This window comes from Oncorhynchus kisutch, linkage group LG11 (assembly GCF_002021735.2).
Source record: "Oncorhynchus kisutch isolate 150728-3 linkage group LG11, Okis_V2, whole genome shotgun sequence".
Taxonomy (NCBI): Eukaryota; Metazoa; Chordata; class Actinopteri; order Salmoniformes; family Salmonidae; genus Oncorhynchus; species Oncorhynchus kisutch.
The window spans coordinates 82,903,582-82,975,670 of NC_034184.2; the positions used below are offsets into that span (position 1 = coordinate 82,903,582).

General features: G+C 44.0%; 1 protein-coding gene across 1 annotated transcript; it reads left to right on the top strand.

Annotated features, from left to right (window-relative positions):
- Positions 1–3,931: 3,931 nt before the first annotated feature.
- LOC109875790 (noelin-3-like) lies at positions 3,932–54,208 on the top strand. The gene is made up of 6 exons (XM_020468196.2): positions 3,932–4,352; positions 40,713–40,856; positions 43,056–43,211; positions 47,424–47,643; positions 48,421–48,527; positions 52,640–54,208. The coding sequence occupies exons 1-6, from the start codon at positions 4,284–4,286 to the stop codon at positions 53,315–53,317; spliced, it is 1,374 nt and encodes a 457-aa protein (XP_020323785.2). The 5' UTR covers positions 3,932–4,283; the 3' UTR covers positions 53,318–54,208.
- The last annotated feature ends 17,881 nt before the right edge of the window (positions 54,209–72,089 follow it).

A 72,089-nucleotide genomic window follows, 5' to 3' on the forward strand; every position in this document is an offset into this window, starting at 1 on the left:
ACTCAGTCTGGTGACCCTATACAACACTCAGTCTGGTAACCCTATACAACACTCAGTCTGGTGACCCTATACAACACTCAGTCTGGTAACCCTATACAACACTCAGTCTGGTAACCCTATACAACACTCAGTCTGGTAACCCTATACAACACTCAGTCTGGTAACCCTATACAACACTCAGTCTGGTAACCCTATACAACACTCAGTCTGGTAACCCTATACAACACTCAGTCTGGTAACCCTATACAACACTCAGTCTGGTAACCCTATACAACACTCAGTCTGGTAACCCTATACAACACTCAGTCTGGTAACCCTATACAACACTCAGTCTGGTAACCCTATACAACACTCAGTCTGGTAACCCTATACAACACTCAGTCTGGTAACCCTATACAACACTCAGTCTGGTAACCCTATACAACACTCAGTCTGGTAACCCTATACAACACTCAGTCTGGTGACCCTATACAACACTCAGTCTGGTAACCCTATACAACACTCAGTCTGGTAACCCTATACAACACTCAGTCTGGTGACCCTATACAACACTCAGTCTGGTGACCCTATACAACACTCAGTCTGGTGACCCTATACACACTCAGTCTGGTAACCCTATACAACACTCAGTCTGGTAACCCTATACAACACTCAGTCTGGTAACCCTATACAACACTCAGTCTGGTGACCCTATAACAACACTCAGTCTGGTAACCCTATACAACACTCAGTCTGGTGACCCTATACAACACTCAGTCTGGTAACCCTATACAACACTCAGTCTGGTAACCCTATACAACACTCAGTCTGGTAACCCTATACAACACTCAGTCTGGTAACCCTATACAACACTCAGTCTGGTAACCCTATACAACACTCAGTCTGGTAACCCTATACAACACTCAGTCTGGTAACCCTATACAACACTCAGTCTGGTAACCCTATACAACACTCAGTCTGGTAACCCTATACAACACTCAGTCTGGTAACCCTATACAACACTCAGTCTGGTAACCCTATACAACACTCAGTCTGGTGACCCTATACAACACTCAGTCTGGTAACCCTATACAACACTCAGTCTGGTAACCCTATACAACACTCAGTCTGGTAACCCTATACAACACTCAGTCTGGTAACCCTATACAACACTCAGTCTGGTGACCCTATACAACACTCAGTCTGGTAACCCTATACAACACTCAGTCTGGTAACCCTATACAACACTCAGTCTGGTAACCCTATACAACACTCAGTCTGGTAACCCTATACAACACTCAGTCTGGTGACCCTATACAACACTCAGTCTGGTAACCCTATACAACACTCATCTGGTGACCCTATACAACACTCAGTCTGGTGACCCTATACAACACTCAGTCTGGTAACCCTATACAACACTCAGTCTGGTAACCCTATACAACACTCAGTCTGGTAACCCTATACAACACTCAGTCTGGTACCCTATACAACACTCAGTCTGTACCTAACACTCAGTCTGGTAACCCTATACAACACTCAGTCTGGTAACCCTATACAACACTCAGTCTGGTAACCCTATACAACACTCAGTCTGGTAACCCTATACAACACTCAGTCTGGTAACCCTATACAACACTCAGTCTGGTAACCCTATACAACACTCAGTCTGGTGACCCTATACAACACTCAGTCTGGTGACCCTATACAACACTCAGTCTGGTGACCCTATACAACACTCAGTCTGGTAAACCCTATACAACACTCAGTCTGGTAACCCTATACAACACTCAGTCTGGTAACCCTATACAACACTCAGTCTGGTAACCCTTATACAACACTCAGTCTGGTACCCTATACAAACACTCAGTCTGGTAACCCTATACAACACTCAGTCTGGTGACCCTATACAACACTCAGTCTGGTAACCCTATACAACACTCAGTCTGGTAACCCTATACAACACTCAGTCTGGTAACCCTATACAACACTCAGTCTGGTAACCCTATACAACATCAGTCTGGTAACCCTATACAACACTCAGTCTGGTGACCCTATACAACACTCAGTCTGGTACCCTATACAACACTCAGTCTGGTAACCCTATACAACACTCAGTCTGGTAACCCTATACAACACTCAGTCTGGTAACCCTATACAACACTCAGTCTGGTAACCCTATACAACACTCAGTCTGGTAACCCTATACAAACACTCAGTCTGGTGACCCCTATACAACACTCAGTCTGGTAACCCTATACAACACTCAGTCTGGTAACCCTATACAACACTCAGTCTGGTAACCCTATACAACACTCAGTCTGGTAACCCTATACAACACTCAGTCTGGTAACCCTATACAACACTCAGTCTGGTAACCCTATACAACACTCAGTCTGGTAACCCTATACAACACTCAGTCTGGTAACCCTATACAACACTCAGTCTGGTAACCCTATACAACACTCAGTCTGGTAACCCTATACAACACTCAGTCTGGTAACCCTATACAACACTCAGTCTGGTAACCCTATACAACACTCAGTCTGGTAACCCTATACAACACTCAGTCTGGTAACCCTATACAACACTCAGTCTGGTAACCCTATACAACACTCAGTCTGGTAACCCTATACAACACTCAGTCTGGTAACCCTATACAACACTCAGTCTGGTAACCCTATACAACACTCAGTCTGGTAACCCTATACAACACTCAGTCTGGTAACCCTATACAACACTCAGTCTGGTAACCCTATACAAACACTCATCTGGTAACCCTATACAACACTCAGTCTGGTAACCCTATACAACACTCAGTCTGGTAACCTATACAACACTCAGTCTGGTAACCCTATACAACACTCAGTCTGGTAACCCTATACAACACTCAGTCTGGTGACCTATACAACACTCAGTCTGGTGACCCTATACAACACTCAGTCTGGTAACCCTATACAACACTCAGTCTGGTAACCCTATACAACACTCAGTCTGGTGACCCTATACAACACTCAGTCTGGTAACCCTATACAACACTCAGTCTGGTGACCCTATACAACACTCAGTCTGGTAACCCTATACAACACTCAGTCTGGTAACCCTATACAACACTCAGTCTGGGTCTGGTAACCCTATACAACACTCAGTCTGGTGACCCTATACAACACTCAGTCTGGTAACCCTATACAACACTCAGTCTGGTAACCCTATACAACACTCAGTCTGGTAACCCTATACAACACTCAGTCTGGTAACCCTAACCCTATACAACACTCAGTCTGGTAACCCTAAACTGTGAGATGAGGTCTAATCCTGTTATTGTAGATGAGGTCTAAGTCTATGGTACTGTAGATGAGGTGTATGGTACTGTAGATGAGGTCTATGGTACTGAAGATGAGGTCTATGGTACTGTAGATGAGGTCTAAGTCTATGGTACTGTAGATGAGGTGTATGGTACTGTAGATGAGGTCTATGGTACTGAAGATGAGGTCTATGGTACTGAAGATGAGGTCTATGGTACTGAAGATGAGGTCTATGGTACTGTAGATGAGGTCTATGGTACTGAAAATGGGGTTTATGGTACTGTAGATGAGGTTTAACGCTGGTACCGGTAGGCACCAAGAAGTCATCACACTCTCAATCCCACTTCTGGCAGCAATGCAGCAAATTTCACATTGTAAAAATTGTAATGCTAAGAAATGAGTATTTACCACTTCATATTTCATAGGTTTCATGCATTTCAATATGGTGTATTACTGTACATCCAGTACAGTTTGTCATGCACCTTTATTCGTTAACAATTAAAGTGCATTTTATGTATAAATGTAAATGTGTACACGTGGTGTCTTGATCAGGTCATTAAAGCTCTAAGTCCTGTCCTTTCACAGTGGGAGGTGTGTGTTTGTAACTGTTGTCTGTTCTGTTGCCTTTTCTCTCGGCACTGCGTGAGGAGTGGCAGGTCTTGGAACTGATCGACATCAACAAACATTTCTCCCCAACACCCAGGACACACAACACATGATGCCACATCTGTTGTGTGACTCCCATGCAGTCTCGTAGGTCTGTCTCGTCCCCTGGCAGAAACTTTTATCTATGGTGTCAGTTTTAATGAGACCGAGCATCACTTTCTGTATTGGCTTCACGCCAGATACCACGGAGCTGTGGGTGGGAATGATCGTGGATCTATCCGTTTTCTTCTGTTGGAGCGCTCGGAACAGTGGCGGGCACAGCCTACACCGGTAGCGACGCTGACGCAGTCCCGCAATAAGCGAGAAAAGTGTAACTGCCTCAAGACAGACAGAATGCGTTTTCTGTTGAGTGTCCTGTACCCGGTGCTTTCAATCACGGTCTTCGGATTATATCCGTCAATGGTGAGTTTCCCCTCCTAATTTCTTACAATTCAACGCGAGATCTCTGCATGTTTCCGTGTCTTTGCTTCAGGATCTGCGATGTTGTGCCTAAATTCACCTTTATTCACATAGCCTCAAATGGAATGGGTCTCCTCAATTAGCCTACACACATTGCATGTTCTGATATTCGTTTTCGTTTGGCGTTGCCTGCAATAACTGTGTCTGAAAATATTCAAAATAATATGAACAATTCACAATATCAGTGAGGCAAGAAAATGATTGTTTTTAGAGTGACTGAGTATATTGTAATAACTCGCATTTGATTCTCCTGAATATTCGGAGAGAACAGTAGACTCAGCAGCAGAATCAAGCAGTGGATCCCGTTCGGATGTTAAGCACTGGAGACCGGAAACTTTAAAGTGATGAAAATGCTTATTGCAGGATCCCACATAAATCTCACGAATTGATAGATATTTTCATTATGTAGGCTACATCTTTAACGTAGTCAAAGACCACAACTTCTGTTTTTAGCTTTTCTTAAATTCCTCAACCGGCTCTCCTAGTGTATCATCCCGTTCCCAGAGGATGTTGTCAGTGAACGAATACTGGCACTGACAAGTGGAGTCTATGGAAGCTGTGTTCATATTTTCTGTCGCATATAAACCTCTTCGAGGAAGTATTCAAGACTTGGAATTTAGGTGAACTAGTGACAGTTGGTTTTATCCCCTTCACGGATCGTCTCTGTTGAAACTATGAGCGAATAAGAAACTCAACTTGGTGCTGTCTGATTGAGGACGACTGGGCGGAGTGGTGAGGAACGCTGTCGAGCTTGTTCAAAACTCAGTGGTGCTGAAACCATTCAATCAACGACAAGGGGCGCAGGCGGCGTGCCGTCTCCTTCTTCTTGAGTTCGATTTCATGTCGATTCCCGATCTCAGCCAATTGCTATTCTGATATCAATATGTTCTAGAGGGCCAATTTCATTTTACCCTGAGACACATCTATGTATTACTCCAAATATATATGTATGTATTGATAACCTTATACAAGTTAACTTTTTTATTGGTTAATTAGGCTACTGTGTAAGTTTTACTCAATCAAACCTTTATCGGAAATATACGACCAGATATGGGCCTAGATATTCATTTTAAAAACTGTCACAATTTACAGTAATTTGGTCAATTTACAGTACTTTGGTCAATTTACAGTACCTTGAACAATTTTCAGTACTTTGGTCAATTTACAGTACCTTGATCAATTTACAGTACTTTGGTCAATTTACAGTACCTTGGTCAATTTACAGTACCTTGATCAATTTACAGTACTTTGGTCAATTTACAGTACCTTGATCAATTTACAGTACTTTGGTCAATTTACAGTACCTTGGTCAATTTACAGTACTTTGGTCAATTTACAGTACTTTGGTCAATTTACAGTACCTTGATCAATTTACAGTACCTTGGTCAAATTACAGTACTTTGGTAATTTGATCACCACATTGTGACAGTCAGACCATTGTCAATCAAACCTTGAGCATCTTTAAACAACCCAGTGTAATTTGATGATCGCCACAGTGAGCTCCTAAAGTATTGGGACAGTGACAAGTGTTGTTGTTGTTTTGGGCTCTGTACTCCAGAACTTTGGATTTGAAATGATACAATGACTATGAGGTTAAAGTGCAGACTGTCAGCTTTAATTTGAGGGTATTTTCATCCATAGAGTGAAACTTTTAGAAATTACAGCACGTTTTGTACATAGACTCCCCATGTTAGGGGACCAAAAGTTGGAATGAATTCACTTATGTGTATTAGAGTAGTCAAAAGCGTAGTATTTGATCCCATAGTCCTAGTACACAATGATTACATCAAGCTTGCAACTCTACACACTTGTTGGATGCATTTGCTGTTTGTTTTGGTTGTGTTTCAGATTATTGTGTGACCAATAGAAATGAATGGTAAATCAGGTATTGTGTCATTTTAGAGTCACTTTTATTGTAAATCACAATAGAATATGTTTCTAAACATGTTTAGATGAATGTGGACGCTACCATGATTACGGATAGTCCTGAATGAATCGAGAACAATGATGAGTGAGAAAGTTAGACGCACAAAAAATATATATTGAGGAGATGATATTCGTGCATCTGTAACTTTCTCACTCATCATTGTTCTCCATTCATTCAGGACTATCCGTAAACATGGTAGCATTCACATGAATGTAAAAGTGTTTAGAAACATAATATATTCTTATTTACAATAAAAGTGACACAATACATTATTTACCATTAATTTCTATTGGGCACAAAATTATTTGAAACATCACTAAAAACAAACAGCAAATGCTTACAATAACTCTGTAGAGTCAAAAGCTTGATGTAATTGTTGTGTTTTTAGGAATATGGGACCAGATACTAAACTAAACTTGTGACTATTTTCATCTCTAAAAGTCTGTGGGGGGGAGGGGGGCTAACATATGGAGTTGTTTAAAGATGGTCATACCGTGGATCATTTGATTTAGAATTTTACATTTGATTTGATTCTTGTATTTGATAAAATATTGAATTTGGCCTTTACTACTATAGCCTACTTAGCTAACGTATGGATGGTCATACCATGGATCATTTAGCTATTTGATTTAGAATTTTTGGACCTCTTTAGGTATGCATTTTATTATTTGAAAAAATATTGAACTTGGCCTTCACTACGATAGCTCATAGAAACACATTGAATAACACGGTCATAAATTGTAAGGGTTGCGGAACAGGTGGCAGTGAAGCGAGATGCAGGAGAGCAGAGATAGGTAATAGCCAGAGCAGTTTAATTACAGAACCCACGGCAATACAAAAATAACCTACATGGGTACATAGCGTACAAGCACTTACAAACAAACAATTCCACACAAGGACATGGGGGAAACAGAGGGTTAAATACACAACAATTAATGATGGAAATGGAAACCAGGTGTAAGAAAACAAGACAAAACAAATGGAAAGGGAAAAGTGGATCGAAGATGGCTAGAAGACCTGTGACGCCAACCGCCGAACACCGCCCGAACAAGGAGAGGAAACGACTTCGGTGCTACCCCTCCAGCAGCACGCCGACACCGGCCTCGGGGACGACCTGGAGGGCGAGGTGCAGGGCGATCCGGACGGAGACGGTGGAACTCCCGCAGCATTGAAGGGTCCAACACGTCCTCCACCAGATCCCAGCATCTCTCCTCTGGACCATACCCCTCCCAGTCCACGAGTTACTGAAGGCCAGACGTCTTGAATCCAGTATGGATCGAACGGAGTACGCCGGGTCCCCCTCGATGTCCAGAGGGGGAGGAGGAACCTCCCGCACCTCAGACTCCTGGAGCGGGCCAGCCACCACCAACCTGAGGAGAGACACATGGAACGAGGGGTTAATACGGTAATCTGGGGGAAGTTGTAATCTGTAACTCACCTCGTTCTGTCTCCTCAGGACTTTAAATCGTCCCACAAACCGTAGACCCAGCTTCCGGCAGGGCAGGTGGAGGGGCAGGTTTCGGGTCGAGAGCCAGACCCGGTCCCCCGGTACGAACACCGGAGCCAAACTGCGGTGACAGTCTGCGCCGGCTTTCTGGCGCAGCATGGCACGCAGAAGGTGAACATGGACGGCGTCCCATGTTTCCTCTGTGCGCCGGAACGAGTCGTCCACCACAGGAGCCTCGGTCTGAGCCAGAACCGGCTGATACCCCAGTTCGCACTGGAAGTGGGAGAGATTAGTGGAGGAGTGGCGGAGCGAGTTCTGGGCCATCTCTGCCCAGGGCACGAACGCCGCCCACTCCCCCGGCCGGTCCTGGCTATAAGACCTCAGAAACCTACCCACATCCTGTGCGCTCCTCGTCCCCTGCCGCAGGTGGAAAAGACGTTCACCCACCGCTCTACCCTCAGGCGGGTGGTTGACGACTGCCCGGAAATGACAGATGAACTCCTCAAAGTGGTCCAGCACCGCATCTCCTTCCACCCACATGGCGCTGGCCCACTCCAGGGCTTTCCCTGAGACGAGGGTGGACACCCTCTCACGGCCCGAAGGAGCCGGGTGGACGGTCGCCAGGTATAAATCCAACTGCAGCAGGAAACCCTGGCAGCGGGCAGCCGTCCCATCATCCCCGGGGAGTTTGAGACGAATCCCACTGGAACCGGGTGCAGGGGCAGTGAGTAGTGGAGGCCCCTGTTGTGCTGGGGGAGGCGCTGGAGAAACTCCCAGTGGTCCATGATTTGGACAAAGAGGGTCCATGGCTGCGCCGAGATGGTAGATCATCGCCTCTTGCTCCAGGACGCGCTCCTCGACCCCTATACCAGGTTCACCTTCTCCTGCTGACTCCATATGGGTGGTGTGGAATTCTGTAAGGGTTGCGGAACTGGTGCCAGTGAAGTCAGACGCAGGAGACCAGAGAAAGGTAATAGCCGGAGCAGTTTAATTACAAAACCCACGGCAATATAAAAATAACCAACATGGGTACAAAACCTGACGCGCACCAGTAACATAACATACAAGCACTTACAAACAAACAATTCAGCACAAGGACATGGGGGGAACAGAGGGTTAACCTCTCTAGGGTAGGAGAGACGCTCACGTCCCACCAGGCCAACATCCGGTGAAACTGCAGAGAGCTAACATTTTAAATACACCATTTGTTATAGTAAACAAAAAATACACCTTTGTTGTATTAAACATTCTTGTAAATACATGCATTTTACATCATTTAAAAGATGAACGTCTTATTCATTCTGCCACTGTGTCAGATTTCAAAAAGCCCTTACTGCGAAAGCAAACATGCAATTTACTGTGGATAGCGCCACACACACACACACACACACACACACACACACACACAAGTATTACTAGCATTTTCCAACCAAGCATTAGCGTCAAGAAAGTCAGAAATAACAATAAAATAAATCGCTTACCATTGAAGATCTTCCTCTGGTGGCAATGCCAAGTGAACAGTGAATGTTCGTTTTGTTTGATAAAATACATTTTTATAGCCTAACACAAAACATTTGTAAACCGGTTGCGTCGTGATTTCCGTCTCATTCAACTTTGGACAAAGCGTTCGTGGTAATTACACACACTAAACAAACGTTTATCCAGTCATGGTTGGTTTCATTGCAATCCTCTGGTTGTTACTAACACAACCATACATGATGGTTCTTTTCCCGGGACGTATTGACCGAAACAAACTGATTTGAAGACACCAATCAATGACCTCATTGCGCACCAATGGTAGGACCGGTCTATTGTTGATAGACTGTATTTTGGCCCAATGACCACTGATCATCTTGAAATCTAGCTTGCAGGATAGCCAATGACAGGAAGTAAAACGACAATATGTAATGGTTATACGTTCGAAGACCAGCCGTTGTCGTAAACTCTGGTAAGTTCTAATGCTAACGTCATTGTTTGAAATTAATATGAAATATTATTCATTTGAGATTTTTTTATTTTATTTGCATTAAATAAAAATATCAACTGTAATGAAATGTGTTAAGTACACATTGGCAATACTGTGTGTGTGATATATATTTAAAATTCCTTATACATAAACTTGGAATTGATCAGCACTTCACCATAGTGATTATGTTCCCTGTACTCTATATATATCTGTTTATATTACGTGTTGATACAGGGCTCATATGTGAAAGTATTGTTACTGATTTTTAAAATCTTTCACAGTGGCAGTGATTCTGAATTTGAGCCACCAATGTCTAGGTGTCCATCTCCCTCTGAAGCTGGTTCATCCAGCCGGACCCACGCTGTCTCCGGCTCCACACCTACCTGACCATCTAGAGATGTGAAGTCAGTGACAAAGAAGAGGAGGTGGGGAAGAGAGGAGACAGAGGGCCAGAGGGTCGTTGGCACTCTGTGTTAGAAGATGATGTGGAACCAAATCCACCAGTTTTTAGACCCAAAAGGCAGCCAGGACCTCAACTAGACATGACTGCAAAGTACAGCCCCCTTCATCTTTTTCAACTGTTTTTCACCTCGTCAGTTGTTGATTCCCTGGTGCCGAACACCGATAAGTACGGGGCTAAGAAGCAGGCAGGAAAGAAAGAGGCATGGAAGACCATTTCCATGTCAGACCTTTTCTGCTACTTTTCAATGGTCATTTACATGGGGCTGGTGAAGTTGAAAACTCTAAGGGACTACTGGAAAATGTCAGCTCTCAATCAACTGCCTTTCCCCATGACTGTCATGTCTTGTAAAAGGTTTCTGACTATCTCACGGGCACTTCACATCAGTGACCCAGAAGTTGATGGGGAGAATGACAAGACGAGAGGCACACCAAGGTTTGATAGGCTCTGTAAAATAAAACCTCTCTACCCCAGCATCGTTGATGCCTGCAAGACTTATTTTCAGCCCGCCCAGAACCTGTCCATCGATGAGAGGATGGTAGCTTCAAAGGCCAGAATCAGCAAACAATACATGCGTAACAAACCAACCAAATGGGGTTAAAAGCTGTTTGTTTTGGCTGATTCTGTATGTGCCTACACTTGCAATTTTTTTGTTTATGAGGGGAAAAACAGTTTTGCTACCAGTAATGGACTGAGTTATGATTCCGTTTTGGAGTTATTGGATTTTCAACTGCTGGGGAAGGGCTACAAACTGCTTGTGGACAACTCTACACAAGCCCTAACCTGTTTACAGAGCTGAGGAAGCGGGAGGTGTCGGCTTGTGGCACCATTCGTACCAACAGGGTGGGATTTCCAAAGATCAAGGTGAACGACATGCCTAAGCGGGCTGAGCGAGATACCATGCGATGGATCCATGAAGATGGCCTGCTCTTTGTGAAGTGGATGGACACCAGAGAGGTGGTCATGTGCTCCAGTCTCCACACGTCATTCAGTGGAGATCACGTCGTCAGGCGTGTGAAGATGGTGCCGGGGCATGGACCACAAAAATGGCCCCATTCCAGCTGCTGTGAAGGACTACAACAAGAGCATGGGAGGTGTGGATCTGTCAGATGCGCTGATAAGATACTACAATGTTCTTCACAAGACCATGAAATGGTACAAAACATTTTTCTATAATTTCATTGACATTGCTGTGGTGAATTCCTTCATCCTCCAGAAGAAAATGGCCAAGAGCTGTGGACAGCCCCCCATCTCACAGCTAGCCTTCAGGGAGCTGCTCATCCAGGAGCCTGCTAGCTAGAGCAAGTCCACTGCAGCACCTTCTGTCCCCTCTACCTCTGTCCCTTCTGCTCCAACCAGTGGTGTTCACCTGCCCAGATTAATCTCTGCAGGCATGAATGTGCCTCAGGGCAAAAAGGGCACAGTAGGGAGACGTCGTTATGCCCTTTGTCACAGGAAATGCCCCACACCTGCACCACCTGTTCAGTAAGCCTCTGCTTTACAGCAGAAAGAGACTGCTATGGGCCATGGCACCAGCAGCACAATATTGTGTAGAGGACTGAGGGTCTTCACAATATTGTAAATAGAAAATGTGTAAATATTTACCCTTGTTTGTTTGTTTATTATTATTATTTAATTAAATTATTTTCTTCATATATATATATATATATATTTATTTTTTGGGGTATTTTAGAATAGCATTTATGTAGTTTGTATATAGTTATTTCCTTCAAAATGTATCACTGTACCAATTCGGCCACTTCGGTACATTTGGGTACATTTGTGTGGGACACCTGGGTGACTTTATGCTCAATGTCATGAAGCTCGCTCATTTTGGAAGTTATCTGTCTAATCCTTTGCACAGCTATTGTTGCCATCCTATGTTCTTCATTCAAACCATCCCCAGCATCCTCTCTGTATGTTTGGCTGTTCTTGTTCATTTGAAAGATGATGCAGGAACAATAAAAAACAGAAAACGTATGTTTATTTCCTTGTATTTTCTTCTACCAGATCTATGGTGTTATATTCTCCTACAATTCAATTCACATTTCCACAAAATTCAGAGTGTTTCCTTTCAAATGATATCAAGAATATGCATACCCTTGCCTCTGGGCCTGAGCTACAGGCAGTTAGATTAGGGTATGTCTTCAGGCGGAAATTGAGAAGAAGGGGGGGACCCCAAAGAGGTTAAATACACAACAATTAATGATGGAAATGAAAAACAGGTGTGTAAGAAAACAAGACAAAATGGCTAGAAGACCAGTGACGTCGACCTCCGAACACCGACCCGAACACCGACCCGAACACCGCCCCGAACACCACCCCAAACACCGCCCCGAACACCGCCCCGAACACCGCCCCGAACAAGGAGAGGAACGACTTCGGTGGAAGTCGTAACATAAATGGCAAAAAAAAAGGAATAAGGTTTTGAATTGTCTCCCCTACATCTAGGAGGTATAATAAAGCTCAGAAAATAGATAGTTTTATGGACACATATTTAACCCCTTATTTTTTGTTGTTCCATTCATTTGTATGGGTTACCTTCAGATGAGCAAAAGGGAGAACATCGTTGTGTGTGTGTGAGAGTCTCCTCTTTGACCAGAGTGATCATATTAGTTTTACAGGCCAAAATCGTTCAGAGGATATAGATGTTTTTGTGAGAAGACCGGGATGTCTCATGTTCTGACTAACACCATTGTAGCTTTGCCACCTTCCACCACAGAAGCGAAATGCTGACAAAGGAGGATGAGGTGTTTGAGACTCATGGAGTAAAACCAGCTGGCGGATTTTCATGGGGATTTTTTAATTAAATTGATGCACGGGAATAACGGTTGATAACTCTTAGGATTTAATACACAACGTGAATTTGTCCCGATACTTTAGGTCCCCTAAAATGGAGGGACTATGTACAAAAATCGCTGAAATTTCTAAACGGTTCACCCGATATGGATGAAAATCCCCTCAAATGAAAGCTGACAGTCTGCTCTTTCACCTCACAGTTGTATCATTTCAAATCCAAAGTTCTGGAGTACAGAGTCAAAACAACAACACATGTGGCACTGTCCCAATACTTTTGGAGATCACTGAACATAGAAAACATTAAGGACACCTGCTCTCTCTCCATGACAGACTGACCAGGTGAATCCAGGTGAAATGTATTATCCTTCATTGATGTCACTTGTTAAATCTATTTCAATCAGTGTAGATGAAGGGGAGGAGACAGGTTAAAGAAGGATTTTTAAGCCTTGAGACAATTGAGACATAGATTTTGTATGCGTGCCAATCAGAGGGTAAAGACAAAATATGCTTTTGAATGGGGTATGGTAGTTGGTGCAAGGTGTGCCGGTTTGTGTCAAGAACTGCAACACTGCTGGGTTTTTCACACTCAACAGTTTCCTGTGTGTATCAATAATGGTCCACCACCCAAAGGACATGCAACCAACCTGTCAAAACTGTGGGGAGCATTGGGTTCAACATGACCCAGCATCCCTGTGGAACGCTTTTGGCACCTTGCAGAGTCCATGCCCTCGCCGAATAGAGGCTGTTCTGAGGGAAAAAAGGGGTGCAACTCAATATAGTCACACACACACGCACGCACGCACGCACGTGCACACACGCACGTACACACACACACACACACACACACACACACACACACACGCACGCACACACGCACGTACACACACACGCATGTACACACACACACGCACGTACACGCACGCACGCACGTACACACACGCACACACGCACACGCACTCACACACGCACGCGCACGCACATGCACACACGCACGTACACACACACACGCACACGCACGCACACACACGCACGCACATGCACACACGCACACACACACACACACGCACACACGCACGCACACACACGCACGCACATGCACACACACACGCACGCACGCACACACACACACAGCGGTCAGTGTTAATTGATCTGTAAAATGTGAGAGAATACAGCTTACCCTAGTATGTAGGGTTAAGGCTCAATGAGATGAAAATGGTACATTAGAGCCCTAGATAAGATCAAACCATTGTAATTTGTCCCGTGAATGTATCTCTTGGTTTCGTCTATTATACCACATTGTGAGAAAAAAAACATTATTTGATGTTGAATATGAATGTGAAACTCAAGGGACAGAGGGACAGAGACAATTGCCAACAGCTGGTGATATTTTCCACTATAAATTGATTCTCTTCAAATCCCTCGCAGCTATTTTCGCTAATATGAAATATTAATCATTCAGTTCAGGAGATTTGGCTTGGCAAATACTTTCGTTCAAGCTAAATATGAGATGAGGAGACTGTCGAACAGAGGTCAGGACGTGAGAGACAAAAGTCCTTGACATGCAGATCCCTTTCTCTCTCTCTCTTTCTCTCTCTCTCTCTCTCATGTATCTCTCTCTCTCTCTCGTTCTGTCTGTCTCTCTCTCGCTCTCTCTCTCTCGCTCTCTCGCTCTCTCTCTCGCTCTCTCTCTCTCTCTCTCTCTCTCTCTCTCTCTCTCTCTCTCTCTCCCACCCCTATCTCTCTGTGAGTCAGCATGACTGCTTTACAATTCCTTGTGAATAAAAAAAATCACAAGCCTAATGATGTGACAACAACACTGACGTCAAAACAATTTGTTATAATACATGTTGGTTTTCACTGGGTCCTTGTCTTCAAAGCTCCGGGTATTGGATCGGAAATAAACAAAACAGTGCATTATTTTGTTACAGTGGGCCCAGCAAACCAAAATTGGTTTTGTAAACGTTCTCAGAACATTCGTTAGGTCGCAGCAAATGTTCTCATAACACAAAGCCATGCTGATGATTATAGAATGTTTGCATAAAACATTCCAAGAAAACATTTAATCTTTAAAGGTTCCCAGAATGTTTCATTAGGTTGTGGGAACAGTCTGGTGAGAACATTATCAAATCAAATCAAATCAAATGTATTTATATAGCCCTTCGTACATCAGCTGATATCTCAAAGTGCTGTACAGAAACCCAGCCTAAAACCCCAAACAGCAAGCAATGCAGGTGTAGAAGCACGGTGGCTAGGAAAAACTCCCTAGAAAGGCCAATACCTAGGAAGAAACCTAGAGAGGAACCAGGCTATGTGGGGTGGCCAGTCCTCTTCTGGCTGTGCCAGGTGGAGATTATAACAGAACATGGCCAAGATGTTCAAATGTTCATAAATGACCAGCATGGTCGAATAATAATAAGGCAGAACAGTTGAAACTGGAGCAGCAGCACGGTCAGGTGGAAGTTGAAACTGGAGCAGCAGCATGGCCAGGTGGACTGGGGACAGCAAGGAGTCATCATGTCAGGTAGTCCTGGGGCATGGTCCTAGGGCTCAGGTCAGTTGAAACTGGAACAGCAGCATGGCCAGGTGGACTGGGGACAGCAAGGAGTCATCATGTCAGGTAGTCCTGGGGCATGGTCCTAGGGCTCAGGTCCTCCGAGAGAGAGAAAGAAAGAGAGAAGGAGAGAATTAGAGAACGCACACTTAGATTCACACAGGACACCGAATAGGACAGGAGAAGTACTCCAGATATAACAAACTGACCCCAGCCCCCCGACACAAACTACTGCAGCATAAATACTGGAGGCTGAGACAGGAGGGGTCAGGAGACACTGTGGCCCCATCCGAGGACACCCCCGGACAGGGCCAAACAGGAAGGATATAACCCCACCCACTTTGCCAAAGTACAGCCCCTACACCACTAGAGGGATATCTTCAACCACCAACTTACCATCCTGAGACAAGGCTGAGTATAGCCCACAAAGATCTCCGCCACGGCACAACCCAAGGGGGGGGGGGGCGCCAACCCAGACAGGATGACCACAACAGTGAATCAACCCACTCAGGTAACGCACCCCCTCCAGGGACGGCATGAGAGAGCCCCAGCAAGCCAGTGACTCAGCCCCTGTAATAGGGTTAGAGGCAGAGAATCCCAGTGGAAAGAGGGGAACCGGCCAGGCAGAGACAGCAAGGGCGGTTCGTTGCTCCAGAGCCTTTCCGTTCACCTTCCCACTCCTGGGCCAGACTACACTCAATCATATGACCCACTGAAGAGATAAGTTCCATAAAAATGGAGCTCTATAGGAGAAAGCCCTGCCTCCAGCTGTTTGCTTAGAAATTCTAGGGACAATTAGGAGGCCTGCGTCTTGTGACCGTAGCGTACGTGTAGGTATGTACGACAGGACCAAATCAGAGAGATAGGTAGGAGCAAGCCCATGTAATGCTTTGTAGGTTAGCAGTAAAACCTTGAAATCAGCCCTTGCTTTGACAGGAAGCCAGTGTAGAGAGGCTAGCACTGGAGTAATATGATCAAATTTTTTGGTTCTAGTCAGGATTCTAGCAGCCGTATTTAGCACTAACTGAAGTTTATTTAGTGCTTTATCCGGGTAGCCGGAAAATAGAGCATTGCAGTAGTCTAACCTAGAAGTGACAAAAGCATGGATTAATTTTTCTGCATCATTTTTGGACAGAAAGTTTCAGATTTTTGCAATGTTACGTAGATGGAAAAAAGCTGTCCTCGAAATGGTCTTGATATGTTCTTCAAAAGAGAGATCAGGGTCCAGAGTAACGCCGAGGTCCTTCACAGTTTTATTTGAGACAACTGTACAACCATTAAGATTAATTGTCAGATTCAACAGAAGATCTCTTTGTTTCTTGGGACCTAGAACAAGCATCTCTGTTTTGTCCGAGTTTAATAGTAGAAAGTTTGCAGCCATCCACTTCCTTATGTCTGAAACACATGCTTCTAGCGAGGGCAATTTTGGGGCTTCACCATGTTTCATTGAAATGTACAGCTGTGTGTCATCCGCATAGCAGTGAAAGTTTACATTATGTTTTCGAATAACATCCCCAAGAGGTAAAATATATAGACATGTGTAAAATATATAGTGAAAACAATAGTGGTCCTAAAACGGAACCTTGAGGAACACCGAAATTTACAGTTGATTTGTCAGAGGACAAACCATTCACAGAGACAAACTGATATCTTTCCGACAGATAAGATCTAAACCAGGCCAGAACATGTCCGTGTAGACCAATTTGGGTTTCCAATCTCTCCAAAAGAATGTGGTGATCGATGGTATCAAAAGCAGCACTAAGGTCTAGGAGCACGAGGACAGATGCAGAGCCTCGGTCCGATGCTTTTAAAATGTCATTTACCACCTTCACAAGTGCCGTCTCAGTGCTATGATGGGGTCTAAAACCAGACTGAAGCATTTCGTATACATTGTTTGTCTTCAGGAAGGCAGTGAGTTGCTGCGCAACAGCCTTCTCTAAAATTTTTGAGAGGAATGGAAGATTCGATATAGGCCGATAGTTTTTTATATTTTCTGGGTCAAGGTTTGGCTTTTTCAAGAGAGGCTTTATTACTGCCACTTTTAGTGAGTTTGGTACACATCCAGTGGATAGAGAGCCGTTTATTATGTTCAACATAGGAGGGCCAAGCACAGGAAGCAGCTCTTTCAGTAGTTTAGTTGGAATAGGGTCCAGTATGCAGCTTGAAGGTTTAGAGGCCATGATTATTTTCATCATTGTGTCAAGAGATATAGTACTAAAACACTTGAGCGTCTCTCTTGATCCTAGGTCCTGGCAGAGTTGTGCAGACTCAGGACAACTGAGGTTTGGAGGAATACGCAGGTTTAAAGAGGAGTCCGTAATTTGCTTTCTAATAATCATAATCTTTTCCTCAAAGAAGTTCATGAATTTATCACTGCTAAAGTGAAAGTCATCCTCTCTTGGGGAATGCTGCTTTTTAGTTAGCTTTGCGACAGTTTTAAAAAGGAATTTCGGATTGTTCTTATTTTCCTCAATTAAGTTAGAAAAATAGGATGATCGAGCAGCAGTAAGGGCTCTACGGTACTGCACGGTACTGTCCTTCCAAGCTAGTCGGAAGACTTCCAGTTTGGTGTGGCGCCATTTCCGTTCCAATTTTCTGGAAGCTTGCTTCAGAGCTCGGGTATTTTCTGTGTACCAGGGAGCTAGTTTCTTATGAGACATTTTTTTTGTTTTTAGGGGTGCAACTGCATCTAGGGTATTGCGCAAGGTTAGATTGAGATCCTCAGTTAGGTGGTTAACTGATTTTTGTCATCTGGCGTCCTTGGGTAGGCAGAGGGAGTCTGGAAGGGCATCAAGGAATCTTTGTGTTGTCTGTGAATTTATAGCACGACTTATGGTGACATCACAAAAGATATGTTACCAAAACACTGTAGCTCTAAATCTCGGACGATACGAAAGAGAGGTTGAACAGGCTGGTAATAGGGGTTGCAACAATGGCGGCGGATAGTTTTAGAGAGAGAGGGTCCAGATTGTCTAGCCCAGCTGATTTGTATGAGTCCAGTTTTTGCAGCTCTTTCAGAACATCAGCTGTCTGGATTTGGGTGAAGGAGAAGCTGGAGAGGCTTGGGCGAGTAGCTGCGCGGGGGGGGGGGGGGGGATGTTGGCTGGGGTTGGAGTAGCCAGGAGGAAGGCATGGCCAGCCGTTGAGAAATGCTTATTGAAATGTTTAGATTATCATAGATTTATCAGTGGTGACCGTGTTACCTAGCCTCAGTGCAATGGGCAGCTGGGAAGAGGTGCTCTTGTTCTCCATGGACTTTGCAGTGTCCCAAAACTTTTTGGAGTTAGAGCTACTGGATGCAAATTTCTGCTTCAAAAAGCTCATCTTTGCTTTCCTGACTGACTGCGTGTATTGGTTCCTGACTTCCCTGAACAGTTGCATATCGTGGGGACTATTCAATGCTATTGCAGTCCGCCACAGGATTTTTTTGTGCTGGTCAAGGGCAGTCAGGTCTGGAGTGGACCAAGGGCTGACGGGATGAGGTCAATATCCTTCCAGGATACCCGGGCCAGGTCGATTAGAAAGGCCTGCTCGGAGAAGTGTTTTAGGGATCGTTTGACAGTGATGAGGGGTGGTCGTTTGACCGCGGATCCATAGCGGATACAGGCAATGAGGCAGTGATCGCTGAGATCCTGATTGAAAACAGCAGAGATGTATTTGGAGGGCAAGTTGGTCAGGACAATGTCTATGAGGGTGCCTATGTTAACGGATATGGGGTTGTACCTGGTGGGTTCCTTGATGATTTGTGTGAGATTGAGGGCATCTAGCTCAGATTGTAGGACTGCCGGGGTGATAAGCATATCCCAGTTTAGGTCACCTAACAGAATGAACTCTGAAGCTAGATGGGGGGCGATCAATTCACAAATGGTGTCCAGGGCACAGCTTGGAGTGGAGGGGGGTCGATAGCAGGCGGCAACAGTGAGAGACTTATTTCTGGAGAGGTTCATTTTTAAAATTAGAAGTTCAAACTGTTTGGGTATAGACCTGGAAAGTATGACAGAACTTTGCAGGCTCTCTCTGCAGTAGATTGCAACTCCTCCCCCTTTGGCAGTTCTATCTTGACGGAAAATGTTGTTGCTGGGTATGGAAATCTCAGAATTGTTGGTGGCCTTCCTAAGCCAGGATTCAGACACGGCAAGGACATCAGGGTTAGCAGAGTGTGCTAAAGCAGTGAGTAAAACAAACTTACGGAGGAGGCTTCAGATGTTGACATGCATGAAACCAAGGTTTTTTCGATCACAGAAGTCAACAAATGAGGGTGCCTGGGGACACGCGGGGCCTGGGTTTACCTCCACATCACCCGAGGAACAGAGGAGGATTAGGATGAGGGTACGGCTAAAGGTTATCAAAACTGGTCGCCTAGAGCATTGGGGACAAAAAATAAGAGGAGCAGATTTTTGGGCGTGGTAGAATAGATCCAGGGCATAATATGCAGACAGGGGTATGGTGAGGTGTGGGTACAGTGGAGGTACGCCCAGACACTGAGTGATGATAAGAGAGGTTGTATCTCTGGATAAGCTGGTTATAATGGGTGAGGTCACCGCATGTGTGGGAGGTGGGACAAAGGAGGTATCTGAGGTATAATGAGTGGAACTAGGGGCTCTGCAGTAAACTAAAACAATGATAACTAACCTAAACAACAGTATAAAAGGCATATTGACATATGAGAGAGACATACAGCGAGGCATAAATTAATCACAAGTGTTGATTTGGAGAGCTAGCTAAGACAACAACAACAGCTAATCGGCTAAAAAAACAACAGGTAAAATGGCGAAGATTGGGCAGAGGGTCGGTTAACTACACACAGAGCCTGAGTTCGCGCCTGGGGCCGGCAGATAAACAAACAAAAAATAAATAATAAATAAATAAAAACAAAATAAATATATAAACAGAATTGAGTACCGTGATTAATGGACAGTCCAGCGGGCATCAGCTATGTAGCCAAGTGATCATAGGGTCCAGGGAGCAGCAATAGATGGAACATGGAGGCCGCGGAGTAGTCGTTACTACGCTAGCACGTGGCGTTTAAAGTTAGTAACCCAGCAGGGGTTATCAGCAACCATCACTCCTGTGTTCCAATAGCACGTTATGTTAGCTAAATCAAGTTTATCATTTTAAATGTCTAATTGATCATTAGAAAACCCTTTTGCAGTTATGTTAGCACAGCTAAAAACTGTTGTCCTGATTAAAGAAGCAATAAAACAGTCCTTCTTTAGACTAATTGAGTATCTGGAGCATCTGCATTTGTTTGTTCGATTATAGGCTCAAAATGGCCCGAAACAAGGACCTTTTTTCTGAAACTCATCAGTCTATTTATGTTCTGAGAAATGAAGGCTATTCCTTGCGAGAAATTGCCAAGAAACTGAAGGTCTCGTACAATGCTGTGTACTACTCCCTTCACAGAAAAGCGCAAACTGTCTCTAACCAGAATAGAAAGAGGAGTGGGAGGCCCCGGAGCACAACTGAGCAAGAGGACAAGTATATTAGAGTGTCTAGTTTGAGAAAAAGATGCCTCACAAGTCCTCAACTGGCAGCTTCATTAAATAGTACCCGCAAAACACCAGTCTCAACGTCAACAGTGAAGAGGCAACTCCGAGATGCTGGCCTTCTAGGCAGAGTTGGAAAGAAAAAGCCATATCTCAGACTGGCCAATAAAAATGTAAAATTAAAATGGACAAAAGAACAGACACTGGACAGAGGAACTCTGCCTAGAAAGCCAGCATAACAGAGTCGCCTCTTCACTGTTGACGTTGAGACTATTTAATGAAGCTGCCAGACATGTGAGGCTGGGTGGCAGGTAAACACTAGGCTACCTGCCACCCCAATTATATTGAGCCATTATTTCAAGGAACTCCCTTCCTTCTCATATTGCTCAAAAACAGATGAAGCAACACCTTATGGCACAACGCCTCTCCTCTATTTGACTTAGGATATTCTGTGTGTATGTATTGATTTAAGTAGGCTGTGTGTGATGTTTTTAAATGTTTGAACTTCTCTCATTGAGCGTTTCTTGTCTATTGATGTTCTGTATTATGTGATGTTTCATGTTCTGTGTGGACAACAGGAAAAGTATCTGCAGCTGTTGCAACAGCTAATGGGGATCCTTATGAAATACCCGAACATAATAATAATCTGGATGGATGGATGGATAGATCTGGTCTGAACATACTGTCTATGGTAGTATGATTTACTGTGTCTGGAATTATTAGCTAACATCGCTTACATCGCCCATAGGGAGGTACAGCTGATTATTCTTAGAGCTTACATCGCCCATAGGGAGGTACAGCTGATTATTCTTAGAGCTAACATCACCCATAGGGAGGTACAGCTGATTATTCTTAGAGCTAACATCACCCATAGGGAGATAAAGCTGATTATTCTTAGAGCTAACATCACCCATAGGGAGGACCAGCTGATTATTCTTAGAGCTAACATCGCCCATAGGGAGGTACAGCTGATTATTCTTAGAGCTAACATCACCCATAGGGAGGTACAGCTGATTATTCTTAGAGCTAACATCACCCATAGGGAGGTACAGCTGATTATTCTTAGAGCTAACATCGCCCATAGGGAGGTACAGCTGATTATTCTTAGAGCTAACATCACCCATAGGGAGGTACAGCTGATTATTCTTAGAGCTAACATCACCCATAGGGAGATAAAGCTGATTATTCTTAGAGCTAACATCGCCCATAGGGAGGTACAGCTGATTATTCTTAGAGCTAACATCGCCCATAGGGAGATAAAGCTGATTATTCTTAGAGCTAACATCACCCATAGGGAGGTACAGCTGATTATTCTTAGAGCTAACATCACCCATAGGGAGATAAAGCTGATTATTCTTAGAGCTAACATCGCCCATAGGGAGATAAAGCTGATTATTCTTAGAGCTAACATCGCCCATAGGGAGATAAAGCTGATTATTCTTAGAGCTAACGTCGCCCATAGGGAGATAAAGCTGATTATTCTTAGAGCTAACACCGCCCATAGGGAGATAAAGCTGATTATTCTTAGAGCTAACATCACCCACAGGGAGATAAAGCTGATTATTCTTAGAGCTAACATCGCCCATAGGGAGATAAAGCTGATTATTCTTAGAGCTAACATCATCCATAGGGAGATAAAGCTGATTATTCTTAGAGCTAACATCACCCATATGGAGATAAAGCTGATTATTTTTCAAGCTAACATCACCCATAGGGAGATAATGCTGATTATTCTTAGAGCTAACATCACCCATATGGAGATAATGCTGATTATTCTTAGAGCTAACATCACCCATAGGGAGATAAAGCTGATTATTCTTAGAGCTAACATCACCCACAGGGAGATAAAGCTGATTATTCTTAGAGCTAACATCACCCATAGGGAGATAATGCTGATTATTCTTAGAGCTAACATCACCCATAGGGAGATAAAGCTGATTATTCTTAGAGCTAACGTCGCCCATAGGGAGATAAAGCTGATAATATCTAAAGAAAGTTTAATGTCAATAGTAATACATCATTGGACTGGTGTCTTTATCGAGTTATTTGCCCATAGGGAGATAAAGCTGATTATTCTTAGAGCTAACATCACCCATAGGGAGATAAAGCTGATTATTCTTAGAGCTAACATCACCCATAGGGAGATAAAGCTGATTATTCTTAGAGCTAACATCACCCATAGGGAGATAAAGCTGATTATTCTTAGAGCTAACATCACCCATAGGGAGATAAAGCTGATTATTCTTAGAGCTAACATCACCCATAGGGAGATAAAGCTGATTATTCTTAGAGCTAACATCACCCATAGGGAGATAATGCTGATTATTCTTAGAGCTAACATCGCCCATAGGGAGATAAAGCTGATTATTCTTAGAGCTAACATCACCCATAGGGAGGTACAGCTGATTATTCTTAGAGCTAACATCACCCATAGGGAGATAAAGCTGATTATTCTTAGAGCTAACATCACCCATAGGGAGGACCAGCTGATTATTCTTAGAGCTAACATCGCCCATAGGGAGGTACAGCTGATTATTCTTAGAGCTAACATCACCCATAGGGAGGTACAGCTGATTATTCTTAGAGCTAACATCACCCATAGGGAGGTACAGCTGATTATTCTTAGAGCTAACATCGCCCATAGGGAGGTACAGCTGATTATTCTTAGAGCTAACATCACCCATAGGGAGGTACAGCTGATTATTCTTAGAGCTAACATCACCCATAGGGAGATAAAGCTGATTATTCTTAGAGCTAACATCGCCCATAGGGAGGTACAGCTGATTATTCTTAGAGCTAACATCGCCCATAGGGAGATAAAGCTGATTATTCTTAGAGCTAACATCACCCATAGGGAGGTACAGCTGATTATTCTTAGAGCTAACATCACCCATAGGGAGATAAAGCTGATTATTCTTAGAGCTAACATCGCCCATAGGGAGATAAAGCTGATTATTCTTAGAGCTAACATCGCCCATAGGGAGATAAAGCTGATTATTCTTAGAGCTAACGTCGCCCATAGGGAGATAAAGCTGATTATTCTTAGAGCTAACACCGCCCATAGGGAGATAAAGCTGATTATTCTTAGAGCTAACATCACCCACAGGGAGATAAAGCTGATTATTCTTAGAGCTAACATCGCCCATAGGGAGATAAAGCTGATTATTCTTAGAGCTAACATCATCCATAGGGAGATAAAGCTGATTATTCTTAGAGCTAACATCACCCATATGGAGATAAAGCTGATTATTTTTCAAGCTAACATCACCCATAGGGAGATAAAGCTGATTATTCTTAGAGCTAACATCACCCACAGGGAGATAAAGCTGATTATTCTTAGAGCTAACATCACCCATAGGGAGGTACAGCTGATTATTCTTAGAGCTAACATCACCCATAGGGAGATAAAGCTGATTATTCTTAGAGCTAACATCGCCCATAGGGAGATAAAGCTGATTATTCTTAGAGCTAACATCGCCCATAGGGAGATAAAGCTGATTATTCTTAGAGCTAACGTCGCCCATAGGGAGATAAAGCTGATTATTCTTAGAGCTAACACCGCCCATAGGGAGATAAAGCTGATTATTCTTAGAGCTAACATCACCCACAGGGAGATAAAGCTGATTATTCTTAGAGCTAACATCGCCCATAGGGAGATAAAGCTGATTATTCTTAGAGCTAACATCATCCATAGGGAGATAAAGCTGATTATTCTTAGAGCTAACATCACCCATATGGAGATAAAGCTGATTATTTTTCAAGCTAACATCACCCATAGGGAGATAATGCTGATTATTCTTAGAGCTAACATCACCCATATGGAGATAATGCTGATTATTCTTAGAGCTAACATCACCCATAGGGAGATAAAGCTGATTATTCTTAGAGCTAACATCACCCACAGGGAGATAAAGCTGATTATTCTTAGAGCTAACATCACCCATAGGGAGATAATGCTGATTATTCTTAGAGCTAACATCACCCATAGGGAGATAAAGCTGATTATTCTTAGAGCTAACGTCGCCCATAGGGAGATAAAGCTGATAATATCTAAAGAAAGTTTAATGTCAATAGTAATACATCATTGGACTGGTGTCTTTATCGAGTTATTTGCCCATAGGGAGATAAAGCTGATTATTCTTAGAGCTAACATCACCCATAGGGAGATAAAGCTGATTATTCTTAGAGCTAACATCACCCATAGGGAGATAAAGCTGATTATTCTTAGAGCTAACATCACCCATAGGGAGATAAAGCTGATTATTCTTAGAGCTAACATCACCCATAGGGAGATAAAGCTGATTATTCTTAGAGCTAACATCACCCATAGGGAGATAAAGCTGATTATTCTTAGAGCTAACATCACCCATAGGGAGATAATGCTGATTATTCTTAGAGCTAACATCGCCCATAGGGAGGTACAGCTGATTATTCTTAGAGCTAACATCGCCCATAGGGAGATAAAGCTGATTATTCTTAGAGCTAACATCACCCATAGGGAGGTACAGCTGATTATTCTTAGAGCTAACATCACCCATAGGGAGATAAAGCTGATTATTCTTAGAGCTAACATCGCCCATAGGGAGATAAAGCTGATTATTCTTAGAGCTAACATCGCCCATAGGGAGATAAAGCTGATTATTCTTAGAGCTAACGTCGCCCATAGGGAGATAAAGCTGATTATTCTTAGAGCTAACACCGCCCATAGGGAGATAAAGCTGATTATTCTTAGAGCTAACATCACCCACAGGGAGATAAAGCTGATTATTCTTAGAGCTAACATCGCCCATAGGGAGATAAAGCTGATTATTCTTAGAGCTAACATCATCCATAGGGAGATAAAGCTGATTATTCTTAGAGCTAACATCACCCATATGGAGATAAAGCTGATTATTCTTCAAGCTAACATCACCCATAGGGAGATAATGCTGATTATTCTTAGAGCTAACATCACCCATATGGAGATAATGCTGATTATTCTTAGAGCTAACATCACCCATAGGGAGATAAAGCTGATTATTCTTAGAGCTAACATCACCCACAGGGAGATAAAGCTGATTATTCTTAGAGCTAACATCACCCATAGGGAGATAATGCTGATTATTCTTAGAGCTAACATCACCCATAGGGAGATAAAGCTGATTATTCTTAGAGCTAACGTCGCCCATAGGGAGATAAAGCTGATAATATCTAAAGAAAGTTTAATGTCAATAGTAATACATCATTGGACTGGTGTCTTTATCGAGTTATTTGCCCATAGGGAGATAAAGCTGATTATTCTTAGAGCTAACATCACCCATAGGGAGATAAAGCTGATTATTCTTAGAGCTAACATCACCCATAGGGAGATAAAGCTGATTATTCTTAGAGCTAACATCACCCATAGGGAGATAAAGCTGATTATTCTTAGAGCTAACATCACCCATAGGGAGATAAAGCTGATTATTCTTAGAGCTAACATCACCCATAGGGAGATAAAGCTGATTATTCTTAGAGCTAACATCACCCATAGGGAGATAATGCTGATTATTCTTAGAGCTAACATCACCCATAGGGAGATAAAGCTGATTATTCTTAGAGCTAACGTCGCCCATAGGGAGATAACGCTGAATATTCTTAGAGCTAACATCACCCATAGGGAGATAATGCTGATTATTCTTAGAGCTAACATCACCCATAGGGAGATAAAGCTGATTATTCTTAGAGCTAACATCGCCCATAGGGAGATAAAGCTGATAATATCTAAAGAAAGTTTAATGTCAATAATAATACATCATTGGACTGGTGTCTTTATCGAGTTATTTGCATGACCAATATGGATAGCTGTAGTGGGAGACACTGAGAGAAAACTGCATTTCTTTGATCACCTGCATTGCTTAATGTTAGCCTGTAGCTTAGTGGTTAGAGAGTTGGGGCCAGTAACTGAAAGGTTGCAGGATTGAATCCCCGAGCTGACAACGTAAAAATCTGTCGTTCTGCCCTTTAATAAGGCAGTGAACCAATTGTTTCCCGGTAGGCCGTCATTGTAAGTAAGAATTTGTTCTTAACTGACTTGCCTAGTTAAATAAAGGTTCAATTTTAAAACATTTTTAGTGTATGCTTTCTTGGATTTGGGGACTATTTTATTTATTTTATTTATTTTACCTTTATTTAACCAGGTAGGCAAGTTGAGAACAAGTTCTCATTTACAATTGCGACCTGGCCAAGATAAAGCAAAGCAGTTCGACAGATAAAACGACACAGAGTTACACATGGAGTAAAAACAAACATACAGTCAATAATGCAGTATAAACAAGTCTATATACAATGTGAGGTGAGAAGGGAGGTAAAGGCAAAAAAGGCCATGATGGCAAAGTAAATACAATATAGCAAGTAAAATACTGGAATGGTAGTTTTGCAATGGAAGAATGTGCAAAGTAGAAATAAAAAAATAATGGGGTGCAAAGGAGCAAAATAAATAAATAAATTAAAATTAAATACAGTTGGGAAAGAGGTAGTTGTTTGGGCTAAATTATAGGTGGGCTATGTACAGGTGCAGTAATCTGTGAGCTGCTCTGACAGTTGGTGCTTAAAGCTAGTGAGGGAGATAAGTGTTTCCAGTTTCAGAGATTTTTGTAGTTCGTTCCAGTCATTGGCAACTATGAAAAGACCCCTGGTGGCATGTCTGGTGGGATAAGTTTGTGTGTGTCAGAGCTGTGCGTAAATTGACTATGGAAACAATGTGGAATTTTTAGCACATTAATGTTTCTTATTAAAAGAAGATGTGATCTAGTCAGTCTCTCCTCAACTCTTCGCCAAAGAGACTGGCATGCATAGTATTTATATTAGCCCTCTGACTACAATGAAGAGCAAGATATGCCACTCTGTTCTGGTCCAGCTGCAGCTTAACTAGGTCTTTCTTTGCAGCACTTGACCACATGGCTGGACATTAATCAAGATAAGGCCAAACTAGATCCTGCAGGACTTGCTTTGTGGAGTGTGGTGTAAAAAAAGCAGAGCATCCCTTTATTACGGACCTTTCCCCATCTTTACAACCATTGAATCTATATGTTTAGACCATGACAGTTTACAATCTAAGGTAACACCTAGTAATTTAGTCTCCTCAACTTGTTCAACAGTCGCACCATTCATTACCAGATTCAGCTGAGGTCTAGAGCTTATTGAATCATTTGTACCAAATATAATGTTCTTAGTTTTAGAGATGTTCAGGAGATCTATATATCTATCCCTTTCTCCTCTCATCCATCCCTCCTTCCTCTTCTTAGTTACAGTAATTGTGGCCCTGAGCGGTGTTGCAGACAGCCCCATAACAGACAAATATCATTCCACAGCACCCAGGGAAATGTGTTTGTGAGTGTGTGTTGCAGACAGTCCCCATATTAGACAGATATCATTCCACAGCACCCAGGGAAATGTGTTTGTGAGTGTGTGATGCAGACAGTCCCCATATTAGACGCACTTTACTGCACAGCATGCAGGGCCCATAATAACAGAGGAGAATGGTTTAGAAGTTTGGTTTAACTAGACTTCCCCTGTGCAGTTCCAACAAGCAAACTCGTTATGCGCCTATGTAACATAGACGTAGGGAGTCAGGAAGCAGGTGCAGTTAGTGAGTTTAATAATAACAAAACATAGAACGATAACAAAATGGGAGAAGCATCTGACATGGTGTCATGACTCTCCTGTGAGGATCCAAAGATCAGGTTACAATGGATCCACGACCACCAGAGCCCTCTCACCCGCAGAGGGGAGGAGGTATGATGTGTGGGTTTTATGACACCGCACGCCAATCGTAAATTGTATGCAGCAGGGAACTATTTTTGGTCTTCAGGAGTGGTGATTGGAATGTTGCTTTGTTACAGAGACATTTTGCCACCCAAAACTCTATCGTCCAGAAGTGAACAATATTTCAAAACATCTGGATGTGGGGAATAACTTGAAGAGCTTTCCCACTGTGTCTGTCAGATTTACATCCTTTACGTTGTGTAGGAATGTGATTTGAGTTTTCTAACGAGATCATAGTTTTGATGATACGTTGCCCATTAAGTAGCCAATGGGGTCAGAGAGCTTGTCAGCGTGATGAAACTACCCTTTTCAGCCAGAGTGCTTTAAAGGACTGGGTAAGAATTAACATACCATACCAGAAGACGTGAGACTTTGGTCCACACGTTGAAATGATTACAAACTCTGAAACCCTCAACCTCAACAGCAAAGCATGGAGCGTTAGCTACATGTGGGAAATGGTTGATACGTTGAACCAACACGGGGTGAAGAAGATAAACTCACCAGACTATACCTGAAAATGAACAGGCTGCAGCTGTCCGTATAAAAGGGGTTCAGACTCTGACTATCCACATGAGCTAAGAACAAGTTCTGAACAAAGCTCATTGGAGACCGGACAACTAAGAAGAAGGACATTATGACATCTGGTGGACAATCAGAGTATGTACAAGTGGCCCCGGAAAGGCCAACAAAACCCTCTTTCAAGAAGGTTTGATTTCAATAGATTTCAAACACGTAAGTACATTAATTGCTTCTTATTCCAAAACGGGTGGCGGTTTGTGTGCAAAGTATATGATTAATGTGAAGACAGTCCTAGAATGTATCCACGATAATTATCCCTTTTTCTCTCTCTCTTTTTTCCCCACCCCCTTCTCCGTCTCTGTGTAATAAGCCACCGTACTGTATATTGTCAGTCCACTAGGGACTTTTGCTCATGTAAGTGTGTATTCTGTGTTATTATTTAGTTAGTTAGTAAATAAATAATTACATCAATTTGTGCAGTACTGAATGATGAGCAAAAGTTGGGGTTCTTGCGGATTCAAGAGGGTTACAACTGTTCAGAATGAGTCTGATATGAGGTAACGATTAGTAAGTGACTTATCGATATATAACATATCTTCTAGAGTTGAATTCATGAGATGGAGGCTCGTTTTAACAACTTCTTCCCGTGGTGCCCCAAATTCCTATTGATTTAATTGTTACATGATGAATTTAATTGGTTAACAATTAAACATAGTAAGTGGAATAAATAGCAGTCATCAGATTAATGTAAATCAAGCCACGACATTTTGGAGTCCCTGTGCGAGGAATCTAAGACAGAATTAGACCTTTGCTGTTGAATTTAGTCAGTATGAATTGTGTAGCAGATTACGTTACACACCGTTAGAGCCGTAGGCAGGATTTGTTGTTGACCTGTGTGTGTGTTTCCATTTGAACAAGATACTGGAAATATTCCCCTCCGGTGTTGCATACTGAGTAAAGATCAGTTTAGGGTGAATTATACCATTTCTAGGTCTAGGACATATGAACCAGCCTATGAAGGAAATTTGAGAAATATATTTGTTTGCCTAAGCGAAGTCATTATCTTTCTCTCGCGTTTCAGGAGCGTGAGTAGACCACGGCGCTTACTTTCTTATGTTACCGGGCGTTTCAGGAGCGTGAGTAGACCACGGCGCGTACTTTCTTATGTTACCGGGTGTTCCGGTAGATTGGGTTGAACGTGAGACGTCATTAGTAAACACGTTCCCGAATTGAAAGGAACCTGTGTGTGTGCTTGGAAGTGAACATTTCCAGTTAACAGCTAGGTCTGGGAGAGAAGCCATTTCCCTGTGATTTCATCTTTCAGGGTGAAACCGTGTGCCTTTGTCAACGGATGTTCTGCATGGTGGGAATCCCTTGTGAGATCAGTTTTCAGGGTTAATTGACCACTTATGGTGAAGAATCACCAATATATATATATATATATTAAAGACAACGTCTTCTCACATTTGTAACAACGGGTTACACTTTATGATATCCAACCAATCTCAACTGATTGGTGTCTCATTCAATGTAACAGGGGAGTTAAATTGCCAAACAAACCTTTTACCAGGTTGATCTATGGATAAAGACCAAATGAATTTGTTCCAACCAATGAAACATTTTAGACTTTTGCAAATTATCTTAGATAAAGTGATGCTAACAGGTTAATTCAAGATTAATTCCCAGATAGAGTATACAGGTATGATTTAATCATTCACATCGATTAATCAATACAATTTGCTTTTGCAAGCTCATTGAAGCCCAAATCGCATCAGTACTGATCCAATATTGACATAAGTTCCACTTTCGCGGGAATCCCGTGTCTTTCGCTGGCTGGCTGCCCTTCATGTTTTGTTTCTACAGCTGAGCCAGCTGGTCATGGTATAGACAAAGTAGGTGTCCTTGTTCACTGACCATCTGGGAGATGATCAACTGCTGCCTCCATTTGTTGAGGTAGTATTCTGTAACGTAGATGCAGGGAGTCAGGAAGCAGGTGTTCTCAGTGAGTTTAATTATAACAAACATGGAACGATAACAAAACAAGAGAAGCGTTTGACATTATCAAATTTAAATCAAATTTTATTGGTCGCATTCACATATTTAGCAGATGTTATTGCAGGTGTAGCGAAAGGCATGTGTTCCTAGCTCGAACAGTGCAGGAGTATCTAAAAACAATTCACAACAATGCACACAAATCTAAACGGGAAAAGAATGGAATTAAGAAATATTAAATATTAGATTGAACAATGTCGTAGTGGCATTGACTAAAATACTGTAGAATAGAATACAGTATATACAACTGTATAAACAGTTGAAGTCGGAAGTTTACATGCACCTTAGCCAAATACATTTAAACTCAGTTTTTCACAATTCCTGACATTTAATCCTAGTAAAAATTCCCTTTCATAGGTAAATTAGGATCACCACTGCATTTTAAGAATTTAAAATGTCAGAATAATAGTAGAGTAGATTTATTTCAGCTTTTATTTATTTCATCACGTTCACAGTGGGTCAGAAGTTTAAATACACTCAATTAGTATCTGGTAGCATTGCCTTTAAATTGTTTAACTTGGGCCTTCCACAAGCCTTCCACAAGTTTCCACAATAAGTTGGGTGACTTTTGGACCATTCCTCCTGACAGAACTGGTGTAACTGAGTCAGGTTTGTGCTCGCACATGCTTTTTCAGTTCTGCCCACACATTTTCTATAGGTTTGAGGTCAGGGCTTTGTGATGGCCACTCCAATACCTTGAATTTGTTGTCCTTAAGCCATTTTGCCACAACTTTGGAAGTATGCTTGGGGTCATTGTCCATTTGGAAGACCCATTTGCGACCAAGCGTTAACTTCCTGACTGATGTCTTGAGATGTTGCTTCGATATATCCACATAATTTTCCTTCCTCACGATGCCATCTATTTTGTGAAGTGCACCAGTCTCTCCTGCAGCAAAGCACCCCACAACATGATGCTGCCACCCCCGTGCTTCACTGTTGGGATAGGGTTCTTCGGCTTGCAAGCCTCCCCCTTTTCCTCCGAACATAACGATGGTCATTATGGCCAAACAGTTCTATTTTCGTTTCATCATATCAGAGGACATTTCTCCATGTGCAGTTGCAAACCGTAGTCCATATTTTTTATGGCGGTTTTGGAGCAGTGGCTTCTTTCTTGCTGAGCGGCCAATGAGATGAAGTCGATATGGGACTTGTTTTACTGTGGATATAGATACTTTAGTATTTTAATTTTTTTTGTATTTTTCACACCAAAGTACGTTCATCTCTAGGAGACAGAACGCATCTCCTTCCTGAGCAGTATGACCGTTGTGTGTTCCCATGTGTTTATACTTGCATGCTATTGTTTGCACAGATGAACGTGATACCTTCAGGCATTTGGAAATTGCTCCCAAGGATGAACCAGACTTGTGTTCCAAAAAAAAATTTCTGAGGTCTTGGCTGATTTCTTTTGATTTTCCCATGATGTCAAGCAAAGAGGCACTGAGTTTGAAGGTAGGCCTTGAAATACATCCACAAGTACACCTCCAATTGACTCAAAACTCCCATAATTTCCAAATAAATTAATGAAAAATCCTACAATGTGAGAGAGAGAGAGAGAGAGAGAGAGAGAGAGAGAGAGAGAGAGAGAGAGAGAGAGAGAGAGAGAGAGAGAGAGAGAGAGAGAGAGAGAGAGAGAGAGAGAGAGAGAGAGAGAGAGAGATTGATTTCCAGGAGTGGTACATCCCTGCCTTCTCTGACCTTGTGAATAATTCCGCAGCACACTGTCACACATTCTTCTACCGTCATCCTCGTTTTACTCCACATCACTATCTTTCACTCTCCTCTCTCTCTGTCTATCTATATCTATTGTTCCCCGTGCTACGTTAGGTGTTGTTGTTATCGTTGCTGTTATGTTTGGAGGTCACCACTTGTTAAGTTGAACCGCTGCTGACTAAAATGTCTGTCTCTATCTAGTTACGAAGCTGCAGTCACGCACACACACTCAAATTCACCCACTCAGGCAACTGCGACTTCATCTTATCCACCATTAGAGCAGAGATGTTAGCAGAAATGTTAACTCGTTTAAGGAGCATGATCATCAATTCCAGGACAGACATGTGCATTCCACTTTAGTTGCTCCCATAGCTTTTATAGAGACAGTTTGATCAATTGATGTAATTAATAGTTATGTCCATTTTTGGTGGCTTGTTTGTTCAGCATCCTTTATTCAGACATGGCTAGTTTAGACCAGGCTGACATCTTTATGTATTGATCATTTGTCATACAGTAGTGTGTGTGTGTGTGTGTGTGTGTGTGTGTGTGTGTGTGTGTGTGTGTGTGTGTGTGTGTGTGTGTGTGTGTGTGTGTGTGTGTGTGTGTGTGTGTGTGTGTGTGTGTGTGTGTGTGTGTGTGTGTGTGTGTGTGTGTGTGTGTGTATTTGTATTTATTAGGGATCCCCATTAGCTGATGCCATGGTTACTCTTCCTAAGGCCCTAACATTACTTGTAAATCAAAAGATAAAACAGTACATCATATAACATTATCACACCACTACATATCTATAATACCAAATGTATAATACCACCATACAACAATATTACAATGTGTGTGTGTGTGTAGAGTGCTTGTGTCTGTACATTTGTGGTGTGTCTCTTCACAGTCCCCGCTGTTCCATAAGGTGTATTTTTACCTGTTTTTTTTATCTGACTCTACTGCTCTACTGCTACTGATGTGCTACTGATGTGAAATCAAGTTCAAAGTTGTCACGACTGTATGTACTGTGCTCTTCCAATAGTCTGTTCTAGACTTGGGGATTGTGAAGAGACCTCTGGTGGCGTGTCTTGTGGGGCATGCATGAGTGTCCGAGCTGTGTGCTAATAGTTTAAACAGACAGCTCGGTGGATTCAGCTTGTCACCACTTCATACAGACACAAGTAGTGATGAAGTCAATCGCTCCTAGAATTTTGAGCCATAACAATTTATGGAACAGCATGGACTGTGAAGAGACACACACAAATGTACAGACACAAGCGCTCTACACACACGTACATTGTAATATTGTTGTATGGTGGTATTATAGATTTGGTATTGTAGATATGTAGTGGTGTAATAATGTTATATGATGTACTGTTTTATCTTTTGATTTACTCAAAAGCATGTAGTTAGTAAAGATTGAAAAAAGTAAGGGGCCTAAACAGCTGCCCTGGGGAATTCCTGACTCTTTCTGGATTATGTTGGAGAGGCTACCATTAAAGAACACCCTCTGTGTTCTGTTAGACAGGCAACTCTTCATCTACAATATAGCAGGGGTTGTAAAGCTGTAACACATACATTTTTTCCCAGCAGCAGACTATGGTTGATAATGTCTAACAAAACAGCCCTCACAATATATTTATCATAAATTTCTCTCAGACAATAATTAGTGTAAGTGCTGTGCTTGTTGAATGTCCTTCCCTATAAGTGTGTTGAAAGTTTGTTGTCAATTTGTTTACTCTAAAATAGCATTGTATCTGGTCAAACACAATTTTTCCCAAAAGTTTACTAAGGGTTGGTAACAGGCTGATTGGTTGGCTATTTGAGCCAGTAAAGGGGGCTTTACTATTCTTGGGTAGCGAATGACTTTTGCTTCCCTCCAGGCCTGACAGCACACATTTTCTAGAAGCTTAAATTGAAGACATGGCAAATAGGAGTGCCAATATCATCTGTTATTATCCTCAGTATTTTTCCATTCAGTTTGTCAGACCCCAGTGGCTTGTCATTGCAGATAGACAACAATAAATGTTTCACGTCTTCCACACTCAAAAGTACAATTGCATTTGTTGCTGGCATATCATGCCTAGGTTTTCTAATCTTGCCCATTTAAAAATGAATTAAAGTAGTTGGCAATATCAGTGGGTTTTGTGATGAATGAGCCATCAATTCAATGAAAGATGGAGCTGAGTTTGCCTTTTTTCCCAAAATTTCATTTAATGTCCTCCAAAGCTTTTTACTATCATTCTTTGTATCATTTGTTATTGTTTCATATTATAGACCAGCAAATATTATTTACATCATCAACATAAGAATCACTACAAACTTCTTGTATGACCTCTTATACACTATATTAGGCCCAGCCTTTGGAACTGTGGTTTTCCTAGATATGGCTACTATTTTATGATCAATACATCCTATGGATTTGGATACTGCTTTAAAGCAAATATCAGCAACATTAGTAAAGATATGATCAATACATGTTGATGATTTCAGTTCCTGTGCTGTTCGTAACTACCCATGTAAAGGTTGACTGATAACCTGAACCAAGTTGCAGGCACTAGTTTACAGTTTGAAGCTTTTTCTTGAGTGGGGCAGCTTGATGAAATCCAGTCAGTATTTAAATCACCCAGAAAATATACCTTTCTGTTGAAATCACATACATTACCAAGCATTTCACACATATTATCCAGATACTGACTGTTAGCACTTGGTGGTCTATAGCAGCTTCCCACCAGAATGGGCTTTAGGTGAGGCAGATGAACCTGTAGCCATATTACTTTAACAGTATTTAACACGAGATCCTCTAAGCTTTACAGGAATGTGGTTTTGAATATAGACTGCAACACCTCCCCCATTGGCATTTCTGTCTTTTCGGTAAATGTTTTAACAATGTATTGCTACCACTGTATCATCAAGGGTCTGAGTTTCAGGAATAGTTAGAATATGAATGTCATATGTTGCAAGCAAGTTATTGACTTCATGAACCTTGTTTCTTAGGCTACATATGTTAAGGGCTATTTTTTATAACTTTTCTGTGTTGCCTGATTGATTTTAATGCTTTACTGGGAAGCTTATCAGTAAGTAGACATGCTCATATTATTTACATTGGAGCTGATAGTGCAGGCTGAGCTGCACAAAGTGGTCTTCCTACTAGGGCTCACCGCCTCAGTGATAACAGTCTAACTCTGGTTCATAGGCACATGATTACTGCATACAATAGCTTTAGGATCAACAGAGGTATTCAGGGCAGATAGGAGGCACATTCATTAAGTTACTTACATTGTGTCAGCCAACTCCCCTGCAATAACGCACATTTGATGCAACATTATGACAACTCAGCATCACAAAGGTATGGATTAACTGAGCTGGGCTTTGGCATCGCTGTCTCAATGCAGCCTTGAAATGCGTGGCCAGAGTGGAGGAGCCAATATCTCCTGTTTCCAGAATGTGTCAAAGTTATCTATAAAAGTGTTTCCAACAGAGCTACAGTAATCTTTTAGCCATGTGTGTGATGCCAGTAGGTGGCTGAATCTTTCACAGCGTACCCGAACCTTCCTGCTGCACAATGTACCGGACCTGAAATGATTGGCTTCCTTTTTGGAATCTTTCAGTTCTTTAAAAACAATTTTCAGACGTTCCGAGGTAGCCCTCCTGATGTCGTGTGCATTTATTTTTGTGAGTGTTTGTTTTGCTTAATCATTCGTCTCTTCAGACAACTTCAAACCCACTATGAACTGTCTGTTAGTTTGTTTCTACTGTGGGCGGTAAGGTGTTGACGTTAGCTCTGCTACAGGACGTGTCTTGCATAATAGTTCAGTTCAAACTGTACATCAAAGTAACACTGTTAGGACACAGTTCATCAAAGGTCCACGCACAGAGGATAAAAAAATAGGAATTGCAACATTGAGAATTTTAGGGCATTTTCTGTCTCACACAATCTCTCTCTGCAGTCAATACACAGTACACTATGGTTCCAGATCTCTGTAAGGTATATAGAGGAGGATCTGATACAAGACTACATTGGTTTCACACAGAGATACACTCCAATGGAGGGTCATTAATCATTCTCACAAAATACCTTTCACTAGAGCCATGGAGCCACCCCTGCTGCAGCCCCATTCCCAGTGGACCAGCACCAGTATAAGTCCCTGCACAAGCATCTGGGGTTGTCTATTTCACAACCGCATCTCGCTCTCCTCTCTCTCTCCCCTTTCTCTCTCCTCTCCTCTCTCTCTACTCCCTCTCTCTCCCCTCTCTCTACTCCCTCTCTCTCCCCTCTCTCTCCTCTCTCTCCTCTCTCTCCTCTCCTCTATCTATCCTCTCCTCTCTCTCCTCTCCCCTCTCTCTCTCTCTCTCTCCTCTCTCCTCTCTCCTCTCTCCCTCTCTCCTCTCTCCCTTCTCTCCTCTCACAATCTCTCCCCTCTCTCTCTCCTCTCCCCTGTCTCACAATCACTCTCACCTCTCTCTCTCTCTCTCACCATCTCTCCCCCACTATCTCTATCTCTGAAGTGACAGACCGATGATTCATGTTTTAATGGGATGGTTTTCTGAGAGCTGCACGTTTAAAGAAATTGAGAAAAATAAGACAGACATGTCAATGTGTTTCCCTGTATTCCTTCTATTGATGCACCAGCACCTTAGGCAGCGATTACAGCCTCGAGTCTTCTTGGGTATGACGCTACAAGCTTGGCAAACCAGTATTTGGGGATGGAGTAGCATAGCTATTTTCAGTTCTCTCCAGAGATGTTTGATCGGGTTAAAGTCCGGGCTCTGGCTGAGCAACTCAAGGATATTCTGAGACTTGTCCCGAAGCCACTAATACGTTGTCTTGGGTGTGTGCTTAGGGTCATTGTCCTGTTGGAAGGTGAACCTTCGCTCCAGTCTGAGGTTCTGAGCGCTCTGGAGCAGGATTTCATCAAACCTGACTAGTCTCCCAGTCCCTGCCGCTGAAAAACATCCCCACAGCATGATGCTGCCTCCACCATACTTCACCGTAGGGATGGTGCCAGGTTGTTCTTCTGGAAGGTTCGCCCATCTCCACAGATGAACTCTGGAGCTTTGTTAGAGTGACCATGGGGGTTTTGGTCACCTCCCTGACCAAGGCCCTTCTCCCCCGATTGCTCAGTTTGGCCGGGCAGCCAGCTCTAGGAAGAGTCTTGGTGGTTCCAAACTTCTTCCATTTAAGAATGAAGGAGGACACTGTGTTCTTGGGGACCTTCAATGCAGCAATAAAAAAAATATTGGGCATCGACAAAATCCTGTCTCCTGTCTGGCTCTTTGGACAATTCCTTCGACCTCATGGCTTGGTTTTTGCTCATTCACTGTCAACTGTGGGACCTTGTATAGACAGGTGTGTGCCTTTCCATATCATGTTCAATCAATTGACTTTGCCACGGGTGGACTCCAAGTTGTAAAAACATCTCAAGGATGATAAATGGAAAGGATGCCCCAGAGCTCAATGTCGAAAGGAATGTCATTTTATGCTGTAGCGTTATGATTTTCCTTCACTGGACCTAAGGGGCCCGAAATATGAAAAACAGCCCCAGGCCCCCAAAAACAGTAAACTTGAGCGTGCATAACTAATCACCCCCCCCCCCAAGTCAATACTTTGTAGAGCCACCTTTTGCAGCACTTACAGCTGCAAGTCTCTTGGGGTATGTCTCTATGAGCTTGGCACATCTAGCCTCTGAGATTTTTGCTCATTCTTCAAGGCAAAACTGCTCCAGCTCCTTCAAGTTGGATGGGTTCTGCTGGTGTACAGCAATCACACCACAGATTCTCAATTGGCTTGAGGTCTGGGCTTTGACTAGGCCATTCCAAGACATTTAAATGTTTCCCCTTAAACCACTCGAGTGTTGCTTTAGCAGTATGCTTAGGGTCATTGTTCTGCTGGAAGGTGCACCTCCACCCCAGTCTCAAATCTTTGGAAGACAAACAGGTTTCCCTCAAGAATTTCCCTGTATTTAGCGCCATCCCATCATTCCTGCAATTTCCCAGTCCAGTTTCCCAGTCCCTGATGATGAAAAACATTGCCACAGCATGATGCTGCCACCACCATGGTTTACATTGGGGATGGTGTTCTCGCGGTGATGAGAGGTGTTGGGGTTGCGCCAGACATAGCATTTTCCTTGATGGCCAAAAAGCTCAGTTTTAGTCTCATCTGACCAGAGTACCTTCTTCAATATGTTTGGGGAGTCTCCCACATGCCTTTTGGCGAACACTAAACATATTTAATTATTTTTTTCTTTAAGCGAAGGCTTTTTTCTGGCCACTCTGTGGCACGGCTTAAAGTGGTCCTATGGACAGATACTCCAATCTCCGCTGTGGAGCTTTGCAGCTCCTTCAGGATTATCTTTGGTCTCTTTCTTGCCTCTGATTAAGCCCTCCTTGCCCGGTCGTTGAGTTTTCGTGGGCGGCCTTCTCTTGGCAGGTTTGTTGTGGTGCCATATTCTTTCAATTTTTTATTAATGGATTTAATGGTGCTCAGTGGGATGTTAAAAGTTTCTGATATTTTTTTATAACCCAACGCTGATCTGTACTTCAAGGAGAGCTCCTTGGTCTTCATGGTGCCCCTTGCTTAGTGGTGTTGCAGACTCTGGGGCCTTCCAGAACAGGTGTGCAGTATATATACTGAGATCATGTGTATCAGATCATGTGACACTTAGATTGCACACAGGTGGACTTTATTTAACTAATTCTGTGAATTCTGAAGGTAATTGGTTGCACCAGATCTTATTTAGGGGCTTCATAGTAAAGGGGGTGAATACATATACACAGGGGGTGAATACATATACACAGGGGGTGAATACATATGCACAGGGGGTGAATACATATACACAGGGGGTGAATACATATACACAGGGGGTGAATACATATGCACAGGGGGTGAATACATATACACAGGGGGTGAATACATATACACAGGGGGTGAATACATATACACAGGGGGTGAATACATATGCACAGGGGGTGAATACATATACACAGGGGGTGAATACATATACACAGGGGGTGAATACATATACACAGGGGGTGAATACATATGCACAGGGGGTGAATACATATACACAGGGGGTGAATACATATGCACAGGGGGTGAATACATATACACAGGGGGTGAATACATATGCACAGGGGGGGATGCCAGTCTGCATGGAGCAGCCAGGGCTGCCAGTCTGCATGGAGCAGCCAGAGCTGTCAGTCTGCATGGAGCAGCTAGGATTGCCAGTCTGCATGGAGCAGCCAGAGCTGCCAGTCTGCATGGAGCAGCCAGGGCTGCCAGTCTGCATGGAGCAGCCAGGGATGTCAGTCAGACTTTTTATTTTGTGTCTGTCCATTACATGAAATCCAAATCAAATTCAATTTAAATTACAGGTTGTAATGCAACGAAATAGGAAAAACGCCAAGGGAGATTAATACTTTTGCAAGGCACGGTATACTATAACATTTGTAGTATCTATCACTTTCTATCACTAGCTATATGATTATCTAGCTACCAGCTCACACTGAAAAATGTTGTCTGTCATCCAACGTCATTTATCCACATTACTGATTCCCTTCACTGATATTTTCTTGTGTGTGTGTGTGTGTGTGTGTGTGTGTGTGTGTGTGTGTGTGTGTAGACCATCGGGCCTAAGGAGGGTTGGCAGGTGTACAGCTCAGCTCAGGATACTGATGGGCGGTGTATCTGCACGGTGGTGGCTCCTGAACAGAACCTCTGCTCCAGAGACGCCAAGGGAAGACAGCTCCGCCAGCTACTGGAGAAGGTCACACACAAAGCAATACAGACACATAGAGTACATACTCTCTCTATCAGGGCTGGTTCCAGGGCCCTGTGTCTGCTAGGGGGCCCCCAACCCCCCAAATGAAATAAGTATATACTGTATTTTCATTTTTGTAACTCAGTCAGGGTCTCAATTTACTGTTGAGCGTTAGGTGCAATTTCAAAATTGTTGTGTGCATCAGCAGTTTTTCCCTGATAGTCAGTCAATTAGCCCCCATGTCAGCTCAGGCAGATCACTCGAGATTGACTTTGGAATTGGACATCTGTCCAGCCACTAGTGGCAACAGTGTGTGCTCTTACCATCAAATACAGTAGGCTTGGGTTTTGCTAGTGTCTTGTAGACTGGGGTGAAAAATGGGTGTAATTCCATTCGAAGGTAATCCCATGACTCAAATAGAATAACATTTGATTTGTCAATTGTGCCAAATACAACACCTTACTGTGAAATCCTTACTTACAAGCCCTTAACCAACAATTCAGAAAACCTATTTTAAGTAAACTATTTTAAGTAAGAAAATATTTGGTAAATATTTGTTTTCCTTTTTTTACTAAAAGCAATAAATAAAAGTTACACAATCAATGAACAATAATGAGGCTATATACATGTACAGGGGGTTTCGGTACCGAGTCAATGTGCATAGATAATAAACAGTGAGTAGCAGCAATGCAAAAAAGGGGGTCAATGAAATTGTCCGGGTAGCCATTTGATTAACTTTTTATCAGTTTAATAATGACTTTGGGGTAGAAACTGTTAAGGAGCATTTTGGACCTATAATTGGCGCTCTGGTACCACTTGCCGTGCAGTACCGCCTGGTATAGTTCCTGGATGGCAGGAAGCTTGTGCCCAGTGATGTATTGGGCCATACGTACTACCCTCGGATGCCGAGCAGTTCCCATACCAAGTGGCGATGCAACCAGTCAAGATGCTCTCGATGGTGCAACTGTAGAACTTTTTGAGTATCTGGGGATCCATGCCAAATCTTTTTAGTCTCCTGAGGGGGAATAGGCATTGACATGCCCTCGCCACGACTGTGTTGCTGTGTTTGGCCCATGATGGTGTGTTAGTGATGTGGACGCCAATGAACTTGAAGCTCTCGACCCACTTCACTACAGCCCGCTCGATGTTAATGGGGGCATTCTCCTGTAGTCCCCGATGAGCTCTTTTGTCTTGATCACATTGAGAGAGAGGTTGTTGTCCTGGTTCCACACTGACAGGTCTTTGACCTCCTCCCTGTTGGCTGTCTCATCGTTGTCGGGAATCATGCCTACCACCGTTGTGTCATTGGCAAAACTTAATGATGGTGTTGAAGTCATATGTGGGTGAACAGGGAGTACTGGAGGGGACTAAGGTGCCCCTGAGGTGCCTGAGGTGCCCCCGTGTTGAGGATCAACGTGGCAGATGTGTTGTTGCCTACCCTTACCACCTGGGTGCAGCCTGTCAGGAAATCCAGTTGCAAAGGGAGGTGTTTAGTACCAGGGTCCTTAGCTTAGTGATGAGCTGTAGTAGTCAAAGACCAGCATTCTTACGTAGGTGTTCCTTTTAACCAGGTGGGAAAGGACAGTGTGGAGTGCAATCGAGATGGGGCAGTATGCGAATTGTAGTGAGTCCAGGGTTTCTTGGATGATGGTGTTGATGTGAGCCATGACCAGACTTTCAAAGCACTTCATGGCTCTAGATGTGAGTGCCATGGGACGTTAGTCATTTAGGCAGGTTTTCTTGGCGCACAGGGACTGTGGTGGTTTGCTTGAAACGTGTATATTTTACAGAGTCGGTCAGGGAGAGGTTTACATGTCAGTGAAGACACTTGCCAGTTGGTCAGCGCATGCTCTGAGTACGTGTCCTGGTAATCCGTCTGGCCCTGCGGCCTTGTGAGTGTTGACCTGTTTAAAGGTCTTACTTACATTGGCTATGACGAGCGTGATCACACAGTCGTCCGGAATAGCTGGTGCTCTCATGCATGTTTCAGTGTTGCTTGCCTCAAAGAGAGCATAGAAGGTATTTAGTTAATCTGGTAGGCTCTGGGCAGCTCAGGGCTGGGTTTCCCTGTGTAATCAAATCAACACCTACCACAGAATCAAGACAATACCTACCATAGAATCAACACAACACCTACCATATTGAATGTGCTTCTGTTTGCTGTAGTCCAGAACATATTGGAGGTAGTTGTATTCTCTGGTCCAGGTGCAGAACATGTCCCAGTCCATTGAGGTGTTGAACCTGAGGACCCAGAGGGACTTCCAGTACGTCATGAAGATGGAGAATCAGATGAAAGGGCTCCAGACCACGCTCAGACAGATAGAAGACGACAGGAAGACCATTATAACCAGGAACTTCCAGGTACAAAACATTACAGCACTAGTATACATTACAGTACAGAACATTACAGCACTAGTATACATTAAAGTACAGAACATTACAGCACTAGTATACATTAAAGTACCGAACATTACAGCACTAGTATACATTAAAGTACAGAACATTACAGCACTAGGATACATTAAAGTATGGCCTCTTCTATCTTCTCCTTCTACCATTATGGCCTCTTCTCTTCTACCATTATGGCCTTTTCTCTTCTACCATTATGGCCTCTTTTCTTCTACCATTATGGCCTCTTCTCTCCTCTCCTTCTACCATTATTGGCTCGCCTCTTCTCTCTTCTCCTTCTACATCATGGCCTCTTCTCTCGTCTCTTCTACCATTATGGCCTCTTCTCTCTTCTATCATTATGGCCTCTTCTCTTCTACCATTATGGCATCTTCTCTCTTTTCTATTCTCTTCTGTCATTATGGCCTCTTCTCTCTTCTCCGATCATGGCCTCTTCTCTTCTATCTTCTCTTTCTACCATTATGGCCTCTTCTCTCTTCTCCCATTATGGCCTCTTCTACCATTATGGCCTCTTCTCTCGTCTCTTCTACCATTATGGCCTCTTCTCTCTTCTACCATTATGGCCTCTTCTCTTCTATCTTCTCTTTCTACCATTATGGCCTCTTCTCTCTTCTCCCATTATGACCTCTATTCTACCATTATGGCCTCTTCTCTTCTATCTTCTCTTTCTACCATTATGGCCTCTTCTCTTCTACCATTATGGCCAAGTCTCTTTTCTCTTCTCTTCTACCATTGTGGACTCTTCTATCCACTTCTGTCATTATTTCCTTTTCTCTTCTGTCATTACGGCCTCTACTCTTCTACCATTATGGCTTCCTCTCTCCATAATTCCTCTCTTCTGTCATTATGGCCTCTTCTCTTCTGCCATTATGGCCTCTTCTCTTCTACCATTATGGCCTCTTCACTCTTCTCTCCACTTCTGTCATTATGGCCTCTTCTCTCCACTTATGTCATTATGGCCTCTTCTCTTCTGCCATTATGGCCTCTACTCTTCTACCATTATGGCCTCTTCACTTCTACCATTATGGCCTCTTCACTCTTCTCTTCTATCATTATGTTCTCTTCTCTCCACTTCTGCCATTATGGCCTCTTCTCTTCTCTCCACTTCTGTCATTATGGCCTCTTCTCTCCACTTCTGCCATTATGGCCTCTTCTCTTCTACCATTATGGCCTCTTCTCTTCACTTCTGCCATTAGGGCCTCTTCTCTCCACTTCTACCATTATGGCCTCTTCACCCTTCTCTTCTCTTCTGCCATTATGGCCTCTTCTCTTCTACCATTATGGCCTCTTCACTCTTCTCTTCTCTTCTGCCATTATGGCCTCTTCACTCTTCTCTTCTCTTCTACCATTATGGCCAAGTCTCTTTTCTCTTCTGCCATTATGGCCTCTTCTCCTTTCTCTTCACTTCTGTCATTATGGCCGCTTCTCTTCACTCTTCTCCTTCTACCATTATGGCATAGTCTCTTCTCTCTTCTCTTCTACCATTATGGTCTCTTCACTCATCTCGTCACCCTTCTCCTTCTACCATTGTGGACTCTTCTCTCTTCTCTTCTGCCATTATGGCTTCTTCTCTTCTACCATTATGGACGTCTCTTCTCTTCTACCATTATGGCCACTTCTCTCTTCTCTTCTACCATTATGGCCTCTTCACTCTTCTCTTCTTCCATTATGTCCTCTTTTCTTCTCTCTTCTACCATTATGTCCTCTTCTCCTCTCTTCTGTTCTACCATTATTTCCTCTTCTCTTCCATTCTACCATTATGGCCTCTTCTCTTCTACCATGATGGCCTCTTCTCCTCTCTTCTGTTCTACCATTATGGCCTCTTCTCTTCTACCATTATGGCCTCTTCTCTTCTACCATTATGGCCTCTTTCTTCTACCATTATGGCCTCTTCTCTTCTCTCCTCTCCTACCATTATGGCTCTCCTCTTCTCTCTTCTCCTTCTACATCATGGCCTCTTCTCTCGTCTCTTCTACCATTATGGACTCTTCTACCATTATGGCCTCTTCTCTCTTCTACCATTATGGCCTCTTCTCTTCTACCATTATGGCCTCTTCACTCTTCACTCTACACTTCTACCATTATGTCCTCTTCTCTCGTCTCTTCTACCATTATGGCCTCTTCTCTTCTGCCATTATGGCCTCTTCTCCTTTCTCTTCTCTTCTACCATTATGGCCAAGTCTCTTTTCTCTTCTTTTCTACCATTGTGGACTCTTCTCTCTTCTCTTCTCTCTTCTCTTCTCTCTTCTCTTCTACCATTATGGCCTCTTCTATCCACTTCTGTCATTATTGCCTCTTCTCTTCTGTCATTACGGCCTCTACTCTTCTACCATTATGGCTTCTTCTCTCCACTTCTGTCATTATGGCCTCTTCTCTTCTGCCATTCTGGCCTCTTCTCTTCTACCATTATGGCCTCTTCACTCTTCTCTCCACTTTGTCATTATGGCCTCTTCTCTCCACTTCTGTCATTATGGCCTCTTCTCTTCTTCCATTATGGCATCTACTCTTCTACCATTATGGCCTCTTCACTTCTACCATTATGTTATCTTCTCTCCACTTCTGCCATTATGGCCTCTTCTCTCCACTTCTGTCATTATGGCCTCTTCTCTCCACTTCTGCCATTATGGCCTCTTCTCTTCTGCCATTATGGCCTCTTCTCTTCTACCATTATGGCCTCTTCACTCTTCACTCTACACTTCTACCATTATGGCCAAGTCTCTTTTCTCTCCACTTCTGTCATTATGGCCTCCTCTCTTCTCTCCTCTCCTTCTACCATTATGGCCAAGTCTCTTTTCTCTTCTCTTCTGCCATTATGGCCTCTTCTCCTTTCTCTTCACTTCTGTCATTATGGCCGCTTCTCTTCACTCTTCTCCTTCTACCATTGTGGCATAGTCTCTTCTCTCTTCTCTTCTACCATTATGGTCTCTTCACTCATCTCGTCACCCTTCTCCTTCTACCATTGTGGACTCTTCTCTCTTCTCTTCTGCCATTATGGCTTCTTATCTTCTACCATTATGGACGTCTCTTCTCTTCTACCATTATGGCCTCTTCTCCTCTCTTCTGTTCTACCATCATGGCCTCTTCTCTTCTCTCTTCTGTTCTACCATTATGGCCTCTTCTCTTCCATTCTACCATTATGGCCTCTTCTCTTCTACCATTATGGACGTCTCTTCTGTTCTACCATCATGGCCTCTTCCCCTCTCTTCTGTTCTACCATTATGGCCTCTTCTCTTCCACTCTACCATTATGGCGTCCTCTGCCATGATGGACTCTTCTCCTCTCTTCTGTTCTACCATTATGGCCTCTTCTCTTCTTCCATTATGACCTGTCTCTGTCTTTATGTCTGCCTCTGTCACTAACACTGTCACTGTGCCTGTTTCGGTCACGGTCACTGTCTCTGTGCCTTTCTCTGTCCTTGTTACTGTCGCTGTCTCTTTTACTGTCTCTGTCTTTATGCCTCTCTCTGTCTCTGTCACGTTGCCTGTCTCTGTGCATGTCTTTGTCTTGTGCCTATATCTGCCTGTGGGCCTGTCTCTGTCTCTGTGCCTTTCTTTGTTTCTGTGTCTGTTTCTGTCTCTGTGCCTATCTCTGTCTCATGCCTATGTCTGTCTGTGGGCCTGTCTCTGTCTCTGTGCCTGTCTCTGTCTCTGTCTCTGTGCCTGTCTCTGTCTCTGTGCCTATGTCTGTCTATGGGCCTGTCTCTGTCTTTGTGCCTGTCTCTGTGCCTGTCTCTGTGCATTTCTCTGTCTCTGTGCCTGTCTGTCTCTGTGCCTGTCTCTGTGCCTGTCTCTGTGCCTGTCTCTGTCTTTATGCCTCTTTCTGTATCTGTCACGTTGCCTGTCTCTGTCTCTGTGCGTGTCTCTATCTCGTGCCTATGTCTGTCTGTGAGCCTGTGCCTGTCTCTGTGTCCGTCTCTGTGTCTTTCTCTGTCTCTGTGTCTGTGCCTGTCTCTGTGCCTGTCTCTGTGCCTGTTTCTGTGTCTGTTTCTGTCTCTGTGCCTGTCTCTGCCTCTACGTGCCTTTATCTGTTTCTGCCTCTGTGTCCGTCTCTGTGTCTTTCTCTGTCTCTGTGTCTGTGCCTGTCTCTGTGCCTGTCTCTGTGCCTGTCTCTGTGCCTGTCTTTGTGTCTGTCTATGTCTCTGTGTCCATCTGTTGTCTGCTTCAGGAGCTGAAGAACAAGATGGATGAGCTGCAGCCTCTGATCCCTGTGTTGGAGCAGTACAAGACAGATGCCCAGCTCATCTCCTCCTTTAAAGAGGAGATCAGGAACCTGTCCATGGTGCTCACAGCTATTCAGGAGGAGATGGGGGCATACGACTATGACGAGCTCTACCAGAGGGTCCTCAGACTGGACAGCAGGCTGCACAACTGCATGGGCAAACTCAGTGAGTAGAACCAGATCAATATCCACTGCGTGGGCAAACTTAGTGAGTAGAACCAGATCAATATCGACTGCGTGGGCAAAACCCAGTGAGTAGAACCAGATCAATATCGACTGCGTGGGCAAAACCCAGTGAGTAGAACCAGATCAATATCGACTGCGTGGGCAAAACCAGTGAGTAGAACCAGATCAATATTGACTGCGTGGGCGAACTCAGTGAGTAGAACCAGATCAATATCAACTGCGTGGGCAAAACCCAGTGAGTAGAACCAGATCAATATTGACTGCGTGGGCAAAACCCAGTGAGTAGAACCAGATCAATATTGACTGCGTGGGCAAAACCCAGTGAGTAGAACCATATCAATATCGACTGCGTGGGCAAAACCCAGTGAGTAGAACCAGATCAATATCGACTGCGTGGGAAAAACACAGTGAGTAGAACCAGATCAATATCGACTGCGTGGGCAAAACCCAGTGAGCGATCAGTTGTAAATGCATGTGCTCGTATAAAACTCTGCGATCCCACGTGGGAAACCACAAGCAGTATTGCCAAACAGCTTTCACATGCAGCCAATACCTATGGCCAATTAATTGAGTCCGATATGACCGCCTGAGTCCTAGAGCTTAGTGTGTGCTCGTCTCCGCCAAGCCTGGTTTTAATATGTACAGCGTTGTTCGGTAAAACTCACACAGTGGCGCAGGCATGACATTGGCCTTGAGAAATGTAGTATGAAGAGGAGAAAAAACAGTATGTCTTATCGCTCCATTTCTTTATTAACAGCATGTGGGAAATTAATGAAAATCACTGGACCTGTAACAATAAAGACATCTGGCACCCGGTTTGGAGCATGGATGACTGACCCACAGGCCTCTCAGAGAAACAACAGGGTGAGTTATGGGATGGGAGTGGAGGAGGTGGGAGGTGATAGCTCTGTCTGCGGGTGTGTCTCTCTCTGGGTGTTAAACAACATCTCTGTTTTGTTTCCGGACTACTAAGGAAGGATTCATAACAATAATCAAAGACTGTCATGACCTAATATCATGGGGTTGGTTTTCTTCTAGGGGTTTCTGAGATGGGAATATTCAATAGCTTTTCTGATGCAGAGGATCATTTATTTTGATTCATAAGGCCTTGTGAAGTGGTTCAGGTATTAGATTCATAAGGCCTTGTGAAGTGGTTCAGGTATTAGATTTATAAGGCCTTGTGAAGTGGTTCAGGTATAATGCCTTGTGAAGTGGTTCAGGTATAATGCCTTGGGAAGTGGTTCAGGTATTAGATTTATAAGGCCTTGTGAAGTGGTTCAGGTATTAGATTTATAAGGCCTTGTGAAGTGGTTCAGGTATTAGATTTATAAGGCCTTGTGAAGTGGTTCAGGTATTAGATTTATAAGGCCTTGTGAAGTGGTTCAGGTATTAGATTCATAAGGCCTTGTGAAGTGGTTCAGGTATTAGATTTATAAGGCCTTGTGAAGTGGTTCAGGTATAATGCCTTGTGAAGTGGTTCAGGTATAATGCCTTGGGAAGTGGTTCAGGTATTAGATTTATAAGGCCTTGTGAAGTGGTTCAGGTATTAGATTCATAAGGCCTTGTGAAGTGGTTCAGGTATTAGATTTATAAGGCCTTGTGAAGTGGTTCAGGTATTAGATTCATAAGGCCTTGTGAAGTGGTTCAGGTATTAGATTTATAAGGCCTTGTGAAGTGGTTCAGGTATTAGATTTATAAGGCCTTGTGAAGTGGTTCAGGTATTAGATTTATAAGGCCTTGTGAAGTGGTTCAGGTATTAGATTTATAAGGCCTTGTGAAGTGGTTCAGGTATTAGATTCATAAGGCCTTGTGAAGTGGTTCAGGTATTAGATTTATAAGGCCTTGTGAAGTGGTTCAGGTATTAGATTTATAAGGCCTTGTGAAGTGGTTCAGGTATTAGATTTATAAGGCCTTGTGAAGTGGTTCAGGTATTAGATTTATAAGGCCTTGTGAAGTGGTTCAGGTATTAGATTTATAAGGCCTTGTGAAGTGGTTCAGGTATTAGATTTATAAGGCCTTGTGAAGTGGTTCAGGTATTAGATTTATAAGGCCTTGTGAAGTGGTTCAGGTATTAGATTTATAAGGCCTTGTGAAGTGGTTCAGGTATTAGATTTATAAGGCCTTGTGAAGTGGTTCAGGTATTAGATTCATAAGGCCTTGTGAAGTGGTTCAGGTATTAGATTTATAAGGCCTTGTGAAGTGGTTCAGGTATAATGCCTTGTGAAGTGGTTCAGGTATTAGATTTATAAGGCCTTGTGAAGTGGTTCAGGTATAATGCCTTGTGAAGTGGTTCAGGTATAATGCCTTGGGAAGTGGTTCAGGTATTAGATTTATAACGCCTTGGGTGTTCCGGTTTGCTAGGTGTGAAGGAGAGTTGGACCAAACTGCAGCGTGTAGATTGCGATCCATGTTTAATGAACAACGTGAAACACGTTAATAAACACAAACACTACAAAACGTAACGAAAACCGAAACAGCCTATACTTGTGTAAATAAACAAAGAGATAGGAACAACGACACTAAGGACAATCACCCACGACAAACTCAAAGAATATGGCTGCCTAAATATGGTTCCCAATCAGAGACAACGATAGACACCTGCCTCTGATTGAGAACCACTCCAGACAGCCATAGACTTTGCTAGATAACCCCACTAGCTACAATCCCAATACATACACACCAAAACACACCACAATACAAAAACCCCATGCCACACCCTGGCCTGACCCAATACATGAAGAAAAACACAAAATACTTAGACCAGGGCGTGACATTGGGAAGTGGTTCAGGTATTAGATTTATAATGCCTTGGGAAGTGGTTCAGGTATTAGATTTATAATGCATTGGGAAGTGGTTCAGGTATAATATTTATAAGGCCTTGGGAAGTGGTTCAGGTATAATATTTATAAGGCCTTGGGAAGTGGTTCAGGTATAATATTTATAAGGCCTTGGGAAGTGGTTCAGGTATAATATTTATAAGGCCTTGGGAAGTGGTTCAGGTATAATATTTATAAGGCCTTGGGAAGTGGTTCAGGTATAATATTTATAAGGCCTTGGGAAGTGGTTCAGGTATAATATTTATAAGGCCTTGGGAAGTGGTTCAGGAATAATATTTATAAGGCCTTGGGAAGTGGTTCAGGTATAATATTTATAAGGCCTTGGGAAGTGGTTCAGGTATACATTTATAAGGCCTTGGGAAGTGGTTCAGGTATAATATTTATAAGGCCTTGGGAAGTGGTTCAGGTATAATATTTATAAGGCCTTGGGAAGTGGTTCAGGTATAATATTTATAAGGCCTTGGAAAGTGGTTCAGGTATTAGATTTATAAGGCCTTGTGAAGTGGTTCAGGTATTAGATTTATAATGCCTTGTGAAGTGGTTCAGGTACAGTGCCTTGCAAAAGTATTCATCCCCCTTGCCATTGTTCCTATTTTGTTGCATTTCAACCTTTTATTTGGATATTATGTAATGGACATACACAAAATAGTCCATATTGGGGAAGTGAAATGAAAAAAAAAAGAAAAGTGAAAAAGTTGTGCGTGCATGTGTATTCACCCCCTTTACTATGAAGCCCCTAAATAAGATCTGGCGCAACCAATTACCTTCAGAAGTCACATAATTAGTTAAATAAAGTCCACCTGTGTGCAATTTAAGGTTCACATGATCTCAGTATGCTGTATATACACCTATTCTGAAAGGCCCCAGAGTCTGCAACACCACTAAGCAAGGGGCACCACCAAGCAAGTGGCACCATGAAGACCAAGGAGGGCATTAAGGACCAAGGCTTGGGTTATAAAAAATATCCAAAATGTTGAACAGCCCATAGAGCTCCTTTTAAATCCATTATTAAAAAATTGAAAGAATATGGCACCACAACAAACCTGCCAAGAGAGGGCCGCCTACCAAAACTAACAGACAAGGCAAGGAGGGCATTAATCAGAGAGGCAACAAAGAGACCAAAGATAACCCTGAAAGAGCTGAAAAGCTCCACAACGGAGATTGGAGTATCTGTCCATAGCACTACTTTAAGCCATACACTCCACAGAGCTGGGCTTTATGGAAGAGTGGCCATAAAAAAAGCCATTGCTTGAAGAAAAAATAAGCAAACAAGTTTGGTGTTTGCCAAAATACATGTGGGAGTCTCCCCAAACTTACAGAAGAAGGTAGTCTGGTCAGATTAAACTAAAAATGTATCTTTTTGCCCATCAAGGAAAACGTTATGTCTGGCACAAACCCAACACCTCTCATCATCACCGCGAGAACACCATCCCCACAGTGAAGTATGGTGGTGGCAGTCTGCCAGAGATTTGAGACTGGGACGGAGGTTCACCTTCCAGCAGGACAATGACCCTAAGCATACTGCTAAAGCAACACTCGAGTGGATTAAGGTCAATTTAAATGTCTTGGAATGGCCTAGTCAAAGCCCAGACCTCAATTCAATTGAGAATATGTGGTATGACTTAAAGATTGCTGTACACCAGCGGAACCCATCCAACTTGAAGGAGCTGGAGCAGTCTTTCCTTGAAGAATGGACAAAAATCCCAGTGGCTAGATATGCCAAGTTTATAGAGACATTCCCCAAGAGACTTGAAGCTTTAATTGTTGCAAAAGGTGGCTCTACAAATTATTGACGTTGGGGGGGATTGAATTGTTATGCACTCTCAATGTTTGTTTCACAAATAAAATATTTTTATCTTCAAAGTGGTAGGCATGTTTTGTAAATCAAATGATACAACCCCCCCCCCAAAAAAAACCATTTTAATTCCAGGTTGTAAGGCTACAAAATAGGAAAAATGCCAAGGGGGGTGAATACTTTCGCAAGCCACTGTATATTCATAAGAGAGATGGAGAAAAAAGTCACCTTTCCATAAAGATATTTAAATGTATGTTGCATGTTAACTCAGTCAGTGTTCAGTTTAAATACACATCAGCTTGTGGTTTCCACTAATTCCTGCTATTCATCTTTCTTTGACATAGGTCTGGTACATGGACAGCTACACCAACAGTAAGATTGTACGTGAGTACAAGACCATGGACGACTTTGTAGCTAACGTGGTGTCTCGAACCTACAACCTCCCATTTAAATGGGAGGGAACCGGTCACGTGGCGTACAATGGGTCCCTGTATTACAACAAGTACCAGAGTAACATCATCGTCAAGTACAGTTTTGAGACGGGTCGGGTGCTGGCTCAGCGGGCTCTGGAGTACGCCGGCTTCCACAATACCTACCCTTACTCCTGGGGAGGATACTCCGACATCGATGTCATGGCCGACGAACTGGGCATGTGGGTAGTGTACGCAACCAATCAGAACGCGGGAAATATCGTCATCGCCCAGATGGACCCGGACACCCTGGAAGTCCGGAAGACGTGGAACACGGAATATTCCAGACGGAACGCGGGGGAATCCTTTATGATCTGCGGAACACTCTACATCACCAACTCTCACCTGACGGGTGCTAAGGTCTACTACGCGTACTCCACCAAGACCTCCAGCTATGAGTACACAGACATCCCTTTCCACAACCAGTACTTTCACATCTCCATGCTGGCCTATAACTCCAGGGAGAGGCACCTCTATGGCTGGAACAACGGACACCAGGTGCTGTTCAATGTCACTCTGTTCCACGTCATCAAAACCCAAGACGACTCCTAGAGGACACGGGAGATGAAATGTCACAAGTCCTCATATGGACACCGTAGAAATGACAACAGCAACTTTCCAAGGCAAAGCGCCATCATTTGTGATATAAAAAGGGACCTTGTTGCTTACAACCTTGTTCATGTTTTTCCTCACCTCCTCCCTAAAGTGAACTGCTCTGTCATTACGTTGCCATTACTTGAAGAAATTGCCCTTTTTTGTATTTTCTGGGCCAGAACACTTGAGGTGACTTGAACACGGACAGAATGTCATAGATCCTATTTATCCTCTCTTCTTCTTTTTTTATTTTCCCATCGCTGCTGAAATAGGAGTTTACTGTATGGCCTTATTTACTGCTGTCTTTACGTTCTCTATGATCCTCTTCTTTTCCCATCGCTGCTGAAATAGGAGTTTACTGTATGGCCTTATTTACTGCTGTCTTTACGTTCTCTATGATCCTCTTCTTTTCCCATCGCTGCTGAAATAGGAGTTTACTGTATGGCCTTATTTACTGCTGTCTTTACGTTCTCTATGATCCTCTTCTTTTCCCATCGCTGCTGAAATAGGAGTTTACTGTATGGCCTTATTTACTGCTGTCTTTATGTTCTCTATGATCCACAGGATCTTGATAGACATGTGCATGAATGTCTGACATTTTGTCTGCTGTAATTTACGATGATACAGTGTATTTTCAATGTTTCTGTTCCAGATGTCCTTCAGTTCTCACAGTGTTTGTAGTGACGTCTATTTAAAGTATTTAAACCTAGTTTGAGGTCCTCTCCAGAGTATTTGCTGCCATGTTACATGAACAGTCTGATTATGGAAAACATTGTGGTAACAATTGTATGTCTCTATGCGAAAGCTAAGTAAATATTTTGTTTGTTATAAAATACTGTATCAAAAGTGTATCAGTTTTTTTATTTGTGTTTCAAAGGCATTACCTCTTATAGCACAAAACTGAAACCCACCCAATGCAGCACCAAAGTAATTCAATGCTTTTATCTTGGTATTAAAATGCTGCGTCTTGATATACACTAGGTGCACGAAAAATGAACAACTGCTCGTTCCAAGACACAGACTGACCAGGTGAATCCAGGTCAAATCTATGATCCCGTATTGATGTCACTTGTTTAAACCACCTTCAATCAGTGTAGATGAAGGGGAGGAGACAGGTTAAAGAAGGATTCTTAAGCATTGAGATAAGTGAGACATGGATTGTGTACCTGTGCCATTCAGAGAGTGAATGGGCAAGACAGAACATGTAAGTGCCTTTGAATGGATCATGGTAGTAGGTGACAGGCACACCGGTTTGTGTCAAGAACTGCAACGCTTCTGGGTGCACATTGTTGTCACGCTCAACATGTTCTGCCTGCATCTTGATGTCTGTTTAACCTGTAGTCTGCCTGCATCTTGATGTCTGTTTTACCTGTAGTCTGCCTGCATCTTGATGTCTGTTTTACCTGTAGTCTGCCTGCATCTTGATGTCTGTTTTACCTGTAGTCTGCCTGCATCTTGATGTCTGTTTAACCTGTAGTCTGCCTGCATCTTGATGTCTGTTTAACCTGTAGTCTGCCTGCATCTTGATGTCTGTTTTACCTGTAGCCTGCCTGCATCTTGATGTCTGTTTTACCTGTAGTCTGCCTGCATCTTGACGTCTGTTTTACCTGTAGTCTGCCTGCATCTTGATGTCTGTTTTACCTGTAGCCTGCCTGCATCTTGATGTCTGTTTTACCTGTAGCCTGCCTGCATCTTGATGTCTGTTTTACCTGTAGTCTGCCTGCATCTTGATGTCTGTTCTATCTGTGACATTTTTGAAAGAAGTCTGCCTGATAATACAACTCTGAAATAGCTAAATATTTTACAGTCAGATTTTAAAAAACAGCTAGGTTGAAGGGAATCCTGTTATGAAGGCCCCGTTTATGAATAATGGTGATGATGATGATGATGATGATGATGGATTGAAAAGATTGGAACTTTCATTTATCCGTTTTAAATATTTTTTTGTCTGATTGTTCAGTGCTATCCTTTGGCATTCCAATCAGGAACAGGCAGAGAAGAGCTGGGTGGGTTCAGATTGCTCACTGCATCACCCACCCCCCCCCGTCCCCATATACTCATATTGTAGCTCAGTTTCTGTCACCAACACTGACAGTATATGGTAACTATCTATTTTATAAACACGCAAGCACATACACACTCTCTCTCTCTCTCTCTCACACACACACACACACACACACACACACACACACACACACACACACACACACACACACACACACACACACACACACACACACACACATCATTTCTGATAAAATCACCAATCTGTCTGGTTTCACAGTAGCAGGCCATGAGACATACTAAATCATTGACTATCTCTCTCCCTCCCCTCCTCTTCAAAAAACAACTACACCTCTCTCACTCCCCACCTACTCTTTTTTTTTATTAAGTACACCTCTCTCCCTCCTATTCTCTTAAAAAACTACTACACCTCCCTACCTCTCCTCCTCTTCTCTTAAAAAACAACACATCTCCCTCCCCTCCTCTTCTCTTAAAACAACACCTCTCTCCCTCCCTTCCTCTTCTCTTAAAACAACACCTCTCCCTCCCCTCCTCTTCTCTTAAAACAACACCTCTCTCCCTCCCCTCCTCTTCTCTTAAAATAACACCTCTCTCCCTCTTTTCTTAAAAAATAACACCTCTCTCCCTCCTCTTATCTTAAAAAACAACACCTCTCTCCCTCTTTTCTTAAAAAATAACACCTCTCTCCCTCCTCTTATCTTAAAAAACAACACCTCTCCCTCTCCTCTTCTCTTCTCTTAGGCACTTTGCTATTGTTATGTTTCTAACACTATCATGAATCCAAATTGATTTCCCATCTAGAGGCCTCGGCTACAAATGCCCCCAGTGTGATCATCTCCCGTCCCCACTGTCCCCCCTCCACACTGTCCCCCCTCACATCGCCCCCATCGAAAAATAAAAAATCCATCAGACATCAGCAGTTCTGTATTAAATCAGAAAGAGATCTTCCAGAGAAGTTGATTAGCATTGATTGTCCCACCCTTTCCTCTCTCCACATGTGTCTGCCTTGATGGGAGGGAGTGAGTGAGTGAGTGAGTGAGTGAGTGAGTGAGTGAGTGAGTGAGTGAGTGAGTGAGGGAGGGAGGGAGGGAGGGAGGGAGGGAGGGAGGGAGGGAGGGAGGGAGGGAGGGAGGGAGGGAGGGAGGGAGGGAGGGAGGGACAGCTATGGTTCACAGCAATAGGATCATAACCTCAAACGCTGTATGTTTGACTGATCATGTCTTATCAAAACACAGTAAAAAACCTGTAACACTTCACTGGGTGCAATATACAGTACAACACTTCACTGGGTGCTATATCAACACACAGTAGAACACTTCACTGGGTGCTATATCAACACACAGTAGAACACTTCACTGGGTGCTATATCAACACACAGTAGAACACTTCACTGGGTGCTATATCAACACACAGTACAACACTTCACTGGGTGCTATATCAACACACAGTACAACACTTCACTGGGTGCTATATCAACACACAGTAGAACACTTCACTTGGTGCTATATCAACATACAGTACAACACTTCACTGGGTGCTATATCAACACACAGTACAACACTTCACTGGGTGCTATATCAATATACAGTACAACACTTCACTGGGTGCTATATCAACACACAGTACAACACTTCACTGGGTGCTATATCAACACACAGTACAACACTTCACTGGGTGCTATATCAACACACTTCACTGGGTGCTATATCAACACACAGTACAACACTTCACTGGGTGCTATATCAATACACAGTACAACACTTCACTGGGTGCTATATCAACACACAGTACAACACTTCACTGGGTGCTATATCAACACACAGTACAACACTTCACTGGGTGCTATATCAACACACAGTACAACACTTCACTGGGTGCTATATCAACACACAGTAGAACACTTCACTGGGTGCTATATCAACACACAGTACAACACTTCACTGGGTGCTATATCAATATACAGTACAACACTTCACTGGGTGCTATATCAACACACAGTACAACACTTCACTGGATGCTATATCAATATACAGTACAACACTTCACTGGGTGCTATATCAACACACAGTACAACACTTCACTGGGTGCTATATCAACACACAGTACAACACTTCACTGGGTGCTATATCAACACACTTCACTGGGTGCTATATCAACACACAGCACAACACTTCACTGGGTGCTATATCAATATACAGTACAACACTTCACTGGGTGCTATATCAATACACAGTACAACACTTCACTGGGTGCTATATCAACACACAGTACAACACTTCACTGGGTGCTATATCAACACACAGTACAACACTTCACTGGGTGCTATATCAATATACAGTACAACACTTCACTGGGTGCTATATCAACACACAGTACAACACTTCACTGGGTGCTATATCAATATACAGTACAACACTTCACTGGGTGCTATATCAAAACACAGTACAACACTTCACTGGGTGCTATATCAATATACAGTACAACACTTCACTGGGTGCTATATCAACACACAGTACAACACTTCACTGGGTGCTATATCAACACACAGTACAACACTTCACTGGGTGCTATATCAACACACAGTAGAACACTTCACTGGGTGCTATATCAATATACAGTACAACACTTCACTGGGTGCTATATCAATACACAGTACAACACTTCACTGGGTGCTATATCAACACACTTCACTGGGTGCTATATCAACACACAGTAAAACACTTCACTGGGTGCTATATCAACACATAGTGCAACACTTCACTGGGTGCTATATCAATACACAGTACAACACTTCACTGGGTGCTATATCAACACACAGTAGAACACCTCACTGGGTGCTATATCAACACACAGTACAACACTTCACTGGGTGCTATATCAATACACAGTAGAACACTTCACTGGGTGCTATATCAACACACACTACAACACTTCACTGGGTGCTATATCACTACACAGTAGAACACTTCACTGGGTGCTATATCAACACACAGTACAACACTTCACTGGGTGCTATATCAACACACAGTACAACACTTCACTGGGTGCTATATCAACACACAGTAGAACACTTCACTGGGTGCTATATCAACACACAGTACAACACTTCACTGGGTGCTATATCAATACACAGTAGAACACTTCACTGGGTGCTATATCAATACACAGTACAACACTTCACTGGGTGCTATATCAATATACAGTACAACACTTCACTGGGTGCTATATCAACACACAGTAGAACACTTCACTGGGTGCTATATCAACACACTTCACTGGGTGCTATAACAACACACAGTAGAACACTTCACTGGGTGCTATATCAACACACAGTAGAACACTTCACTGGGTGCTATATCAACACACAGTAGAACACTTCACTGGGTGCTATATCAACACACAGTAGAACACTTCACTGGGTGCTATATCAACACACTTCACTGGGTGCTATAACAACACACAGTAGAACACTTCACTGGGTGCTATATCAACACACTTCACTGGGTGCTATATCAACACACAGTAGAACACTTCACTGGGTGCTATATCAATACACAGTAGAACACCCCACTGGGTGCTATATCGACACACAGTAGAACACTTCACTGGGTGCTATATCAATGCACGACAAATCACCTGGATTGCTTCTCCAGGAGAATGAATATATATATATATGCAGAGACACAGACACACACACACACACACACACACACACACACACACACACACACACACACACACACACACACACACACACACACACACACACACTTCACTGGGTGCTATATCAACACACAGTAGCACACTTCACTGGGTGCTATATCAACACACAGTAGAACACTTCACTGGGTGCTATATCAACACACAGTACAACACTTCACTGGGTGCTATATCAATACACAGTACAACACTTCATTGGGTGCTATATCAATATACAGTACAACACTTCACTGGGTGCTATATCAACACACAGTAGAACACTTCACTGGGTGCTATATCAACACACAGTAGAACACTTCACTGGGTGCTATATCAACATACAGTACAACACTTCACTGGGTGCTATATCAACACACAGTAGAACACTTCACTGGGTGCTATATCAACACACTTCACTGGGTGCTATATCAACACACAGTACAACACTTCACTGGGTGCTATATCAACACACAGTAGAACACTTCACTGGGTGCTATATCAACACACATTAGAACACTTCACTGGGTGCTATATCAACACACTTCACTGGGTGCTATAACAACACACAGTAGAACACTTCACTGGGTGCTATATCAACACACTTCACTGGGTGCTATATCAACACACAGTAGAACACTTCACTGGGTGCTATATCAACAGACTTCACTGGGTGCTATAACAACACACAGTAGAACACTTCACTGGGTGCTATATCAACACACAGTAGAACACTTCACTGGGTGCTATATCAACACACTTCACTGGGTGCTATAACAACACACAGTAGAACACTTCACTGGGTGCTATATCAACACACTTCACTGGGTGCTATATCAACACACAGTAGAACACTTCACTGGGTGCTATATCAATACACAGTAGAACACCCCACTGGGTGCTATATCGACACACAGTAGAACACTTCACTGGGTGCTATATCAATGCACGACAAATCACCTGGATTGCTTCTCCAGGAGAATGAATATATATATATATGCAGAGACACAGACACACACACACACACACACACACACACACACACACACACACACACACACACACACACACACACACACACACACACACACACACACACACACACACACACACACACACACACACACACACACACACACAGGTATTGCAGTGACAAACGAGGCCTGGGCTCATCAGTATGGAAATGGCATGGCAACTGTATCTTTTATTTATTTTCTCCTACATGGAAAAATACGTAGTAGTCTAGAGTGGGTCCTTCATTATGACCATGCATGTTCTCCCTCTCAGGGCCTTAGAAAGACCTCCTCTCAGCCAGATTGGACCAACTTCCCACCAGGAACGATGCTGGGTGTGTAGAGAATTTTGTGTAGAATATCAATTCGTAATTTATCGGTTATTCCCCCCCCCCCCAACCCCCCGAATGCTTTCTTGCTGTTCCATTCCAGCTAAATTCAGTTCTCAGATTTACACCTGGGGTATTAAAACTGTGTGGTATCTGTCAATAGTCACACGGGATTCGCCATTCACCTTCAGAAGTTCTGATTCCACATTAGTGAGAGGGGCTCCAAACACTTCGCACGTTATCTACCACAATCTACCCACTAAAGTTTGATGATAGATCGCTTTAAAGGACTTTTTCTGAAGCCCCAGGAATATTTTCCACTTGATTTTATTCTTCTCTGTATGGTGTGCCTCACATTCAGTAGCTTCAGGGTCTCTGCCTCACAAAGGGCTTCAAAAGTAGGAGTGTTATTGCTATTGGGGGAATATTGTGATTTTATGAGACTGTAATTGTATTAAGTCAGGAAAGGACAGAGGATATTGTGTGCCAATGGTGGATGTGGTGGTGGAGGGGTTGGTTGTGGAGGTGCTAGTGGTGGAGGTGATGGAGGTGGTGATGGAGGAGATGGTGGTAGATGGTGGTGATGGAGATGGGGGTAGTGGTGGTGGTGGTGGAGTTGGTGGAGGTGATGGGGGGTGGTGGAGGTGGTGGAGTTGGTGGAGGTGGTGAAGGTGATGGTGGAGGTGGTGGAGGTGATGGTGGAGGTGGTGGAGGTGATGGGGGGTGGTGGAGGTGGTGGAGTTGATGAAGGGTGGTGGAGTTGGTGGAGGTGATGGAGAGGTGGTGGTGGAGGTGATGGGGGATGGTGGAGGTAGTGGGGGGTGGAGGTGATGGTGGAGGTGGTGGAGGTGATGGGGCGGTGGAGGTGATGGGGGTGGTGGAGGTGATGGGAGCGGTGGAGGTGATGGGAGTGGACATGACTGTTTATTTTTTTTAACCATTGCTGTGGCTCTAAAGTTTCCAATCCCTAATGTGAAACCTGTAACGGCGTTCTTCGTTTGTTGAGAGAGAGTCGGACCGAAATGCAGCGTGGTGGTTAATCATGATCTTTAATAAAGAAAACGGCGATACATGAAATAACTAAATAAATACAAAAAACAACAAACGGATCTGGTGAAACTACACAGAGACAGGAACAATCACCCACCAACCTAATTACAGCCTATCTGGTGAACACTACACAGAGACAGGAACAATCACCCACCAACCTAATTACAGCCTATCTGGTGAAACTACACAGAGACAGGAACAATCACCCACCAACCTAATTACAGCCTATCTGGTGAACACTACACAGAGACAGGAACAATCACCCACCAACCTAATTACAGCCTATCTGGTGAAACTACACAGAGACAGGAACAATCACCCACCAACCTAATTACAGCCTATCTGGTGAACACTACACAGAGACAGGAACAATCACCCACCAACCTAATTACAGCCTATCTGGTGAAACTACACAGAGACAGGAACAATCACCCACCAACCTAATTACAGCCTATCTGGTGAACACTACACAGAGACAGGAACAATCACCCACCAACCTAATTACAGCCTATCTGGTGAAACTACACAGAGACAGGAACAATCACCCACCAACCTAATTACAGCCTATCTGGTGAAACTACACAGAGACAGGAACAATCACCCACCAACCTAATTACAGCCTATCTGGTGAACACTACACAGAGACAGGAACAATCACCCACGAAAGACAAAGCGAAACTCAAGCTACCTAAATACGGTTCCCAATCAGAGGCAACGAGAATCACCTGACAGCTGATTGAGAACCGCCTCAGGCAGCCAAGCCTATACAACACCCCTAATCAGCCGCGATCCCAAATACTACAAACCCCAATACGAAATACAACACGTAAACCCCTGTCACACCCTGGCCTGACCAAATATATAACGAAAACACAAAACACTAAGACCAAGGCGTGACAAAACCAAGCAAAAACATTTGTGCCAGGCAAAAAGAGAACTGTGGCTAAATGCCAGAGGGGATGAGTCATTATGTCACGATCGTCGTAATGAGTAGACCGGGGCGCAGAGTGAATAGAGTTCCACATATTTGTAATAAACTGAAACTCGGCAAAACAAAACCACAAACGAACGAACAAACGAAACGTGACGCTACTGGTGTGCACTCAAGGCAACTCAATGTAGACAAGTCCACACAAACACAAATTAGAAAAATGGCTGCCTAAATATGATCCCCAATCGGAGACATCGATAAACAACTGTCTCTGTTTGGGAACCATATCAGGCCAATGTAGACATACAAAAAACCTAGATGACCCGCCCTAGTCACTATCACGCCCCAACCAACACAGAGAATAAACAGCTTACTGTGGTCAGGCCGTGACACAGGAGTTACTATGTGTGTGACGGAAGAATGTAACCTGTATAAAGGATGTGCGCCAAGGCTGGAAAGTTAGTTGTTTTCATCAACCAGCTCGGCTTATATTACTATTGTAATATAAAAACCTAGATGACCCGCCCTAGTCACTATCACGCCCCAACCAACACAGAGAATAAACAGCTTACTGTGGTCAGCTTACTGTGGTCAGCTTACTGTGGTCAGCTTACTGTGGTCAGCTTACTGTGGTTTCTATTACTATTGTAATATAAGCCTATTTGAACTAACAGGCTCCGGTTATATGAGAAATATAATTGACTGAATATTTAGACGATAGGAACAGCCAGGAAAATTCCCCCTTTTTGGCAAAGGGAGATATTACCTGAATAGACAGAGGGTCTTTTGTACTGTGTAATTACCATGTAATTTGGTAAGGTTGTCTCTCTGCTCTGACTTGACAGGCTGCTTGGCATAATTGAGATGGGAGCTGTTGGGACGGAGAGGGAACAGATGGGAGTGATGACATCTCACTGCATATAGACATGACATGACATATCTCACTGCATATAGACATGATATATCTCACTGCATATAGACATGACATGATATATCTCACTGCATATAGACATGATATATCTCACTGCATATAGACATGATATATCTCACTGCATATAGACATGATATATCTCACTGCATATAGACATGACATATCTCACTGCATATAGACATGACATATCTCACTGCATATAGACATGATATATCTCACTGCATATAGACATGATATATCTCACTACATATAGACATGATATATCTAACTGCATATAGACATGATATATCTCACTGCATATAGACATGATATATCTCACTGCTTATAGACATGATATATCTCACTGCATATAGACATGATATATCTAACTGCATATAAACATGACATATCTCACTGCATATAGACATGATATATCTCACTGCATATAGACATGATATATCTCACTGCATATAGACATGATATATCTCACTGCATATAGACATGATATATCTCACTGCATATAGACATGATATATCTCACTGCATATAGACATGATATATCTCACTGCATATAGACATGATATATCTCCCTGCATATAGACATGATATATCTCACTGCATGCACCAGGTTGAATCTTTAAAACAGTGTGTGTGTGTGTGTGTGTGTGTGTGTGTGTGTGTGTGTGTGTGTGTGTGTGTGTGTTGACTCCACCATTAGCAGGTGCGAGAGAAACAAAGAGTTATCTGAACTATCGTTTCTGCCCAGGGCACAACCCCAACACCCCATTATAAAAAGTAATTGGTGATTGACCTAAAGCCGCCATTCTTCTTCTCATTGATTTGAACAAAAAACAACAGAAACAACGAAGCAGAAACACCAGCACCGTTTCATGATTATTCTCCTCTGACCCCATGTTCTGTAGCTATAGTGTTCAGGCAATTGCAGCAATTCAATCACACCAGCTAACCAAAGCCAGAATAATTCAAAAACAATATCAACAGCAAGGCTGCATTTCATTTAATGTTGATAAGCGGTTTGAAAATGTGCCTCTCATTACCATATCAATCGTGTTATTTTTCTTTCTGCCTAAGATCGCCTGGGCTTGTGTTATTTTGCATTCTTGGTTGAAGCCTCCGTTTCAACCTGGTCTTGGCTATGGGGGTCTGGACTACTGCCTGCTGTAATATCAAGGTTCTTTACTGACATTTAAAGGGAAATAAGTATTTGGAATTGGAGAAATCTCAGTTCAGTAACCTATCTGATATGACGGACGAACTGAACTACCACTTTGAGGAAGAAAAAACCTCTTACAGAAAATGACACAATTTATGCAATAAGGACAAATGGTCTATATATATATTAGTACTAAAGTACAGCAATATATCTCTTACATCTTAGAGGCAATTGTCTCTAAGAGAGAGTGTGTCTGTGGTAGAGAGAGAGTGTGTCTGTGGTAGAGAGAGAGTGTCTCTGTGGTAGAGAGAGTGTGTCTGCGGTAGAGAGAGTGTGTGTCTGTGGTAGAGACAGTGTATGTCTGTGGTAGAGAGAGAGTGTCTGTGGTAGAGAGAGAGTGTGTCTGTGGTAGAGAGAGTGTGTGTCTGTGGTAGAGACAGTGTGTGTCTGTGGTAGAGAGAGTGTGTGTCTGTGGTAGAGACAGTGTGTGTCTGTGGTAGAGAGAGAGTGTCTCTGTGGTAGAGAGAGAGTGTCTCTGTGGTAGAGAGAGAGTGTCTCTGTGGTAGAGAGAGAGTGTCTGTGGTAGAGAGAGAGTGTCTCTGTGGTAGAGAGAGAGTGTCTGTGGTAGAGAGAGAGTGTCTCTGTGGTAGAGAGAGGTTGTCTGTGGTAGAGAGAGTGTGTCTCTGTGGTAGAGAGAGTGTGTGTCTGTGGTAGAGAGAGTGTGTCTGTGGTAGAGAGAGTGTGTCTCTGTGGTAGAGAGAGAGTGTCTGTGGTAGAGAGAGTGTGTCTCTGTGGTAGAGAGAGTGTGTGTCTGTGGTAGAGAGAGTGTGTCTGCGGTAGAGAGTGCGTGTCTGCGGTAGAGAGTGCGTCTCTGTGGTAGAGAGTGTCTCTGTGGTAGAGAGTGTCTCTGTGGTAGAGAGAGTGCGTCTCTGTGGTAGAGAGAGTGTGTCTGTGGTAGAGAGAGTGTGTCTCTGTGGTAGTGAGTGTCTCTGTATTAGAGAGAGTGCATTATGTGTCAGAAGATTACATTCATTTTATCCAAATACATTTAAACTCAGTTTATCACAATTTCTGACAGTTAATCCTAGTAAAAAAGTCCCTGTTTTAGTTCAGTTAGGATCACCACTTTATTTTAAGAATGTGAAATGTCAGATTAATAGTAGAGAGAATTATTTATTTCAGCTTTTATTTCTTTCATCATATTCCCAGTGGGTCAGAAGTTTACATGCACTCAATTAGTATTTGGTAGCATTGCCTTTAAAGTGTTTAACTTGGGTCAAACGTTTCAGGTAGCCTTCCACAAGCCTCCCACAATAAGTTGGGTGAATTTTGGCCCATTCCTCCTGACTGAGCTGGTGTAACTGAGTCAGGTTTGTAGGCTCCTTGCTCGCACATGCTTTTTCAGTTCTGCCCACACATTTTCTATAGGATTGAGGTCAGGGCTTTGTGACATCCACTCCAATACCTTGACTTTGTTGTCTTTATTAATACATTTTGCCACAACTTTGGAATTAAGCTTGGAGTCATTGTTCATTTGGAAGAGTCATTTGCGATCAAGCTTTAACTTCAAGACATCAAGACTGATGTCTTGAGATGTTGCTTCAATATATACACATAATTTTCCTGCCTCATGATGCCATCTATTTTGTGAAGTGCACCAGTCCCTCCTGCAGCAAAGCACCCCCACAACATGGTGCTGCCACCCACGTGCTTCATGGTTGGGATGGTGTTCTTCGGCTTGCAAGCCTCCCTCTTTGTCCTCCAAACATAACGATGGTCATTATTGGCAAACAGATCACAGGACATTTCTCCAAAAAGTATGATCTTTGTCCCCATGTGCAGTTGCAAACCGTAGTCTGGCTTTTTTATGGCCGTTTTGGAGCAGTGGTTCCTTCCTTGCTGAGCGGCCTTTCAGGTTATGTCGATATAGGACTCGATTTACTGTGGATATAGATACTTTTGTACCTGTTTCTTCCAGCATCTTCTCCAGGTCCTTTGCTGTTGTTCTGGGAATGATTTGCACTTTTCGCACCAAAGTACGTTCATCTCTAGGAGACAGAATGCGTCTCCTTCCTGAGTGTTATGACGGCTGCGTGGTCCCATGGTGTTTATACTAGCGTACTATTGTTTGTACAGATTGACGTGGTACCTTCAGGCATTTGGAAATTGCTCCCAAGGAGGAACCAGACTTACAATTTATTTTCTGAGGTCTTGGCTGATTTCTTTTAGATTTTCCCGTGATCTCAAGCAAAGAGGCACTGAGTTGAAGAGGGGTCAGAGTCAACGAGTCAGGGAGCAGGGTAGGAGTCAACAGGAGAGGGGTCAGAGTCAACGAGTCAGGGAGCAGGGTAGGAGTCAACAGGAGAGGGGTCAGAGTCAACGAGTCAGGGAGCAGGGTAGGAGTCAACAGGCAAGGGGTCAGAGTCAACGAGTCAGGGAGTAGGGCATGAGTCAACGGGAGAGGGGTCAGACTCAATGAGTCAGGGAGCAGGGCATTAGTCAACGGGAGAGGGGTCAGAGTCAACGAGTCAGGGAGCAGGGTAGGAGTCAACAGGAGATGGGTCAGAGTCAACGAGGCAGGGAGAAGAGTAAGAGTCAACAGGAGAGGGGTCAGATTCAACGAGTCAGGGTGCAGGGTAGGAGTCAACGAGAGAGGGGTCAAAGTCAACGAGTCAACGGGAGAGGGGTCAGAGGGGTCATGAGTCAACAGGAGAGGGGTCAGAGTCAACTAGTCAGGGAGCAGGGCATGAGCAAACGGGAGAGGGGTCAGAATCAACGAGTCAGGGAGCAGAGTAAGAGTCAACAGGAGAGAGGTCAGAGTCAACGAGAGAGCGAGTGGGGTAATGATTGAGTCACATCGAGTGGGGGTCAGAGTCAACGAGTCAGGGAGCAGGGCATGAGTCAACGGGAGAGGGGTCAGAGTCAACGAGTCAGGGAGCAGGGTAAGAGTCAACGGGAGAGGGGTCAGAGTCAACGAGTCAGGGAGCAGGGTAAGAGTCAACGAGAGAGGGGTCAGAGTCAACGAGTCAGGGAGCAGGGTAAGAGTCAACGGGAGAGGGGTCAGAGTCAACGAGTCAGGGAGCAGAGTAAGAGTCAACAGGAGAGAGGTCAGAGTCAACGAGAGAGCGAGTGGGGTAATGATTGAGTCACATCGAGTGGGGGTCAGAGTCAACGAGTCAGGGAGCAGGGCATGAGTCAACGGGAGAGGGGTCAGAGTCAACGAGTCAGGGAGCAGGGTAAGAGTCAACGGGAGAGGGGTCAGAGTCAACGAGTCAGGGAGCAGGGTAAGAGTCAACGAGAGAGGGGTCAGAGTCAACGAGTCAGGGAGCAGGGTAAGAGTCAACGGGAGAGGGGTCAGAGTCAACGAGTCAGGGAGCAGGGTAAGAGTCAACGAGAGAGGGGTCAGAGTCAACGAGTCAGGGAGCAGGGTAAGAGTCAACGAGAGAGGGGTCAGAGTCAACGAGTCAGGGAGCAGGGTAAGAGTCAACGGGAGAGGGGTCAGAGTCAACAAGTCAGGGAGCAGGGTAAGAGTCAACGAGAGAGGGGTCAGAGTCAACGAGTCAGGGAGCAGGGTAAGAGTCAACGGGAGAGGGGTCAGAGTCAACGAGTCAGGGAGCAGGGTAAGAGTCAACGAGAGAGGGGTCAGTGTCAACGAGTCAGGGAGCAGGGTAAGAGTCAACGGGAGAGGGGTCAGAGTCAACGAGTCAGGGAGCAGGGTAAGAGTCAACGGGAGAGGGGTCAGAGTCAACGAGTCAGGGAGCAGGGCATAAGTCAACGAGAGAGGGGTCAGTGTCAATGAGTCAGGGAGCAGGGTAAGAGTCAACGGGAGAGGGGTCAGAGTCAACGAGTCAGGGAGCAATGTAAGAGTCAACAGGAGAGGGGTCAGAGTCAACGAGTCAGGGAGCAGGGTAAGAGTCAACGGGAGAGGGGTCAGAGTCAATGAGAGAGCGAGTGGGGTAAGACGCTATGAGAGAGGGAGAGAGGTCAGTGTCAACGAAACAGGGATGGGTGTGAACAACGAAACAGGGAGAGGGGTCACTGTCAACGAAACAGGGAGAGGGTCAGAGTCAATGAGTCAGGGAGCAGGGCATGAGTCAATGGGAGAGGGGTCAGAGTCAATGTGTCAGGGAGCAGGGCATGAGTCAACAGGAGAGGGGTCAGAGTCAACGAGTCAGGGAGCAGGGCATGAGTCAACGGGAGAGGGGTCAGAGTCAACGAGTCAGGGAGCAGGGTAGGAGTCAACAGGAGAGGGGTCAGAGTCAACGAGTCAGGGAGCAGGGTAGGAGTCAACAGGAGAGGGGTCAGAGTCAACGAGTCAGGGAGCAGGGTAGGAGTCAACAGGCAAGGGGTCAGAGTCAACGAGTCAGGGAGTAGGGCATGAGTCAACGGGAGAGGGGTCAGACTCAATGAGTCAGGGAGCAGGGCATTAGTCAACGGGAGAGGGGTCAGAGTCAACGAGTCAGGGAGCAGGGTAGGAGTCAACAGGAGATGGGTCAGAGTCAACGAGGCAGGGAGAAGAGTAAGAGTCAACAGGAGAGGGGTCAGATTCAACGAGTCAGGGTGCAGGGTAGGAGTCAACGAGTCAACGAGAGAGGGGTCAAAGTCAACGAGTCAACGGGAGAGGGGTCAGAGGGGTCATGAGTCAACAGGAGAGGGGTCAGAGTCAACTAGTCAGGGAGCAGGGCATGAGCAAACGGGAGAGGGGTCAGAGTCAACGAGTCAGGGAGCAGGGTAAGAGTCAACGGGAGAGGGGTCAGAGTCAACGAGTCAGGGAGCAGGGTAAGAGTCAACGAGAGAGGGGTCAGAGTCAACGAGTCAGGGAGCAGGGTAAGAGTCAACGAGAGAGGGGTCAGAGTCAACGAGTCAGGGAGCAGGGTAAGAGTCAACGGGAGAGGGGTCAGAGTCAACAAGTCAGGGAGCAGGGTAAGAGTCAACGAGAGAGGGGTCAGAGTCAACGAGTCAGGGAGCAGGGTAAGAGTCAACGGGAGAGGGGTCAGAGTCAACGAGTCAGGGAGCAGGGTAAGAGTCAACGAGAGAGGGGTCAGTGTCAACGAGTCAGGGAGCAGGGTAAGAGTCAACGGGAGAGGGGTCAGAGTCAACGAGTCAGGGAGCAGGGTAAGAGTCAACGGGAGAGGGGTCAGAGTCAACGAGTCAGGGAGCAGGGCATAAGTCAACGAGAGAGGGGTCAGTGTCAATGAGTCAGGGAGCAGGGTAAGAGTCAACGGGAGAGGGGTCAGAGTCAACGAGTCAGGGAGCAATGTAAGAGTCAACAGGAGAGGGGTCAGAGTCAACGAGTCAGGGAGCAGGGTAAGAGTCAACGGGAGAGGGGTCAGAGTCAATGAGAGAGCGAGTGGGGTAAGACGCTATGAGAGAGGGAGAGAGGTCAGTGTCAACGAAACAGGGATGGGTGTGAACAACGAAACAGGGAGAGGGGTCACTGTCAACGAAACAGGGAGAGGGTCAGAGTCAATGAGTCAGGGAGCAGGGCATGAGTCAATGGGAGAGGGGTCAGAGTCAATGTGTCAGGGAGCAGGGCATGAGTCAACAGGAGAGGGGTCAGAGTCAACGAGTCAGGGAGCAGGGCATGAGTCAACGGGAGAGGGGTCAGAGTCAACGAGTCAGGGAGCAGGGTAGGAGTCAACAGGAGAGGGGTCAGAGTCAACGAGTCAGGGAGCAGGGTAGGAGTCAACAGGAGAGGGGTCAGAGTCAACGAGTCAGGGAGCAGGGTAGGAGTCAACAGGCAAGGGGTCAGAGTCAACGAGTCAGGGAGTAGGGCATGAGTCAACGGGAGAGGGGTCAGACTCAATGAGTCAGGGAGCAGGGCATTAGTCAACGGGAGAGGGGTCAGAGTCAACGAGTCAGGGAGCAGGGTAGGAGTCAACAGGAGATGGGTCAGAGTCAACGAGGCAGGGAGAAGAGTAAGAGTCAACAGGAGAGGGGTCAGATTCAACGAGTCAGGGTGCAGGGTAGGAGTCAACGAGTCAACGAGAGAGGGGTCAAAGTCAACGAGTCAACGGGAGAGGGGTCAGAGGGGTCATGAGTCAACAGGAGAGGGGTCAGAGTCAACTAGTCAGGGAGCAGGGCATGAGCAAACGGGAGAGGGGTCAGAATCAACGAGTCAGGGAGCCGAGTAAGAGTCAACAGGAGAGAGGTCAGAGTCAACGAGAGAGCGAGTGGGGTAATGATTGAGTCACATCGAGTGGGGGTCAGAGTCAACGAGTCAGGGAGCAGGGCATGAGTCAACGGGAGAGGGGTCAGAGTCAACGAGTCAGGGAGCAGGGTAAGAGTCAACGGGAGAGGGGTCAGAGTCAACGAGTCAGGGAGCAGGGTAAGAGTCAACGAGAGAGGGGTCAGAGTCAACGAGTCAGGGAGCAGGGTAAGAGTCAACGGGAGAGGGGTCAGAGTCAACAAGTCAGGGAGCAGGGTAAGAGTCAACGAGAGAGGGGTCAGAGTCAATGAGTCAGGGAGCAGGGTAAGAGTCAACGAGAGAGGGGTCAGAGTCAACGAGTCAGGGAGCAGGGTAAGAGTCAACGGGAGAGGGGTCAGAGTCAACAAGTCAGGGAGCAGGGTAAGAGTCAACGAGAGAGGGGTCAGAGTCAACGAGTCAGGGAGCAGGGTAAGAGTCAACGGGAGAGGGGTCAGAGTCAACGAGTCAGGGAGCAGGGTAAGAGTCAACGAGAGAGGGGTCAGTGTCAACGAGTCAGGGAGCAGGGTAAGAGTCAACGGGAGAGGGGTCAGAGTCAACGAGTCAGGGAGCAGGGTAAGAGTCAACGGGAGAGGGGTCAGAGTCAACGAGTCAGGGAGCAGGGCATGAGTCAACGAGAGAGGGGTCAGTGTCAATGAGTCAGGGAGCAGGGTAAGAGTCAACGGGAGAGGGGTCAGAGTCAACGAGTCAGGGAGCAGGGTAAGAGTCAACAGGAGAGGGGTCAGAGTCAACGAGTCAGGGAGCAGGGTAAGAGTCAACGAGAGAGGGGTCAGAGTCAATGAGAGAGCGAGTGGGGTAAGAGTCAACAGGAGAGGGGTCAGACGAGAGAGCGAGTGGGGTAAAGATTGAGTCACATCATTATTGTCCTTGTTTGTTTACGCTGCTTATCTTCCGTCGACAGACTCGGTGGTACACTTGTGTGTGTTTAGTCTTCTTCACATGAACATTATGTATTAATCTTCTATCTCATTACATTGTGCCCTACAGCAAATAAATAACCCAACAACACGGCTTGAATCAGTACAATTACCATTTTAAGCCCATATCCCACCCCAGGTCACCTATACAGGATATGATCCCACTGTCATTATCAATCACTATCGGACTTCACTATCGGACTTCACTATAGGACTTTACTATAGGACTTCACTATCGGACTTCACTACAGGACTTTACTATAGGACTTCACTATCGGACTTCATTATAGGACTTTACTGTAGGACTTCACTATAGGACTTCGCTATAGGACTTTACTATAGGACTTCATTATAGGACTTTACTGTAGGACTTCACTATAGGACTTCACTATAGGACTTCACTATAGGACTTCACCATAGGACTTTACTATAGGACTTCGCTATAGGACTTTACTATAGGACTTTACTATCGGACTTTACT

Bases quoted from the DNA above. Each gene is read 5' to 3' on its own strand.
- LOC109875790 (XM_020468196.2), top strand. From the start codon at position 4,284: ATGCGTTTTCTGTTGAGTGTCCTGTACCCGGTGCTTTCAATCACGGTC. The intron at 40,857-43,055 runs GTCACACACAAA...TCTCTGGTCCAG, and splicing joins TCCGCCAGCTACTGGAGAAG to GTGCAGAACATGTCCCAGTC. The intron at 47,644-48,420 runs GTGAGTAGAACC...CTTTATTAACAG, and splicing joins CAACTGCATGGGCAAACTCA to CATGTGGGAAATTAATGAAA.